The 72,089-nt window shown below is 42.1% G+C and overlaps 3 protein-coding genes and 1 pseudogene across 3 annotated transcripts; 3 read left to right on the top strand and 1 right to left on the bottom strand.

Moving 5' to 3' along the window:
* Positions 1 to 48,395: 48,395 nt before the first annotated feature.
* Positions 48,396 to 50,900, bottom strand: LOC128445632 (alcohol dehydrogenase class-3-like; annotated as a pseudogene).
* Positions 50,901 to 51,391: 491 nt separating this feature from the next.
* gar1 (GAR1 homolog, ribonucleoprotein) lies at positions 51,392 to 54,148 on the top strand. Its single transcript, XM_053429097.1, has 6 exons — positions 51,392 to 51,586; positions 52,547 to 52,701; positions 52,817 to 52,876; positions 52,972 to 53,083; positions 53,391 to 53,552; positions 53,675 to 54,148. The coding sequence occupies exons 1-6, from the start codon at positions 51,397 to 51,399 to the stop codon at positions 53,683 to 53,685; spliced, it is 690 nt and encodes a 229-aa protein (XP_053285072.1). The 5' UTR covers positions 51,392 to 51,396; the 3' UTR covers positions 53,686 to 54,148.
* Positions 54,149 to 54,906: 758 nt separating this feature from the next.
* On the top strand, positions 54,907 to 59,350 carry LOC128446143 (alcohol dehydrogenase class-3). Its single transcript, XM_053429096.1, has 9 exons — positions 54,907 to 55,032; positions 55,531 to 55,632; positions 56,013 to 56,154; positions 56,256 to 56,343; positions 56,479 to 56,698; positions 57,657 to 57,917; positions 58,280 to 58,415; positions 58,838 to 58,976; positions 59,140 to 59,350. The coding sequence occupies exons 1-9, from the start codon at positions 55,015 to 55,017 to the stop codon at positions 59,162 to 59,164; spliced, it is 1,131 nt and encodes a 376-aa protein (XP_053285071.1). The 5' UTR covers positions 54,907 to 55,014; the 3' UTR covers positions 59,165 to 59,350.
* Positions 59,351 to 60,786: 1,436 nt separating this feature from the next.
* eif4ea (eukaryotic translation initiation factor 4ea) lies at positions 60,787 to 66,585 on the top strand. Its single transcript, XM_053429098.1, has 7 exons — positions 60,787 to 60,846; positions 62,836 to 62,939; positions 63,343 to 63,438; positions 63,652 to 63,715; positions 63,973 to 64,086; positions 64,445 to 64,584; positions 65,362 to 66,585. The coding sequence occupies exons 1-7, from the start codon at positions 60,823 to 60,825 to the stop codon at positions 65,474 to 65,476; spliced, it is 657 nt and encodes a 218-aa protein (XP_053285073.1). The 5' UTR covers positions 60,787 to 60,822; the 3' UTR covers positions 65,477 to 66,585.
* The last annotated feature ends 5,504 nt before the right edge of the window (positions 66,586 to 72,089 follow it).

Below are 72,089 nucleotides of genomic sequence, written 5' to 3'. Positions count from 1 at the left end.
GGCCCACGTCTCCACGGTGTGTGACTGTGGATGAATCAAACCACACAGACTCCATCAGTGAGGAGACGTCATGGGGGACAGAGAAGTGAGAGGTGATGAATTCATGAATGTGGCTGCCATGTTGGATTTGACCACAGGAGGAAACACAGGAATGTTCCGAGCAGGTGAAACCGGTCTGTTTCTGAAACTGAGGATTTGCGGTGCTGTTGATTTTTAAAGGCCCGTCGGAATATGATGCTGCTGTGAGAAACATGAGAGAACCTGAAGACTTTCATCATTATGACTCTGATAATCAGCATTGGTTAATTATTATGCAATTACCAGGTTTTTATGGATGAATAAACTGAACTTTTGAACCCTTTAAAATCAGTTAATTGCTATTTTGCATTTTTTACCTCCGCTGAGGAAGTGGGTTTGTCTGTGTTGGCACAATTACTCGGAAACTACTTGATGGATTACCAACAAACGTGGTGGAAGGATGTGGTTTGGGTCGAGAAAGAACCCTTCAAGTTTTGGTTCGGATCCAGAACTAGGTTTTTTTTTTTTTTTTTATTTCTCTAACATTGCAAGATTTTCTATGATTTCTGAGAGAATAATTCAAAAAAGTTTGTTTAGGGGACTGATATTCATGCATGTGTGAAGTTTTGTGCAGATGCAAAATATATATCTTTGGATTTAGTGAATTTAAATATGGCTTCATAAGGGGACTGGTGGATGAAGACGGAGTTTTGTGCCCTGCTTGGTCAAAAGTATTTCTCCATTTCTATTCTGAGCGACTCTCTCTTCTTAAATCAAAAAATTTTAAATCCTGCAAGACTAAAATTCTTTAGAAGGTATATATGGCACCTAGAGGAAAAAAGGAAGAATTCAGCGACACTTTTATTTTTCTATTTAACAACTTTATTTTCCCGAGGTGAGATGTGAGATCTATTGGCAGTGAAGGTTTCCTGAGTCAAGGATCAGTTTATTGCAGGAGGTCAGAGAAAGTGCAGCCACGTCCACGCTGCACCACATTTCACACTTTTCTTTTACTCTTAACTGAACTAATATCCTTTTTTGTTATTAGTTCACATCTGATATAAGCACAACAAGTTTTAATTTGTCCACGGCCATCCAGTAAGAATCCCTATTGTTTTTTCCTTGTTTGATATCGACACTTTTGCAGGGGAGGTATAAATTCTCCTGGAGATTGTATCGAGACTCTTAATTTCTTTGATCCCATGGCTTCCTGAAATGGCCGGCTTAAACATTGTTCTGCTGTTCTCCCTCGTCCCGCAGGAGACTTTCCATCCCGTCGCAGACACTGAACGAGCTAGTGTAAGCCCCTCTAAGTCCCTTTTAGCTCCAGCGCCTCGGCTTGTATGAGCCAATTCATGCTGAATAAGATCATGTTAATCTGGGGTTTACAACGGGGACTAAGTAACTCGATTCTATCCTCTGTTAACCTGAAGTCGCTGCGACGGCCAACTGGACTCATGGCTGCAGGGTTTCTGTTGCTACTGTTCCCCGAGACAATGTGTTCATGTCTTCATCTCGAGTTCTCCTGTTGCTTTGTGGGGGGGGGGGGGGGGGGACAAGAGACGAGGAGGCAAAATGAGCATGTACACGCAGAGTCCACAGAAGTGTTTCAGTTCCCACAGTTTTGATTCAGTTTCCCCTTTGGCCAACAAAAACTACAAACAGATGAATCTAGATTCGTTTTTTAAGACTTGAAAAAAGGAGATGAAAATCTATTCAAATGTAAAATGAAAAAGAAGCGTCCTTTATTTGCACTATTTGTAAATATGGGTATTTCTATCTTCTCCATATTAGCTGATACTGCATTGCTATTGTTGTTTTTCATACTATACTTCAATACATTTTGACAAGTGCAAATCTTGGAGAGAGAAGCCTCTTAGCGTTTATTTTACCGGAATATGATGACATAAAGAATTTTAAATTTGTGCAGGGAGCAGATTGCAGTGTTATCATCGCCCACCACTGACTTTAACAATTTTCAGTAATCTTCAATAAAGATATCAACACTGAACAATACCACAGTTAAATCTGTATTAGAGCTGTGGCAGAAAACATTTAAGGGAATTAGTTTTTCTTATATACTGAATTTTATGAGTTGTGGAGCTTGAATTAATAACTTAAATCTGCAGTAATAATCTGTATTTATATGATAAAGCTTCAGAACCACTGAGGATTAAAATCAGCGATTGACTAAAGACGTGGCATTAGAGACAGTCAAGACAACTGATGCTTCACGAAAGATATGAACTTCCGGTTTGAGCCACTGTTTTGGCTGAGGTACGAGTTCTATCAACCCTCCAACTGCACAATGGGACCTTTTCAGTTGCAAACAGTCCTGGAGTGTGTGTTACACTCTGGCAGCCGGGACAAGGAGCCTGATGTTGATGAAAAGCTGTCACCAGGAATCCTCAGATTCAGGCCGTGGGCTGTGTGTTGCTGTGGGAGTTTGGACTTATCAGCAACTGTCAACAGGGCGTGATGCATAGAAGCACTCGTCCAGGAGAGTTTAAAGCACAAACATCTAGTGATTCAGTGAGTGAATTAATAAATTTAGCATTGATTTAAAACAAATAGTATACAGTGTAGGAAAGCCTTCACAGTACACCAGTGTCTGGTTGAGTTTGGTTTCAATTATCTAAAGACAAATCGTGATTTTCTTTGAAATAAATAACTGCTGATGATCTCAATATAAAAGCCTCTATAATCTGCATATAAGTGCTCGTTTATCAGTGATATGATCCAGTGAAAGGTTTTTAAAGCAGATCTGTCGATATAACTGACACTAAACTCATTAAGTTTCCCACCCCCCATAAACAATTGAATTCAGGACCTCAAACAGTCAAAGATCCTCTCTCTGAGTCTGTGTTCTACAGTTCATGTGTCCGTGTCTGCAATCCCAACCTCTGCTGTCTTATCAAAGTTTCCAGACCAAACACAGATAATCATTTCGGATGTCATTTTGCAGCTCTTCACATATTCACACAAAAACTAATCCACACAAAGTGTCCGACATTACTCAAAGGTAGCTCCAAAAAAATGCAGTTATCTGAGGCCCAGTGTGGAGTACAGTCAGGAAACACTCGGCCTCCTGCTCCTTATCTCTGCGCTCTTCAGTGTGGGTGAGTGTTCTGGTGCAGGCAGATGGGAGGGAGATGAGTGGAGCTGCAGAGGAGGAGGAGGAGGAGGAGGAGTAGGAGGAGGGGTTCTTCATCGTTGTGTAGTGTCCGGGCGCTGGAGCCTATCGTGACTGGACATTGTCAGGTGGGGTCAGCGGCGAGGCCGGCCTGCGGGCTCGGCAGGAATGCAGCCACCTTATCAGTTGTCGAGGAGCTGGAGACCCTCTGAAAGAAAAGCAAACGTCTCTGCTCGAACACCCACACGGGTCCTGCAGCAGATTCCTCTTGCCCCCCGCTTGGCTCTGGTTGGCAGATTTAAAGCTGCGGTGCAGATACCCGGTGACTCCGGCTGTCACGGGGGCTGTGATTGAAGACACGTTCCCCCTTTTTCATCCCCTCTCCTCCCTTTCCACTGAGCTTTTGATAGATTCATACAACCCAGTGATAATGATTGTTCATCTGCAGAGACGGTAGCTGCAGGAGCTTTAAGCCTCGTTCCTCACCTCATAAAACTGTGAATTAACTTTTGTAATTTAATACTTTTTGTTGTTTATCTGATCATATTTGATAATAAATGCATGTTTTAATGTGTTTTCATGCACACAAACCCATAAGAGCATTAGATAGATAGATAGATGGATACTTTATTAATCCCGTGGGAAATTTAGAGCTTGGGTTTGATCATTTGTTATTGTTATGAATTATCTTCATTCTGTAGAAAGATGCTTGGTTCGGCATTTCAAAGTCACTGTGATGTCAGAGTGTATTGACTAATATCAAAATCTGAAACAATTACAAAAACAATAATCGATTTGTTGATCTACTGAAAAATAATCAATAACTACTCTGATTATTATTTATCTGTGTAAGGCATGAATTCAAAAGTCTTCATTTCTTTCCAGCTCGAGTATATTTTCAGTTTTTGGTCACAGTAAAATGTTTGATGGGCATAACATCTTGAGATTTAAGGATGAATCAGTTAATCAAGACAAATAAATCGGTAATTAATCAAATCAGTCAAGAGAGAACACAAGGAATCGTTTCATTGCTCTCGAAGTTTTGCATTTTGCGTGATTACAGATGAGCTAAAAAATAAGGTGCTCCAACCTGATTCCTCATGCATTTATTAAAAAATTATTATAAAGTAAAAAAAAATGCATTGTTTTTGTTTTGTCATTGTCTTCTCCATGGTTTTATAACACAGAGCAGGGAACCGATCCGAGTGAGACCTCCACACATCACAAGAACAAATTTGATAAAAAGTTGACACAGTTGACATTGAGCTTAAAGTTACAGAGAGAGAAAGAAATAGTTTTTCTGTTTTCATGAAAAATTCAGCAGGATTTTCGATCAGCTGTGAAGTTGCAGAAGTCTTGCCTTCCTCTCTTGGGCCATTCCCTCATCCCATAATCCCTTGCTCTGTCTCCTCCTCTGCTCCTTGGCAAGCCCGGCCAATCGAAGACCTTACAGGGGTGAGTGATAGGGGGGTGGGATGAACCAATTACCGTGGCGGGGACTGAAACCCTCCCTACAAACAGCCAAGTCACTAAGTCGCCGACTTGTTGCTCGGCTGGAAGCGAGCGCTGGTGGATTAGCGCTGCAGCAAACAGGCGCAGGGGCCAACGCGGCTGGGGGCTGTGACCCCGCAGAATTGGGGAGCAACACCTCCATGTGAACCTCATAAAAACAGGAGGTGGAGGAAGCCCGCTCACACCGCGCTGACCGGCAGATCTGCATTGTTCAGGCCTGGCGCTGGGTGGTCATGACCCCGTCTCCATGCCGCTGAGAGGGTGACAAACCAAAAGTAAATCCCTCAGCTCACACAGAGCAGACTTATATATATAGACTCAATCTGGTCCCTCATTCAAAGGCATCAGCGGAATAAAATGGGACATGTGTGGTTGTGTGCACAAGTCTACTACAAACAAAGTTGTTGTTTTTGTTCCGCGGCACCGGTACCTGCTGCTCCCGCGCTCACTGCACTGACCTGGGGTCTGAAGCCAGAGAGAAAAGAGCACACACAACAAAAAGAGGTCGTCCCATCCGGATGCACTTAACATGTTTGAATAGCCCCCCCCCCACTGAGCTAAACAGAAACTAACACTGAAAAATAAGTCTCACTCCACCAGAGCGGAAACAGTATTAATGCTGTTATTCATCCACACCGGGGGGGGGGGGGGCATACTGGTTTCATGCATCAGGTCCAATCAGGGTTTAGTCGAATCAAAAAAGAGAAGATACTAGATCGTGATACATTTACTCATGGGAAGCTATAGCAAAATCATCAAATAGAGATTCTTAGCTTAGCTCTTCACTGGTTACATACGTTTACTGCTTGTGGGAAATTATGTTTTGGTTTAATTTATATAGAATCCTGAAGAGGTCAGATTGTCCAGTGATTTACAAGAAAGATGCAAATATTAGGAGGAAAGTCTTAAAAACATTATGAAAATCTGCTTTCCTATAACTCATATCAGTCATAAATATTAAAAAAGAAGAACTACTTCTGGACTATAAAAAAAACATATACAGCAAAACCTGATGAAAATACATCAACCAGTGTCATTAAGAGGCAAACCTCAGTGGAAGAAGCCAGGGCTCGGTTTCCCATCAACATTAACCACAAAGCTGTTGAGTCAGATTAATACTTTCCATTAAGTATTGTTATTATTCAAATGCTGCCAGGAAACGACTACACCACTATAATTCTATCTGTGTGTATTGATGATTATTATTTGTATCTGTTTTTGTCATTGTCAGGTACAACCGCACACACACACAATAAATCAACATGTTTTTATCATCCAGTGAATTCAGACGAGTTGTTTGATTTAACTACAACAGATACTAATTCATAATCATATCCTTTAGATTATACTTTACTTACATACCATATCAAGTCTAGGTGATTTCCCTGCACTATGTCTCCACAGCTCATTACACTCTGACCATAACACACCTATCAGCTTCCCTTTAAACAAATTGACACCCAGCTGACCCCGAGAGACAGAACATCTAAACAGGCAGAGAGATGTTACAAACACAGACACACACACAGACACACACACACACACATTCTCCATCGGCCTAATGGCCATTACACAGATAAAGGATCCGTATAAAGGTTTATATGTTTTGCAATAAAATGCTCCACACGTCTGAATCTCTGCAAAGTGGTTTCATGCAGCAAAACAATCCTGTTGTTGGAGTGAGAGAATTTTTTGCGAATGCATTTTCACGTGTGTGCTTATCAACGGGGAGATATTATTTTAGTAAAGTGACCCCAGCGTCCTAGCACATCATATTATGTATATATCAGTGGTCTCCAGGGTAAGTGTCTGCATGCTCTCCTCTGTTGGATACAGATGTTTAAGTTGTGAAAGTCCTGAAAGGAGCCCGTTGGTTCCTTCAAGTGATCGCGTATTCACAAAGTCTAATAACTACAAGCTGTTTTTTAAAAATGACTAATGGCTCAAAAGTGGACGACCGTGGTTGGATCTTCTTAGAAAGTCTGAATCTGGTTTTCTAAAGAGCTGCTTCCCTTCTGTACCCCTCACGACGCTTTAATGGAAGTGTTGTGCGGGGGTGTGGGGGGGGGGCATTAATTACAGACAACTGATCGAAAGCATCCATCACGCAGCCCAAATATGACCCATAATTCCGGGGGGGTGTTTTTGGCACCGCGGGGGCCGCTCCGTCCCGCTGAGCCAGACGTCTGAGCAATGAGCTGCAGCCGCGGCCAGAGGCTCATCTCCGCCGAGGGCGAGCCGGGCCCCGTGTGACTGAGTGGGTGCTAGAACGCCAAGCAGAGAAGTGCCGGGTCACGGTAAAGGTTAACAAAATCAAGGCAGGGAATTTACGAGCGTCCGTGCCTCACAAGCGATGTCGCCAGCAGCGCGGGGGGGTGGTGGGTGGGGGGTGAGAGAGTGGTGTAAAAAGACAAGGGTGGATGAGAGGATTATAGAGTGTGTGGGAGCATGTGTGTGTTTGTGTGTGTGTGTTTGTGTGCGTTTGGTAGTGGGATCTTCACCTACTTTGCAAGCAATACATTGTGACAAAATGCCGAGGGTCCTTCACCGTAAGTGTGTGTTCACTTCACACGCTGCTGGGCCACTCTGTGAACTGTGCTGAGCAGCTGAGACATTGTGCACTTTATTAGGGACCACATCTTCTTTCAGTATATCATTTCTTCTCTTTCTTATAAAGAGTTTATCTACATGCACATGAACTAAATACACACTTCATTATTATTACTTCAAGACTGGAACGACCATGATCTCAATAAGGTCACTGTGTTCTTATTGAGAAGCTTCTTTATACTTAGATGTTCGCCCTGATGGATTCGATTCGGGCGACTCTGAATCAAACTTGATGAGCAACTTTCTCCTTCCAACCGTGAACTTTTCATTTGTAGAAAAGAAGCAAAACTGAAGTTGTGTCAGTTATGGCAAAACCTTGTTTTATTTATAGTTAGTAGTAAAACCTTTACTGAAATAGATATTTAAGACTGCATGGCAATTATTGATATGCATAATATCTAAAATATATGTGTTAAACAGGCAGTGAAGACTTTTGTGATTCCTCTTTTGAAGAAACAAAGTAAGTGGAGGTTGCATTATAAAGAACTGTATAAGCTGCATCGTTCTTAAACCAATGGCCCTCGGTAAAGCACATACCGTCACCAAGGCCCCACAGTTCACACATTCCTCACCAGGAAATTGGTGAAAATCTCTCAATGTCAAAGAAAGTGAGAAAAAAATTATCCTGGATCCGCCCTTTTCTCAGGATCCTTACCAAAATACCAGAGGGTTCTTTCATCCCCCAAGTTTCATGGACGTCTGTTTGGTTGTTTTCGTCCAATCCTACTGACAAACAGTAAAACTAACCAACCAACAAATAAACAAACTAGAATATCTCGTGTAAATATCAACACATGTCTGATTGTTTCCTTAAGATTCATGAAAACTCAATGTTTAAGAGAAAAATCCTGCACCTGTTTTACATGTTTCCTTACCTTTGAAACTTTACCTTAAAAATCTAACTTCTTCTCTTAAATCTTTCTCACATTAAAATTGCACTTGATAGATCTGTTCGTATCAAACCGTTCCAGATTGTCATTATTTAACTCCGAGCCCTATCTCCATGTGAAAACACTGACATGCAGTAATGTGAGAAACACTTCCACACATCACCGACACACACCGACACTCACACTGTACAGATAAGATGCCTCGTCCATGTTCCTGTAAGTGGAGTAGGAGCCTCAGATTTTGGGAGACAATCGAGCGATAGGACACTTCATCACGGTGGTTCGTGGAAGGTTCTCCGCTCTCACCCCCCCTCCACTGATAGCCCCAGTGTTGTCTGGAATAGGTTACGCTTTGTGATAGTCTGGCAGAATCACGGATCGGTCTCCGTGGACCAGTTGGAGCCCGTACACTGTATCGGGTTCGAGCAGCATGTGGTTTCAATTTGCTCTCGCACAAAACTGCTTTCATTTCTCTTGATCAGTGTCAAACGGTGCAAATGCTATTATTCTATACATTATCAAAGTAACAACAGATGATAGAAGTGGTCCACTTCCAGCCGAGGCTGTGGGTTCCAACGTGTACGTCTGACGCTGCCTCCCTGACCGGTTCTTTTTTCGGCCTCGCCACATGTGAGGACATTCGTCATTTCCACAGATATTAACGCAGAGCATTGGATTTCCCTTTCTTATTTTTACAATTCTACCCCCGGGGCTTAGTGCACAGTAGGCATCTGCCTGCCCATACATCTAATCGACCGCGGTGTTGAAGGCTGGTACGTTCAGGCGATACTTTTGAGTTTCCAAAAAAGCAGTGGGGGAGAGTCTGCGGCTGATGGCTCCACCCTGGGCTGAGCACCATCCATCTCTCCCCCTTCCCGTCGCCTGCCGCCCCTCTGCCGAGCGCCGCCCCACTTGAGATCCATTCAGAGAGCATATTTGCCAGATGACAGCGTGCTCTGTGTACCATCCATTATGGCTGAGGCAGATACATTGTCATCAGGAGCCTCTCATGCTGGCATAAATCCATGGTCAACAGTAAGTCTGGGTCAAGTGATTTATACACAGGGGCACGGACGGACGTCCACTCGCTCTTCCACAGACATATACATCGAGGCAGGTTCAAACACACATCTGCCAGGCAACTGCCCAGGCCAAACTGTGGAGACCTGTTACTGTACTCACAAGAACTGTAATGGGAGTCTTGTTTAAAGTACAGAGGAATCTGGTCAGAGTCTGGCGGAGGTCACTTCTTGAGGAAACGCAGAGACGGAGGGAGTGAGTGCTCGCGGCTCTCCTCCTCTCTGCTCCTTTTCACGGTGGAGGAGGAGGAGGTACAATGTGAAAATCCCACAGACACAACTATACTCTCGCGTTCGACACATGCATGCATCCAGTGTGGAAGCACAGAGCCGTGCACGGACGAGGGAGGGTGGTGGGGGGGAGAGAGATGAAGTGCTGAGCGGGTTGACTGTACTTGACCGTAATCTCTGGATGAGGATTGAGAAGATGCAGTGCGTGTCCCGGAGGCTCACTTGTAACAGGTTCCGTGGAGCCTCTGGTAATACTCGCGCATTACAATATCCCGGAGAGGGACGTCTCACTCGAAGTCAAATGGTTTGTGCTCAAGGCCGCGGCCGCGTCGAACGAGCACGCGACCGCTGAAACACCACATCTGAAGAATCGGTTCAAGCCTCAGTCAATAAAAGGAGCCGTTCCGTGTGCTATAATTCACGTATGACTAACATAAGAGCTCATAATGTAAGCACTGGAGCCCGAATGTGGATTTAAGGGGGTTTCTGAAATAGCTAAATAGCGTCATTTCCATCACGCCCGACAGACAAGTGGTATGTCGGGACTATTGGCAGTTTGTCAAAGTCACATCACAGCAGGGGGGGCTGGGGGGGGGAGGACTGATCCTCCTGAAATTGCCCACTGTCTGGTCTTTGAAAATAAAACACAACTGATAGTTGTTGGTCTTAGCCACAGCCCCCACCCACCCTCCCACCCCCATTGTACATCATCAGCCTTCAACAATATTGACTTCTGTTGAGGAGATTAGCTGTCAAGCTTTTATTTTGTTAAGGGATCAAGGTCCTTGGTGTTCTTACCTAAATATAACTTTACTCCATTGCAGGGTTTTGAAATGACTGGTGCAGGCGGTATTTCATTTGTGAGGGCGCTCAAGACCCAGAATGCCTTTGGCTTGACCACTGGGCTTTGAAAGGGATTACCCGATGAATTTGTGTTTTACAGCAGCTGCTAGTGAGTCACCGGGGGGGTCTAAAAGTGGACGCGAAAGCCCTCCACCGATTGTGGCGTGCGCTCACTTTCATTTTTTAACTTGTCTGAACGCTGGCTCTCACCCCTGTTTGCTGTAAAACGTTGCCTTTCCTTCTCGAAAGAGGCCGCAGCCGGGGAGACGTTGAAGGTCTCGATTGAGACGGGATGGAAAGAAACACATGTCCCAAGCACAGGGCCGTGTGATGTGGGACGTATCAAACTACATCCAAAATTAAACGTCCTCAACCGTGTCTCTGAGTGCATCGAGTTAATGTTTTGCATGTCTGCATCGATAAGGATCTCCTGCAGGACAACTATGTGCCACCTCTTGGGTCATTGGAGATTTGGCTTTACGAGGCAGGAAGGGCCTAGATTGATGACCTGCTAATGCTCATTGGGATCCTTGGATTGCCTGTCACCATTCGCAAGTGGCCGGCAGACCAGGACTAAACGAGACCGGGCTGAAAATGTCACCTGCATGCACAACCTTTTACACCCCGGAGCCCTTCTCAGAACTGTAAACTCTATCTCACACGGCCCCGGACCACTTCCATCGATGGCTTATGGCAGAATCCCACCAGTGACACCAGCCCTCTCCCTGTCCCCACTGTAAATCAAGCTGCTGTCCAGAGCAGCAGGACTCAGCCTTCCAGCTCTCCGGTAAAGCGACATATGGGAAATCCCCAACGCTGCGATATACCACTGGAGGTCCAACAAGACCATGAAGGTCACGAGGTACACCTGGCAAACTGTGCTGGGACTTTTGTTACATGGTGTGCGAGCGAAGAGGAAGCGGAGCACCAGGCCCCCCTTCAGCCAGAAGCCTTGTTGACAGAGTTTAAATAATTGAAAGCCAATCGGCTGTGCAAATGAATATCGGGTTTAACGCGGAATCAACCCACGTGCGTCTGAAATTCTGATTCTCATCATGCCTCTGAAATAGCTTGACCTGCGACTGGAGTGTGTTTAGAGCTTTTAATCCAACGTAAGAGGAATCAAATTGATAACTGGCCCATTTTGAAAAAGGAAATAGAAGCTTATTGGCTCATTGGTGTTAGTCGTACAGAGATTTTCACATTATATTCAGAAAGTCACATTGTTAAGTAAATCGGTGAATGACGAGAGACTCTGATGGGACACATCTTTGGGTTTGGGTGTTGTGACGTTTGTGCTGATGGACACTTCTGTGTGTCAACTCGTTGGCTCTGTCCTCTGCTTTGGCTCAATAAAATGCTGATATCTCTCCGGACTGCCGGGTCCTTTAAAACCATCTGTCACCCTCGTCACCGAGCAAATTGGCAAAGATGTAACTTTTGAGTTCTTGTTCTGCCAGCTCACCTTGTGCTGCGTGAAGCAAGCATACCCGACCGCGAGGCATCAAAGGTGAAAGGATCAGATGGCAAACCAATATTAATTTGGTGTTTTGGTCCTCAGATAAATGAAATAACCTCATCTTTAAACCTTCTTGTGTGTCCCTGATAATTATTCAGATTTGTAACGTGTATTATTTGTAGTGACGGTTAGGAGCTGTGCCAGAGGCCTCGATGTGGCAGTGACGTGTGCGGCAGCTGGACCAGCTCGCCAGATACAAACTGTTCTTCCAAAACATTCTCCACACTCACCCAAGCACACACACACACACACACACACACACACACACACACACACACACACACTCTCTCCCCCCCAGGGAAGCGTCGTCTGAGTAATGAGACATAACTGGGCCTATGTCCAACGTGCCATCACTTAATGTGACATGAATCTCCCTCGCTATGTGTGATCGATCTATTTATTACCCTGTTTATGTAAAGCCAAGCAAAGTCTCCTGATGCCGGATTTCTCCAGCCTGAAATATCAATGGCCATCACTCACTTTTTATTGCTTTTTTCGTGTCCTCTCTGGTCTCGTGGCATTTGTTTTGTGGTGTGTTGGGGGGCCAGGATATAATATAAGAGGTGGAGCGGCACTGCAGAACATCTACAGGAATATGTGCCTGCATATTTGACTTTAAATGGAGGAATTTCTGTCCATCTGTATTTTTTCTCCAATAATTTCTCGTCGCATTGATCTCAACCGTGCCGGTGTTTTGCTTTAGGACCTGAGGAAGTTCAGGGTCAGGGCATCGAACATCATATTTCTACATGTTGTCTGACGTGGGGAAAAAGGTGAAACCACACGATGAGGTCTGTGCAGGGTCCTGACAATTTAAAGCACGCACATGCCAGCAAGAAACTCAACTGTGCACTACATTGTGTTGTGCAGTCAAGGCTTTACCCCTTTCAGTGTGTAATATTTTAATGAGTCTGCTTTTCACTTGCAAAGGTTTTCAAAAATTGTTGAAGCAGAGTATGAATCCATCTTAAAAACTGTACATCTGTACATTTGATATGTTTCGGTAGTGCGCAATTTTGCAAGCAGACACTAAATGCACTTGTTAATTCAAAAGCCACTGATGAAAGTCTCATACTATATCCGTGACAGGTAGCAGAAGTAGATATTCTAAATATCAATCGCTGCTAACATTTGCTGGAATGTGTGTAAGTCTGTCACAGTTAATGTAACTCTAAGTGGTCAAATACACTCTCACTGACATGATGGTCAAACAGCATCTCCTGCCTCCTCTGCCAACACCTTCCCAGCTTGGGAGTCCAGCGCTTCTTTAAAAACTCTTTTCCAAATCATCCATCCGACATCCACCCACTGGCCAGCTGTGAAAAGCTAGGAAGTTAGTCAGGTATGAACTTCTCTCTCAAACTTGATTTCTTTACGCAGACGTAGAATCTGAGTTCCTACATATGCTTTCGTCTGAAAGTGTCTCTTTCACATATTCAAACCAATTTTCTGTTTTACATCAATGCAGGAGTGTTGGCTTATTCAGTTTATGTTTTTTAATTCACCCGCCAGCTTTAATTCTTTAAATTTACTCCTCTAATTACCTAGATGAGAACAAATGTGACTTCAGACTCCATATTGTGACATAAACCTAAACAAGTGATGGGCTTTCCAAGTAGTTTAAGCAGATCCTCGTAAAGGCCACATTTTCCCCATGTGAGCTTATAACGCATCAGGCGTTTGAAAAGCAAAACTGCTGTGTAGCTTCTTACCCAGTAAAGATAATTGTGTTGTTAAATTAAACCCATAAAGATCATGGAGGACGATGTAGTTCACTTCATTTCGATTTCACCTCGCGGCTCAAGCGTAATGAAAACAGACAGATGCTTAAAAGTCTCATTAGATTGTGAATCAAAGCTCATTCCTGAGCTGCTGCAGTATCTGCTCTTCTACTTCAGATCATCTTTGGAGCTGCAAGCTTTGGTCCAAACCCCCCCCCCCCCCCCCCCCCCCCCCCCCCCCAACCCTCCATGCATCCTGCTGCATGCAAACTGCCATGAGAGCGTCTGGGCCTCTGCTGTCATGCAGATGCCGGCCCATCCTAAGAGTGGCTCCTCGGGGGCAATCCCAGTTACAAGCTCTGGTGTTAACCTGCTGGAGGACTCTTATCAGCTTCATGTCATGTTCCCATTTTCCCCGCAGTTCTGCCAACCCTCCGGCCGTCATCTCAACACTCTCCTGAGCTCCGCCCCTCGAAGGCCACTTTTATCTGGAGCGCAAAAGGTGGCGAACATATTTGTCGGGAGCTTTCCCACAGTCTCTGGAGGTGGGGGGTGGAGGGGTGGAGGGGGGGGGGGGGGTTGAAAAGTGGAAGAAGCATAACAGGAGAGGAGCCAGTGTGTCTCAAGTCTCCCTCAGATAACTGCGATGCACTTTACGCTGGTATCAGCAAGCGTAACACACACAAAAAATGTTAAAACTGCTGCAAAATAAGAGAAGAGACCATTACACCGATCCACGCTTCTTCACTGGTGACCTGTGAGTTCTAGATTTTGGGATGAGCTTTTTTTTAAAAGCCTTGAACAGTCCGGCTCATGCCCACGTCTGTGATCTGCTGACTCCCTACGAGTCTGATCTCTGCCTGAGATCCTCATTTAAATGGTTGTGTTTTATTACTTGCACCAGTTTTACTCTAAAGTACTTTTATTGTTGTAAGGTGCTATATAAATAAAGTTATTATCTTACATATTATTGGAAGGGGTTATTGTGTTAGAGCTGAAAAACCGAAATGTTCCACAATGAATTTTAAATTGTGTTCCTATTATTTTAAAACACATTGAATTCTAATCTAAAACAGGATTACCTGATAAATTACTTTTAGTTTTTATGCAATTTTGCATCGAGATTATTATTAGCATCATCATCATCATCATCATCATCGATATTATAATAGGCCCCTCTGTGTTGGTACAAAATTTTGTTTTTTGGAACATTTTCAAAGTTTTGCCCAATGTAGCGAGGTAGCAAAGTTTGATATACTTTTTATTTCTGTTATATTTTCCACCATGCCTTTGTAGTCTACTAAGAAAGTCAACTTGCAGGGTTAACACGATCACATTCACTCACATGATATCTGGCATCTACACAATTTGAATTATTCAATTCTTTACTTTTATAGAGGAACATGTTTCTTCTTAGTTTCTTCAAGCATCAAACAGATGAATTTACATGTTTGTATCATCCAGTGCTGAGACGTCTTGATGGACATTGACAAAGTGGAGCTTCTGACTCTTTCCTTGCTGCTGACAGCTACAACCCCCCCCCCCCCACACACACCCTCCACCGACACCCCACTGAATCTGCTCACCGCTGGAAACAATGAGAGAGAGGCGAAGGGTAAGAAAGGGGGAAAAAAACAGCCAAGTGGGAAAACTTTCACTGCCTGTGTTCTGTCATGTCCACTTAGAGGTTCCTGAAACTTTTTTTTGTTTGTGTTGATGGGACGGGGGGTCGGCTTCGATTTCCTCCCTTTGCCTTCAGCTACTGTCAGGCCTTTTTAAGATCTTCCGATTTTTGGGTCACTGTCAGGCGGACTGGGAGATGAGCTGTGAGGGAAATTTAAATGTGTTTCTCCAAAGGCTAGGAACGAATACTGAGAGGCTGATTTTCTTTTAGCTCAAAATACTGATGTTTTTTATCCTCGTTATTGGAGTTCAACGGACACATCGGATGCTTCCGGAGAACATGTGAGTATCCTTTATTTTGCCATGCAGACTTGCAAACTTTAAATTGTAATATAATCCTGGGATTACAAGTGTCTTTTATTAATAGGATGAGATATTAGTATACTGAAACTTATGGAGAACTCTAGAGGACTTACTGTGAATTTGAAGGACCACTGATCTCTGCTGCCTGTTGGCACCTTTTATTGGCACCTTGGAGATTGGGAGCCGTCAATGGGACCCTCTGACCCCCCCCCACACACACACACACACACACACACACACCAACACACACACACACACACTCATGCCCTGCACACACTCTGCAGTAGCTGCTCAAATCTGTAGTTCTTAGGGTACTGTGTATGATAGTGACTAGGCAAGCTTGGGGCTTGATTAGTGCAGTTAGCCCTTCTAAGGCTCTGGCTGTTTACAGTGGATTACAGGGAGGGAGGCAGGGGTTAAGTCTACCCAGGCACCATGCCTCCCCCACCTCCCTTTTCCCTCTCCCACCCACGGGAGCCACTGCAGCGGGGCTGGCAGCTCGTCTGGTCTCCCCATCGCAGGGCCAGGCTGACAGGTAGCGGGATTTGGCAGAGCACTTTGCATGAGAGCCAACACGAAAAACTGAACGCGGCGGATTAGCTCGGGATTATGTTGTCAGAGTTAGCCCTGACGGACAAACTGCAGAGGAATAAATTGCAATCTGTTTGAGGAGCGCGCTGCCACACAAACAGAAGAGGCATCGGCTCGTCTCGCAGCCTGTCCAAAATGACAGGGAGGGGAGAAAATCATTAATAATTTATAAACAAAGTCCTCGGCCATTACTGATGTCTGCCCACTGTGGCTGGAGCAGACGTCTGGTTGTCTCACCCCTCACATCAGGAGCTGCTTCGTGTTAAATCTTGAAACTAAATGTGACAGCGGGTGCACGGAGATTAGAGAAGTTTGGTTTTGTAAAATGTGTATCGGCTACTCCCGTGAGTTAGAGTCAATCAGCCTATTTCTGATAAGGTAGCGAGAGGAGGTCTCGATCTACTACTGCTGGTTCTCCAACTGTCCAATAAAAACTTGTTAACTCACATTTGGACTTTATCAGCAGTCGTCTCAGAATGAGCTTTTAGCAAAGCCGTGGGAAATTACTTAAGTAGCTTTTATGAAGTCGGGGATTGTAAACAAAGCCCGGTGTTTGTGGTCCATTATTTGCAAAGAGCACTTTGAAAATGTAAATCCCTGAGTTCCCAGACAGCTCATAGCTTCTGTGCACGGCTGGCTTGTGTCATCATTTGCAATATTTGGACTTATATATACTATATATTGTAGTGTAGTGCAGTTAGTGTGCGTTCAAACACAGTAAAATGTTGATTGTTAAATTAAGTACTGTTCCACGAGCAGGGGGGCCTTTTACCAATATTTGCTTTATTTCTATACATTTTTAAGTATCTAGTGCCCTATGAAAATATATATATATCCAGTATAAGAAGGTATATCATAGGTGAGATTAACCACGAGTTATAATGTATTTCCCTGCAGCTACTACCCATGCAAATATTAAAACTAAATTATCATGCATAAAATGTTCCCTTCACATAACTGAATTAAATATAATTGAAATAAATTGAGTAATAGCAATTAACCGGAAAATAAATCGTCTCAGAAATGGGTGGAAAAAGTTTAGATTTTCAGTGACAAAAACTTTATAATAAAAGTCACGGAGATCAAAACTTTATAAATGAGAAACTAGCCCTGCGTGCAGAGGAAATAATAATAATTTCCCACTGATGGAGTAAACACAGGACGACGTCTACATTTCATTTCTCTCTGTTTTCATCTCACATCGGAGTCGCTCTTTATTGGCTGAATGAATTTGCTTGATTGGAGCCGTGCAGCAGCTTTTCTTGTGCCGGGGACTGACTGGCATGGTAAAACGTATTAATGAGCTTTATTGCATTCTGTCCTCTCCCGCATCATTAGGAATGCATGTCTGTATGTTAAACATATGAATATGCATCGGCATAGAGCATTTGCTCTCAGAGTTAGTAGCAGTGAGCCGGCGTTGTGCCTGGAATAATAATAATCCAGCGGAAGCAATGAGCTGCGTTTTCTTTGCCTTTGCTTTGTAATTGAAAAACAGGAGTATGCTTTATTTTTGATTTCATCACGGAACTGATTCTGAGTGTTGAATTATGCTCTGGTTGAGAGAATCACTTCATATGTGCTGATAATTCATTGTTGCATCTTTAAATTAATCTTCGCTCCGTCTCTTTAAACACCGAATTATGCCTTTTTCTTCACTGTTAATAAAAAATATAACATGTTGTTGAGCAAATAGCTTTAATTTCCTTCCTGTGCGTTTCCCCCTGAACACATCCAGTCCAGTGCTCCCCCCCGTCACACTGTCAGACCGAGGGTGAGCCTGAGGTCAGCAGAGGTCGCTGGATAAAGGTTAACAAATTACCACAGTGCCTCTCACCCGACTGATGGATGCAGCACTGGGGACGGGAATGTGTACAGGGGTTATGTCAAGATAAGGTAACCAGGGAGATGGAGTTTTTCTGTAGAAAAACATGAATATGGGGAACAAAGGTGTAAAGTAAGTCTTTATATACTTATGTATGTGTGTAGTTGTGTGTGCATATTGATGTGTATGAATGTGGAGCATCTTTAAATGTCCTCTTGACCATTGGCCACAAAAATACCACATTAATTTTCAACACAAAATGCATTTTATTCATTTTATTGCAAGTACACAGTAAATACATTCTAACCTGTAGAGGCCTCTGTCTATGTCAATGAATTATTATATATTTAACTGTCCATCAACGGGACCATAGACTGTTTATAAATATGGCAGCTCCCCAATACTGAAATCAAATTATCTCCATCTCCTGTTGGCTGTTAGCACTATAGGTCAAAAGCCCCACCTCCTCCATGTTAGCGGAAAGGACATGGACAAATTAAGTTGGTTCTTTTCACACTGATGCATGTTCAAGTGTTCTGATAAATTTGTTTTTTATTAGTTATTTGATGCCATAAAAACACGGTGAACATTATGATTGACAGCTGAGACCGACTTGTGATTGGTTGGGCACATGTATGGGCGGGACCTCGATACTGTGGCTCCATTTCCTGATCATTGCTGCACAGACTTTAATGACATCATCAGCACGAGGTGGCAGCGTTCGTATCCGGTGTATTCTGGATTCATTTCTGAGGAAGTTCAAATATGTCGTCCCTCTTTAGATACAGTTTAAGGACTAAGCCAAAAATCTGAAATCAGGACAGGGATCAGTACTGTTTTCTTCTCAGATGTCCACTCCTCTTCTTCCCCTCTGTTCTCTCACCTTCGTGTCTAACTTCTGGCCTCCAGACGACCTGCTTTTCAATCGCCAATGACACAGGTCACCAACAGAAACAGCCGGGGCCCCTCAAGAACCAAGACGTTATCTGGGTGACGCCGAGCGGCCGAGAGGAGGGAGGAACCAACGCTACTGATTTACTGACAGGACAATTAGCAAATCTACTATCTGGGCTGAATATTCCAGACAGGGTGGGCATGCGGGAGGGTGAGGGATCCTTGAGGGTGATCGCAGAAGAGGGAGGCGCCCATCGAACAGGGCGCCATGGGTGGGTTCAAGTTGACTGAGTTATCTGGGTGAAGGTGTGAAACACAGATGGGTCTGTCCAAGGTAATACTGCAGTTTCTATGGAGCGGCTGCTGCTCATTGGGATCCAGGAAGTAAGAACAAAGGTAAGAGAGAGATGACAAAAATCTAAACCTGTATGTCTTTGCACCAAAAATGTCAATAATCCGTCCGTGTTTTCAAACTCTGGAAAGATAGGCTTCAAAAAACCCAAAATAGTTTCCAGCAAAGACATCAAGCGTTTTGAAAGGAGACGAAACCCCCCAGAGAGCAAGTTGACTGTATTCCCAGCTGATCCTCTCCCAGTCCCCTCGGCAAATAAATAAATCTGCACGCAACTGCTGACCTGTGCTAACTTCCCTCGCTGTAAATTACAGTTTCCATTTTCTCTTTGATTTTCCAAACATTATTATCTTTCGCTCTCCGGCAGCAGGAGGGTAAACAGTAGCGGCAGAGAGTCCTATGTCTCTTTAAATAAACTGCATTGTCTGATGATGTTTTAATGGGCAAACCTCGATCCCCTGGGCAGTGACCCCGCTGAGCGTGTTGCAGCTATGTACTCTGCACAGGCCACTGGGATGTAATTGCTATGTACATACCAGACCATTCTCTGGTTACTCCACTCTAAAAAATGTCTATCCCACAGAGTCTGGCATTTAACTGTGAAGAGAATTTATAAGTTATTTGCATCACATGAAATAAATATGCAGATTTTAGCATTTGAAATATTTTCTAAGACATCTTGTATTTTTTTTCTTGATATTTATGAACTTGTGTTCTTATCTAGCCCAAACTGGCATTATAGAGCAGAAGTTCATGGTTTAATTCTGCTGTGATATTTATAAACAGATTCTATATGTGAATATTTTGTGCTGGAGGTCTCCCCGTTACCGTTCGACCAATCACATTTGAGTAGAATATGGCTAAAAAGTTTATGTTTTGTGTGGAAAAACATTTTGCGGCATCATAGTGAGCCATTGTACTGACGTGTGGAGTGATGGAGTAACATTGGGAGTGATGGGAGTGATGGGAGCCCGCCCTGTGTTACTCCATCACACTATTCTGTGACCAACCCAGTCTCCTGCAAAGAACGCTCTGATGCAACCAAACTGTTTTTCCCAGCTCAGGTTGAGGTGGCAACGTAATTGCTGGCTGGATTATGTTCAGAGGCAACGTTTATTTATTCATTTTTTAACGACTGAGGCGCTGCATTTATTAAAAGTTGCCTGGAGGTGGTTGGCTTGGACATCGATTGTGCTCAAGGAGTTCTGCATCGACATGTTTAGCCCACATAAACAATTTGGGTCAATTTATGGGAAAAAGTAAGTTTTGAGATGTTGCACACTTTTTCTGGATTAAATCTTTCCCTAACTTCAACAAAGAACTTTGACTCTAACGTACTGAAAGATCTGATAACTTGATGGAAAACAAATAATGCCTGTGAACATTTTGCTGATATGATCAGTATCAACATATTTGCGACTGGCCAAAAAATACTTCACAACATATTTGCTGTTGCAGATTAGTTGTACTTAAACATAATTTGTCCGAGAAGGGGCTCATCAGTACCGTGTGGCGTGCTGAGGTCACAGAAGGACTCTGACACTGTGGCTGTTTACTATCGCCTCAGCTAATGCTAGCAAGAACTTGAGAAAACAGCTTTTTCTAATGGGAATTTGTGTCAACACGAGAAAGCTAGGCTAGGCTTCTGCTGGCTGAGTGGACGATAGCACGATGGCTCCTCTCAGATGTTTCAAGGGACAGATATTTTCATAGACGATAAATAAAATGGAGGTAGACTCCCTCTATAGTCCTCTATAGAAGTCAGTATAGAGTGAAGTAGGTAGGAGTGAGTCTCGGAAACGGCCTTGTCCACTTCTTTAGGATATTTTTTACAGCGCTTGTCTTCCTATAATGTTCCTCCCACCTTCTTCCCACATGGGGATCCGCTTCAAAAGTGACAGGGTGTCCACGGATCAAACAACACGCTGTTTGTTTGGAGGATTTTTTTGTTGGAGCAGAGACGCCAACGTCCTGAGTCTCGGGATGTTTCCCTGGGAAGAGACAAACTGGAACGACCACAAAGAGAAAAGTACAGAGGAGCTCATCAGACTGAGGGAAAGAACCAGACAAACTAACTCAGCTCCCTATGTGCACGTCTCCCACGTTTTCCCCTTTTCGAGCTGAAAGTAATGAATTTTTTCGCGGGGGAAGGAAATGCTTTGGGAATAGGTAAAAATGTCATCAAACACCGGATGTGTGCGCTTGATTAGTAATTCAGACCAAAGCTAACGCTGGTGAGACAATATTACACGAGGGCTCAAGGAAACGGCTAATGAGCGGCTAAGCTAACGTTCCCTGGCTCCGGAGCATACAGTCATCTGGTTTCCTAGACACCGAATCCTAATTGGATTGTGGAGAAGTGAAGAGGACAAAGAACATTTATCTTTCACAATTATCAGAAAGTCCTATCCTGGGCAAATTTGCCGTCTCACATTTACCCGTGAGATGAATTAACTATTGATGAGCAGCAGAAACCAATATGGCTCCAGTCGCCCGCCTCTTAACAGTCATTAGATTGTTCCGATCTCGGATATTAGGAGGAAAAAAGCTTTAAAAAGTGATTTCCTAACCATCTTCTCCGCCCCAGCTTTGATTCTTTTCTCTTCTCCCCCCCCCCCGACAGCTTTCTTTCATTAGGGTCCGGTGACCAGCCGGTGACAGGAAGCGGCGACATGCGCAACAGTCTCGGGATCAGTTCACGGGCCGAGGGTGCGGTCTGATGAAGACGTAAAGTAATATCCCAGCAGCACATGAGGTCAGCCGGCCCCTTTCTCTCTTCACAGGCAACATGAAAAGAGGTTCGTGGGGCGGTCACGAGACAGGCCCGGGCCCCTCTGTCTCAATAAGGCCTCAGATAGTGTGACAGGGCGAGGTGGCTGCCGCGGGACGCTGCTAACACGACATGTGATGTAAATTAGGTAATATCGCATGCGTCCACTTTCACTTGCAGACACAAACACCTTTCACGAGCGAGGGATGTGTCAGCCGGGCCGTGGGAAATCTCACGTTTCCCCCAAAAGTCGGCTCTTCAGGAATTGAAACCTGGTTTTAAATGGACATTTATTGCGTTTTTTGGAAATTGTTAATAGGGTCAGGGAAGTGTTTCAAGAGGTTATAGGATCAAATAACTTTCTCAGCCTGTGTTAAACTGTGTAATCTGATAGTGGTGATGTTTTTTCCCCCTTTGTGATGCGGAGCAGACGTGTGACAGTGTGAGAAAGTGTCTGTTTCTCTCGCAGGTGAAGCACAGAGATGTTTTGTCTCAGTGGAATTAAGTTAATTCCTGTCTGTTTTCATGTTGTCTGCAGGTTAGCGTCCCCAGACGGGTGGGAATCGCTCACACGAGAGGTGACGTGAGGTGATTCGCCATCGCTCCGGTATTAGTCCCATAATGCGAGCCGACAGTGGGGGGTTTCAGAAGCAGGGGAGGTGAAGTGGGGGGTCCGGCGGGTTCGTGTTCGGGCCTCTTCTGTGAATCATGCAGCCTAGCGTGCGATCGGCACACTGCCCTCCTCTTGACTCCCTCATAAGCTCTGTTACAATAACACACTTGCCTTTCACTCTGGCCCTCACCCCCCGAAACCTCCCCCGTCCCAAACTCCCTCCACCCACCACCGCCGCTGATACTCCACTTCTCCGAAAAACACGGGAGGGAAGAATAAAGAGAAAAGACACAACCACACCACGTATAGTTTTCTGTCAGATGAAAGCTGGAGGGTGGTTGTTTCGGCCACTGGCTCCCCTTCGAAAGCCCGTTTCTGTTGTTAGCATAACTGTGATGACAAAGATAATCTTTGTTATGATTATCATTATTATTATTCCCCCACTTTAATTAATTTCTCCCCGAGGCTCAGGGCAGTAATGAGGAGCAGACGCCGAGGGTTTCTGCCCCGCTCCACTTCCTCAGCGCTGACATCCCAACCAAGAGCAAGTTAACAGTGCCATCTACAGTAGAGAGGAAACCAGTCCATCATGTGGCTTCATGGTGGGAGAGGTGACAGATCCTAAATATCATGTTGGACTGGTGAGTTTTGACCTGGTGTTGCTTTTGAGGGATTCAGGAAAGGTTGATGTCTTTGGAAAATGCATAATGGTACAAATACAGTAAAATACTCAATCACACTAAAGATGTTTTCATGAAATTGTAAAAAAACATATTTAACATATGCATGTCAAGTTTTGAATGTCGCTGATTATTCTCAAAAAGTCCTAGACGTTAATTGTTGTTTGATAATTTTTATAGAATTTATGTCCTAATTTTTATTTTGAAATAAGATCAATTAAAAGTTAGCTTTTTAGAAAATTGTGATTTGCATAGAAATGTAATCAAATTTGATACTTTTTTTTTATGCAGTCTTTGCAACAACTGGTCAATTGATGGTTTATTTAACTTTTACTTTCTAGGAAAAGGTCATCATCCCTCTCTCTAAATCTCAACCACATACCAACACCTTTGATAAAGTGATGGCTCGCTGATAGGTTGTGTTGTGGCAGGAGACACAATCTCTATCCCACTTTTGGTGAACCCCCTGCAAAATCAAGGAGGTGGTTTCTCCAACCCAGGTGCTGGATAATATACAGTATTTTGTTATTAGAACAGGCATAAAATGGATATTGAGCATTTTAGTCCATTGGTCCTGCATCTTATTAAGAGATATGTTAGAATTCCAGACTGGCTCTTTTTCTTTTGGTTCAGATCCCACATTCTCATCCCTGAGACAATCGAACAACACTGGGACAAACTGAAGAAACGTGATTTCCTGAATGTTCTGGGAGCCAAACTCAAGTTGTGCTCCAAGTGTCTCGTGGGACAAAGTGTTGATTGACACAGAAATCCAGAGTCTCCTCATCTCATTTCATTGCCCTAATTGTGTCAGAATACTCCTAAGTGATTGTTGACCATTTTAATCATTTAAGCAGCAGCAAGGCCAGGTGAGTGACACAGACTAATTCACAGCCGACTCATTTTGCACATCAATGTCAGAGACGATACACAGGGATTCAGTGATTTAACCACTTGCCTTGATGAGGGTGGGTGGGGGGGGGGGGGGGGGACTAAACACCGACCATTACTGTTTATCCTCGGCCTTATCACTACTGGCTTGTAAATATTATCCTGTTCTCCTTAATCCACTGCACAACGCCGCGCTCACCCACTTACCGGAAGCTTCGGCATTTACCTCTGGATTTGCCGGGGCTCTGGCTGCAGTGGCTGTGAGTGGGAAAGTGCTAATCTACCAGGCAGATTCGGGATTAGTCTGGTGAGCCAGGTGACCTGAGGGCCCGGGATCTTATTGGCCGGAGGAGATGCAGGCCTGTGGTCCAGGGGAGCAGCAGGGGGAAGGGGGGGGGGGGGGGGGGACTCACTCGTAGGAAATTTTAGGAAGGCGAGGATGAAGGGGGGGGCGGGGGGGTTGGGGGTGTTCTCCCCCAGTTCGGCTTTTTCCCTCCATTCTCCTTCTTTCTCCTCTCTCGCTCTCCCTCACACTTTCTCTCTCAAGGAGCCCTGATGAGAATTCCACTAATCAGCTGAGGATTAACAGGGACTCAGACAACACTACATCTAATTCCCCCTTCACCGCCACTAGGGCAACAAGAGGCCCCACGCAGCACTGAGCTGATCCTGGAACTACTCTTATTCAGCTCAGATCAGAAAGACACACATTAACTTGTTGATTTGAACTGAGGTGATCAGTAGAGTTATCAATACACTTCTCCATCAGGCCTTGAATTGGTAAATGCTCTTTCATACTATTACATGCTACTACATAGATACTACTACTATAGGTGTAAATACTACTTGTTACCATTTCAATATAAATCTCATTATGATAAGATGTTCTGTACTATATACACTATAAACAGTAAAAGTAGATTATATATATATATATATATATATATATATGCTTCGTTTAACATGATGTACAACTTGCTTCGGTGAAAGATTGTGTTTCAGTAAAATGTTTAAATAATAATAATAAATTCAAACTTCAGTTCACCAACAGTCAGCAATACAGAAATATACTTACTTTCAAATTATGGTCTTTTAAGCGTTAAATAATGTATCAAGCATTTCAGCTTCTTCATATTGATGAATTTGCTGCTTTTCCCCTTTAAAGGTTCAAGAGATTCAGATTATTTGTCTTATTGTCATACGTGCAGTTAAAACGTATGTAGCCCTGCACCATGACATTCATGTTTTGCTCATCCTCCACTCACAAAATTATGGATTAAACATACAGTTTGAATATAAATATAGGTTAACTGAATATTGTTGTACATCAAACACCTTTGTGGGTTAAATAAAGACTTATAACATGTAACCTGGGGCACTGGGACATGATAGAATCTAATTGAAGTATAAGAATGAGGAGTTTGACAAGTAGCAGAAGTTGATGGTTGTATCTGAATCCCTTTGGCACTGCAGAATATACAATAACTTAAATTTAAAACAATATCAATAATGAAAATAACTATTAAATGCATTTCTAGGAGAGTTTGGTTGAGATGGATGCTGCTGAAAACCTTATCAAACTACAAATAACTACATGTGACTGAATAAATGACTAATTCAGGATAAAATACTGATATAGGACCAGGAAGTGGACTCCATGTGGTTCTGCGTCGTGGAACTCGAGGGTCACCTTCTGACCGAAGTGACTCTGGCTTCAGAGGCTGAATCCCTTCGAGCTCACACCGGGCCACCCAGAAAACAAAGCTGCCAGGAACAAACCAGCTTGTGTAGTTTGACACCGTGCGAGCCGTGACACACGATAACATCCTCATTTCTGCATCTAGCTTGAAAGTTACTTCTCAAACGGTGCATTACGTCCGATGTGCAATTCCTGATAAAGTATCGGAGGCCTGGAGGGTAAGTGGGCTGCGTTTTCACCCCGGTTAAGTACGTTCTGGCAGTGCTCCCGTGCTATCTCCGAGACAGGTTGGTTTCCCAGCCTCCCACAGTTTTGCGGTAATGAAGGAGATGTCTTACCCAAACAAACAGGCTCTCTGGAGATGTACCTCAACTACCTCCCTAATCCAGGAAGTCTCTCTTATCTCCCCACAAATGGCCCCAGCGCACAGCCCACACCCCAGTGTCATTCATCAGCTAAACCCACACAGCGATGAGCAGGTACGATTGTTGGGGAAAGTGGAAAAGTGTCACCGTGGCCCTGCGGCGGTGTAGATCAGGGATCTCTGAGATTCTTTTTGTCGATCAGACGTCAAACCGCGTGTCGCTCTGCAGAATCCGCACAGAATGATGTGCTTCTGTTTTGTTCATGGGCAGATATCAATACCTCCGTTGCTTAAGTCCCTGCGGCGTGATGCTGCTGTTATGTTGGTCAATGAGGATTTGAAGCTTATTCCACCGTAGCAGTCGCCGTAAATCTTCAAGGACAAGAGCCTGCTCAATACCACTGAGATACTTTGAAGCAGGGTTTTTTTTCTCACCAGGATTTTATACACTGAGCCGAAATCAACCACAAAAAAAAAAAATCTCATTTAAGATACTTGTGGATCTTAGGTTTTCTATCATCTTCACCTGAAATTAATATTTTTTCCCTGCACGTTTTTATTTGTTTAATATTCTTACTTATTTGAGTTGGGAGCTAGTTGGCTAAGAAATCAGTTAAAACGTTTGTTATTTGTTTCTTAATCGTCTTTTAAAGACTCAAATATAACAAACTGAGAGTAAAATAAGCTAGAAAAACAACCAGAGTAAGAGAACATAATTTCTGTTTTAGCAAAATAGACAAATATTGTTGGTTTTAAAGGAAAAAGGAAACATTATGAGATGAGATAATCGTTTATTAGTCCTACAACAAGGATATTTGCTAATAAGAACAACTGACAAACAGAAGAACTATTGAGTTGTGTGAACTAGTTTATACCACCTACCGTACTACAGTGTAGAAAATATAAAGTGTTGGACATCTTAAAGTGAAATGTTATATTAGTTGTCCGGAGACATGTCAGTGCCGCAGGGTGTTGAGATCAGGGAGACCGGGTCTGGAGAAAAAGATGGAGGTCGAAGACGGGCAGCAGAGAGAAGTCTTTTGTGGAGGAGTCGTGACACCTGGCGCCGCTCATTAGTTCATCGAGCGCTAAAAGCTTCGCCCTCGGAACACATCCCCCCCCCCACACACACACACACATCCCCCCCCCCCCACACACACACACACACACACTCCTGGCTGGAGCATGTCAGACGCAGCACTGCCGAGGGACATCTGCCAAAGTTTGGTCCAAACTTTACACACAATGTTTGTAATGTGCACATGAGGCAGTGATTTTTAATATGTTTTAATGTATGTTTTATTTTATTTAGGATTATTAATTAGGAGCAGGAAGCGGTTAACAAATCACAGTGCAGTAACACACACACACACACACATACACACACACACACACACTCCAAAATGAATATGTCTTTCAGTCTCACAAATTACTCTGTTTTATTTTGCCATGGTTCCAGTAGTTGGCAACGTCAATATGATCTGACAAGACAAATTATTATTTAAATATATATTTATTTAGATATTGTTGAAGAAGTATCATGTCTGAATACAACAACTACTACTATAAAAGAATAATGATAATAGGAAAATGTCATACTGTCATTCCCACTCAGCAAAATTGCATAGGAGACAAAAAATAAAACTACTATAGGTTTACCAGTTACATACATTAATGTGTGTTAAAATATGATGAATGAGATTACTTTAGTATTTGTGAAATAAAAATAGGATCAAATTCATCGTGAAAAGTTGCTGTTTTCAAATCTCAAACAATAAGTCTCCAAATATGATTATAGGTTCAGAATTAATAGTAGAACTAATTATATGATCATCATACTTATGAAATATAATATATTTAATTAAAGCCTAATTATATTGAATAATAATTGAATAATTGTTAGATTTACAATATGTAATTTTGAAAAATATACATTTTTCAACGTTTTCATTTCATTCATTCAATTTAGATTGGCTACTGCGCCGTCATTAATTTCCTTTTATATATACACGTATATATATATATATAATAATCCATATTAATGCAAATACAATTATCATTTTCATTGTCGATGAAAGATAGTTAGCTACTTTCAATATTATAAAATATTTTTTGGCCATTTGTATCTACACTTTATTTTGTTTATCTTTATGAAAATAATACTTGATCTCCTCAAACTCAGTTGTGTTGTCTGTCATCTTCAGCTAAGAAGTGTGTGTGTGTGTGTGTGTGTGTGTGTGTTAAATAGACAAGCAGTTTTCCATCACTATCAATTACTGTGAGGCAGGTTTTGATCCAGTTGCTAAGAGCTTTCATCCGACAGTGTTGGTCGTTAATGCTGATCTTTACATTTTTACCCAGCGACGCTCTTATGAAGAGATAAGAACATAAGACTGTGTTTGCGAGTTGAGTGGCGGACGCCAACAAGGCAACAAGGAGCTGCAGAGACCTGGAACCCGAGCGCCGGGTCAGAAAGCTGAAAGCAGCTGTGTTTTTACAACCACTGAAACACAACGCGAGAAAGGATTTCTCTCTCTCTCTCTTTTTTTTTTTCATCGGCTACCCATACTGCACCTGCCATTTCCATCACGGCCATGTGGTCACAAAGGGAGCTGTATATCTGTCAACAGGATCAAGTCCTCAATAGACCCGCAAGCCACTCAATCCTTCAAGACCCCCCCCCCCCCCCGCTTCGGCCTCAACAAAGCGTCAAAACTCCTCAACCTGGTCATCGCAGCACAACTCATTCAGGATCTCCTCCTGGTTTCCACCTCCTCCACCTGTCACAACTGTCCAGACTACCTGAGGAGCAGCAGCCGGCTCAGGAGCTGGTCTCCCCAAAACCTGGAAATCAGGTTTGATGTTGAACCTGACACTGAGCTGATCTTTCCTGTGCAGGTTGATGCACTTACACGTCTGTCCCGTTTGTTTTACAGTTTCAGAGTAAATGTAAAAGTCAACATCACCTGTCGTCACAATTGTTTTTTTTACAAATGCCTAAAATAAAAACCCGGTGGCCCCCTGGTGAAGGAACTTGACATCGTGGCTCTGAGCTCTGAACCTTGAGTTGGACGCAGGCGTCAGCTCGGAGAGCGCTGGGCAGCCTCTGAGGTGAAAACCCCCGAAAGAGGCAAGGAAACATAGAGACTGGGTGGACGCACTGGGGATTAAGGAGGGGTCACAGTGGATCAGCTGGGTCTTCCTCTCCCACAGAGGAGCGAAAACAAATATTAATCACCTCTAGCACTTCACACACAAAAGGGCCCCGAGATGTGAGGGCAGGAGGGCCGGCAGAGAGGAAGACCCAGGCCCCCGAGAACTAATGAAAAGCCCCCACAAGGGCCGTGTCGTGGTGGGACCAGTGCTCCCAGGACAGCTCGGTGTGTGAAAGTGGGTTTGGAGGGAAATTCAGCTGCACTTGGCCATGCAGGTGATGTGGAGTGGACATGGGGGGGGGGGGGGGGTTCTTCTCTTTAATGTAGTGTTGGTTATTCCACACTAAGTGCATGTGTACGTTTAAAAGGAAGAGACAAACGTGGTTGTGTGTGCATGGAACAGTGACGGTAACTGAAATGTGTGTTTACTCTCCTCCACACTTGGCAACATACTCGGTCCACACTCCTCTTCCTCAGCTCCCCCCCCCCCCCCCCCCCGATCCTTCGTCCATGAGGCGGCGCACGAGACGAACCCCACCTGGCAAACCGGCGCCGGCGCCATCTGGTCGCGGCCGAGGCTCGCCATCGGGCCCGCAGTCAGAACCCACAGTGCCAGTGTGCCGTTGTTTAATGAGCGCATATGAGCAAACATTTGACTGCCAGGTGGCGTTTGCCGCCACGCCACGCCGACCAGGCGGAGTTCTGCCATTGCCGTTCAAACCCGGGGGCATCAAAGGGGGGCCTTGGATTTCCAAAGTAACTAAGCCATAATCCACCCCCTTATTGGTCCCATTCATATTGAAATACATGATCAGAGGAGCTGCAGAGGCCCTAATCTTGCCAATGAGCGGTCCGGCACAGCTGCAGGGATAAAGTCAGAGTGTGAGACCACCAGTATATTAGAGAAACTCAGGCCTCGCTGATTGGATTAGGGGAGACGAAAGGGTGGAGGTGGGGTGGGGGTCGGGGGTGTGGGGGGGGGCGGACAGGGGTGAGGAAATGTCATCTTCCAACGTTGTGTGTGGTGTGGCGGTCCCGGCGCTGGCAACCGGGGGGGGGGGGGGGGGGGACCAGGAGGTGGGGGCGGACACACTTTGTCCCAGGGTTCGGTGACCCGCAAAAAAAAGAGAAATTGGAGGGGGCGAGACAAAGAATAGGGGACGACAAAATGGAAAAGCAAAGGGCGAGGGCTGAGTGCGTGGAGCCGGGGCCTCGGTAGCACCGCCCAGCCGCCCAGCGTGGGCTCGTCTGGTATTAAGTTGTAGCATGGCAGTTTTCGAGGAGGGAAAAGAAAGCGCAGAGAGAGAGAGAGAGAGAGAGAGGACTAAACCGGGCATTAGCTGTCGACTTAAAGGTTTGTGCTGGTTCCTCTGGTAGGAAGAGCCGCCCCGTTTAAGTGTGATTGAGCGTGGCTTAGATGGGGATCAATGGTTATCCTCTCGACTGTTTTGTTTATAGGTTTCTTTTCTGTATTTACTGCGAGGAAGAACGGAGAAGCCATTTTGTTTCACACAGCAGGAGCCAAATATTTCCATAGTTGTACGTCTGGCACCGGCAACGTGATTCGTTCACTCAGACCGACTCGTCGTAAACACACAGACCTCGTTCGTCTTTACGCTTCCTGTGTGGATGTCATGTAAAAATCAAACTGTGGGATCTTAAGAGAACATCCCTGGTGTGTAACAGAAAGGATTGTCAAAGAAATAAATCATATCCAATACATATTTCCTGTCGTTTTTTTTAATTAACACAAGGTTTTGACAACTCAATTTTGACTCCTTCTTTTTTTTCAAGCACTTTTCTCACCAGAGGTCACGTTTTTGGGGGGCGGAGTTAACCTTTGACCCCGAGGACGTACAGTTGTTTACTTTTCTCACATCAGATGTTTCAAGTCTTGACAGAATCTAGACAAAATCTAGCCCAAGGTCACGGAAGCTGAAACGATCGGTTATAAATCATCATACTTATTTTGGGGGGGTTTTCTTTTTACTGGACATTTATTGCACTTGGAGATTAGAATGATTCCTCTTCCTTCTCCTCAGACGTCAGCCGATGGGTTTCTGTTCTCTTGATTCACTGACCTGAGGTATTTACACTGGGTTGACACTTGGCCTGTGCTTGGACAGAGTTATAGAGTCTGCTTCACATTCCTTCATCTTAACAACCTGCTCACATCTTTTGCCGAAAGACAATCTGAAGGATAATTTGACCCGGGAGTAAAAAGAACAAATCATTATCAGTGCTAGAGTATACAATTTGGAAATAAAGTAAAGCAAAGTGCACCAGAAATATAAATTCCAGTCATTTCTTTTGAACAGGCCAAGTTGTTTACAGTGCACCTGTGTGGAAATGTGCGCGTCTGCACAGGATGATATGCACCAATGTCGCAACACACAAACACACACACACAGACACACACACACAGACACACACATGCACACACACACACAGGTGGGATCTCTATTTGACTTTGTCGTCAACAGACTCTAATGGAATCCTTCTGCAAATTCATCCAGCCGCACGAGGAGAACTTCACTTTGAGGGAAGGCAGACCAACCACGTCACTCTGTAACATGTTAAAGACAAATTCATGGAGATTCATAATAGATAAATCTGATGGACCTTCCAGATATATGTATTTTCATTCCACTAGAATCAGGGTATTTTTAGGATTTACTTGTAGAGACATTTCATTTTTTAACCATCTCTGACCTAAAGGTTCAATGGGACTGATGTATCCCTGACCTCTGACCTTTGAACTGTCTATGGAAGTTGCCAGGCTTCAATATTGACATGTGCCATAACTACTTTTTAAATATGTTTATTTAGGTATAATTAAATAAGTGAGATAAAATAAAGCCTGCATATTAATGATCTTTGAGTGTGTTTGTGCTAATGATGCTTCCCCGAATTCAGAATTGTGCAGAATTGTGCATCACTTGAAGTCGGCAGCCTCCATAATGTGATTTAATCTGTGCGAGTGTGATGTGAGGGTCACTTCACTCAGAAAACAAATGTGGACTCCGGTCCCCCTGGACTGAGAGAGCCAGCTCAACGATGCCATTGTTCCTCAGAGGGATCTACAGTTGATTAAGAGGGCGGTTGAGAGAGCGGAGCTGTCGCAAAACAAATACTGAAATGTGCAGAGTGAGGGCTGATCAGGAGCCAGAGCTCATTATCTACTGTGAAGTGCAGCGCATTAGCAATTTGAAAAATATTCACCGGTGTTATTTCATATGTGTGTGCACTGGCCTGTGCTTTGTGATACAGACTAAAACCATGATATAATAAAGTCAGTCACAGTACGTTGTTCAATTCAAAAATCTGTTTTCTGAGGTTAAATCGATTCTTGCTCCTCATTTTCTTTATTATCATTGTTTGTCATTGGGCTATAAAATGTATTCTGGTTAAAGTTTACTCTTTATAAAAGTTCCAACATAATTAATTCATGTTTTTAAACATTTTCTTTTGCGATGACTGGAACCCGTCCAGAGCAGTTAGGCTGTTTCTGGCATCCCTTCGGCTGCTGACAGAGAAGAACCACGAGCACATGGATTTGCATTGCTTACAGTGTAAAGAACACGTCGATAGCCATTAACATTTTCCTGAGTTGACTTAATTCCTGTCATATTCCCTTCTCAGCACTGCGAGGGTTGTTTTTCCATGGCGTGCCGTCCTTCTGCTGTTACACGCCGTGCCAAAATGGCAGACTGCGAATCTGCAGCCCCAGTGCGCTCTGGGAGCCGGGTGACAAGTCGTGTCAGCTGTGCCTTCTACCTGTCTCCTTCCTCCTCCCTCTGGAAGCCGCGGTTCTCCCTCACCCGCTCCCTCCCGGCGGGGGCGACATGCCTCTGCAATGCCGAGGAGCCCCCCGGCTATTCATCTCCATCTCTGCACCTTTTGGAGTTGGCAACATCCCCATTTCGCCGGTGATCCCTCAATCAACAGCTGAGTCCCCGGCTATCTGGCTGTCGCCCTGACAGTTGTATATTCTTACACGCTGGAATAGCAGCGAGTGAGTGAGGAGGTGAGTGAGTGTTGGATTTGTCAGTGTACCTCCATGTTTAGTCAGCGGCGAGGCCTTCGGGGGAACGGTATTATCGCAAATGTCACAAATCACCAAACAGCCACGAATGCTATCATGGAGGTGTAGCGTGTGTGTGTGTGTGTGTGTCTGTGTGTGTGTGTGTGTGTGTGTCGGCAGATAAAGTAATCGGCAGTTTAACATGAGGTAGATGTGGTGTCACAATAACATGAATCACACTCAAAACATTACAAACTGCAACTTACAAACACTTGGGTTTGGGCTTTTTTACTGCTACTACTGCGAAAGGGATTGGTTTTTACAAAATACAGTAGCAAGTGCATATTTACAGGGAAACAGTGGTAGCATGTGTTTCTTAGATCTGAAATCTAACTAAGTACTTCAGTTAGCAGCCAGAAGCAGCAAATATAACCTTTGAGTGAATGCTGCATAGTCAGGTTCTGAAATACTGTGAAGTTTACAGATACTGTTGCTCAGGAAAAATGGCCGACAGAAACCAAAGAGGTGTTTTTTGCCACCGTGAGTTGTGTATTGGTTATTTGTTTCTTTGTTTGTTTCTCAGCAGGAACACACAAATACAACTTCACCTACTTCCAAGCAAATTGGTGGATGGATGGAACTGGGGTCAATAAAGTTTGGACTAATAAACGTCTCATGGAACCTTTATTTACACTTTCTTTAATATTGCGCTCTTTGTCATTTTCATCGATATCCGAGGGAATAATTCATGAATCTTATGTATTTATATGTATTGAGTGCTGATATTTATGAGTGTGTGCAACTTGTCGTGCCCTTTCTACTTTAACTCAACAGTGTTTATTAGATGATGTGATTGTAATGCTGAGATTTCACTCAGCCTCTGATCCGTTATAAGCTGCACTTAGCGCAATTAAAAGTTTACTCTCGATTTAAACTGTAATTCAATAAATTACTTGAAACAAACTGACTGCGAAGCCCGTGTCTGAAATCCCAAATCTTTAAATTGCTTTGTTTTACGACTGCAGCTTCGGATTACCTGGAAACGTAATTGATGGAGTTGTTGTGTGTTGACTCAGACGCCGCCTCCAGATGACAGCGAGAACAATGAAGAGACTCATTTTTTAACTGTAACCCCCTCAGATTATCCTAATTATACACAATACTCCGACTCAGACTTTTGATGGTTAATCCCGCCTCTCCGTGTAACCGCATGCACCGGGAAGAGATCGCTGGAAAACCCCCCCGGTGTAGTATGAACATGCAGAAAATCTTCTGTTTGTACAAACCCTGTGTACATGTACACTGAGCAAAGCCTCGTAAGGAGGGCAGGACTTTCCATTGAATAGATTGTGGGTTTTTCCAGGTATTACCCAGGTCCGCTGGATCCATGCGTTTACACCTGGATCGTGCAGACAGGTTTCAAACCCATTTTTTAGGAAGGTAAAGTTCTCCTGATATTCTCTCCATGCAGTGCACAACAACAGTACGCATCTTTAAAGCAAATTAAATAAAAAGATTTGTGAAGTTTTCTAAATCCCCCCGGAGTTCAACTGAAGGAAAAGTGGAAACACACTCTCTAAAAACCATCTGCTGCTTCACTGCTGCTGAGAAATACCTTTTTTTTTTTTACAGCGATCCTCTTTGTCCTGAAGAACATTATTCACACATATAGAGAACTCATTGAAACTATGGGATATCAGCAAGGGAATTCCAATTAAACCAACCACAGATAGAACCCCCCACACCTGCCGTGAGCTCATATGACTTTATTGAGACCTCCTCCACTTGACAGGAGAATCGTCTGGTGGGCAAAAGGATCCTGTAAATGAGATGGAGAATTTACTGCGCTTACCTTGCACCCGTACTTTGATGTCGTAAACTTTTACGACGTGTTTTCCGCCGAGTACTTTTTAAGCACATATTTACCAGACAGCACAGACGTAAATCACCTGCGTCCATAACTTAGGCCCCGACAGCTCTGCTGAGACTGATAGGAAGCTGCTTCCAGTTAGAACTGCTGGTGTCCAATGTTCTGAAGTATGTTGTGTTTCTCCAGTTGGTTTTAGACACAGTTGGAGAATGTCCTCCTCTACGGATTTATAGGGGTTTATTGATAAATAACAAATATATAGCTCATAGGGTTCTCCTTTTTGGATTATGTTTAAGTACGTAAGATATTCAGCTTTATTTTCGGCTTAAATTTCATTTACAGACCGTTAAATGGAAAATCAGTTTTTGGACACGCTTGGACACGACAAAACTTTTTCCGAATCTCTGAATTTGTATTTATGTGTATTTTCCAGAAACGAGCGTCTGGTTTGACTTTTTGACATTTTTACTGAAACTATGTTCGAATGTGAAATAATGTGCAGAGATGTAAACTGAAGAATAAAACTACAATTTTAGCCAAGCTTATGAAAACTAATATAATATATGGAGGTAAAAAAGTGCAAAACTATCATAATGAGGCAACGTAATAGTTATATTGTTGACTTGTGAATATAATTTATATATATGAAAGTAAAACTTAATAAAGGTTTAGTAAGACAGCAATGTAATAGTTATATATATACAAAATCATTCTTTGTAAATTATGTGCTTTATAAGAAGGAAGCATCCTGCAGTTGAGGTCATGACCTTTCCTCTAACAGATGAAAATCCTAAATCAATATTTCTTTCATGGAGCTTTTTTAATAGTTGTAACAAAAAATGTATTCCTGAAATTTAAAGATGACATTTTTTATAAATCTGGGCAAAAAAAAAGGAAATGCCAGTATTGATAAATTCCAATAATATGAACATGAGGTAAAAGCATACTGGTCGAAACAAAGAACTCAAACCTCCATGGAGACACACACACACACACACACACACACACACACGCACACACACACACACACACACACACACACACACACACACACACACACACACACACACACACACACACACACACACACACACACACACACACACACACACACACACACACACACACACACACAGGCACCATTGAAAAATGTTGCAGCATAAAGAAGTCTGGCAGTAAACATGTTTTAATTAAGCTTATATGTTCTGGATCTCAGTCTAAACTCATTTTCATTTCGAAAACTGCACGGCTTCAAACTCTGAGTGAGACTCTGTTAATTAAAGAAATATTGTGGATGAGAGAAAACATCTTGGCAGAAAAAAGATAAAAAGAAAAAACCACGGAGGGAGATGCTCATGGGAAATTATTGTTTTTAAGTTAATACGTTGTTTTTACTCTTCGCAGAATGAAAAGAGGATTCCGGGGCTTCCAGCGAAAAACAAACAAAATGTCCAAATGAACCGAGGAGCGAGGACGGGCTCTTTGAAAGGAAATCAACACCACACATGGTCAGAACCAAACAAAGTTCAGACGTAGTGTCAGTGGTGTTTGTGCACATGCAGTGACTTTAAACACAAAAGGGCTTGTCAGAGATAAAACGTTCTGGAGGAGTCCCCGATCCCCTCGTGCTAATCAAGATAAATAGCTTCTACTGTATCAAGTTCAACAGGCTCCGTTTAATGCGGCTCTAATATTCCTCTCTTATCTGAGCGAAGCCGCGCTATTAAAACAAATTGTGAACATGAAGGTTTGGATCAAATGTAAAAGCCCGAAGCAGCCTCCTGATTAATGGTGGGACAGTTGGCAGATAAGAGAAAAAGACTAATGGCTGCGAGAGGCTGCCAGTTCCACAGCGGCCCGGCAGCCGATGGTAACACAGGGATTTTATAACCTGAGCAGCTTTTATTTCTTTTAAAAAACATGAGAAATGTGATGGAAGTTATTGACGTGAAGAAAATTCACTTTTACACCCATTTAATTCAACAGAAAATGGAATATAACGTTTTATTTATTTTAACTTTTTGTGCAAGTCTCATTTGAAAACTTTCAAAAACAAATAAAAAACTATTAACCATTAATTACAATTTCCCACAACCGGTTAGAATTGAGTTTTTCATGTCGTAGCATATTCCCTCTCGACACTATGACCATCAGGGTGCTTGTATTAAAGCGACAATTGTGGTCTATTGTTTGAATAACATTTTGAATTTTACTTTTTGAAATGTATTTTTGAAAATGTCTGATCTGTTTAATATAAAATGGTAGAAACACATTGATTTAGTACTGAAATGTCTAAATGCCATTAGACACTGGAACTATGTAGGACCCTGTTTGGAACTAAAATGTGATAATCTACTTAAAACCCCTGATGCTTCAAAATACACAATATTATTAATTACTAATTTACAATTACTAATCTGTGATAATTGTATTTACAAGAAAAGCAATTAAAGCAAATTTATTGTTGTGGTAGTACAAGTGGTAAATACTCAAACACTAGTAAAACAAACAAAAAGAAGAAGTATTTATTGATATTATAATGTTATAATAAATGTATGATCCATCTTAGAATTATAAAATGCAGGATGATCCCTGCTTGAGAATGAAAATGTCTCATTGTCTGATCTGTCCCACTCAGTCAATTCCTCAGCTTTGTCTGATTCTGTGCAACACTGCGCCCCCAAGTGGAGACACAGCACCACTGCAAGAGACCGCCAAGTCTTCCCAAGATGAATTAATACACAACCAGAACTTTGTAGTTTCTGGGTTTGAAGAACACGTGTCTGTGGAACTGTAGATTTTAGCTTCCTGACAAAAAGATCCAGATCAGGTAGATCTCTCTCCCTCGATTCCTCCTGACGTCACCAGTGTTTCAATGAGCAATTACTGCAACTGATAAGGAGCAACTTTCAGTTCAGTCTCTCCTGAAAACAGCCCAATTAGCAGTGAGAGCGCTGATCCCGCTGCCACTGGGCTGGAGCCTGAGGATGCAGAGACGATAAAATCAATAAACCGACCACCTCACCCTCAAATTAGAGCTACATATGCCTTATTTGCTGCTACACAACATACTGGCTGCATATACTGAATATTTGCTCTATCCCCTTTGCACGTAAGACAGTTATTCTTTATCAAACACCTTCATGTTCAATGGTCCCGAGTCCTTCCAGCTTGTAAAATTTAGCTGAGAGTTGCTTGCTGGTATTTAGGATTATTCTCCTTTTAGGGAACTCGAGTGAAGCTTAATTCCCCGAAAAGCTGAGATGGATCGGGGGCTGTGGGTGTTCCTGGTGCCCCTGCAGTACAACAACTTGTCAGGGCAGGACAGAGTTCTGTGGGGTGGGTAAAGCTGCCTCCAGTGCCCCAGGGACCAGGGATTACCCTGCAGGGCCATTTGGCTGTTTCCAAACAGGTGAGGGAGCCAGGTTAGACATGACAGACTTTGTTGAGGTGTCCAGGGCTTAGTGGGATATTACTTTGAAAGCAACTTGGTGGGTGTTCCCCCCCGGTGCTCTCTGCCTGTCTTCTCCACGGTTGTTTGTTTGTCAGTCATTAGAGACGGAGCATTCTGCCCTGGTAGTGGTTCTTAATCCGAGTGGTAGTGATTACAGGGGCGGTCAATAGAAGCTAATTGTGTGCGCTGCGGAGTTAATAACACAAACGCAATCAGTCGGCATGAGGAAGTCATTGTGTGTCGTGCTGCTTATTTCTCATTAAATCAGACGCAACACACGACTGAAACAATGCTTCGGACTTGTATTGGCGTTTGTTACTGGGCCCACGTCTCACATATAAACCCGCTCTAGCTTGTGTGTGCACTGTGCGCCTTAATAAAGTCCTAATCACTGGGAGGCATTGTTTATTTTCTGTTACACTGGCCCCGGGGCCACACAAACCTAAACCCTCTGGCACTGTGGCTTTACCTCAAAGCCTCGTATATCCGCTAAATACCATCAGAGATCTGAGACTTTTCCTCGATTGTCCCCGTCTCTCAGTGGCGACCCGACTCGGCCTCTCTGGCTCCACTTTCATTCATTAATGCTGAATCGGCGACGCTTTCCCTATCAAACTTAATGGAGTTGATTCCACAGGGATTATTCACGATTGTTCCGGCTCTGACGATTTCAATCCTCACCGTGTTTTTTATATTCCCCTGCAAATAAAGGTTTGTTATTTAGGATTTGCAGCCGACTCTGTTGTTGCTTTAACTCGCCTGATTAAGAGCGAGAATTTGATGCTTAAAGATACAGAGTGGATGTCGTGAAGCTGTCGGTGCAAAGCCACGGTTCTGTCGAAATGGAGGACATAAGCATTCGAATAAAAGATTTGATTAAACCCGCTAAAGGCAAGCAAACACGGCAATCTGGTCTTTTTTTGTTGCACTAACTCTTTAAAAAGTTCTGCGTATTTGCAATGTTTGCAATGTTTTTAAAAAGATTTGATAGTATTAGTTTGCAGTATTTGTAATGTGGTGGTGAGGATCTTGGTTATTGTGGATATCATATCACCACCTAGTGGAGGTTGTTGTTTTTACAGCCACAGCAGCAGATGCTCCTCTGCTCTGAATGAAGTCCACAGGGTTAGTGCAGGAATTATTTAAAAATATAATATCTGGCCCCATATGTCACTTTGTGCGGTTTCCCGCAGCCTGGACGTCTCAATAAGGAGCAAATCATGCCGTCCCAATTATTATTGACTGTCACTGATATTCATATCAAGGCCAGATTTCCCCCGTTTGCTCAGGGAACATCCCATTCAAGCAAATGTGTTTGCTCATACTCTCCAGACATGTGGGCTGAGGAATGAAATATCAAACAGGACAACTGTTTAATGGGATGCACGCACACTGGCTCAGCCACATGCACACACATACACACACACACACACACACACAATGAGGCCTGCATTCAAATACACACACCTGCTGCAGTTCACAAGCGGGCAAATAAATTCACATCTCAATTTCCTAAATGCTTATTAATACCTCGATCATGTCTGCTGAATGATCAATTGCAGCACAGTGGGTTTTTACATTAATAATTTGCAAAGGAGTGAGAGAGTAGAGAGAGAGCGGGAGGAGCAGAAGATGTGTCCTGTTGTGTTCTGGGAGGGGGGGGGGCTAGATTACCCGAGTGCCAGGGGAATCTAATGCAATTATGAGTGTTTGCTTACACCATGTGTCCCCTTCCGTCTGCGCAGGGGCATCGGGACTGCACCCGCCACCATCCTCCCATTCACTTCTCTTGTTTGTTTTCAGTATTTACACCACCACAACCGCCCCCCCCCCCCCCCCCCCCCCTTCCCCAACCCCGCTTTCTCTATACCCACCAGCACCTCCACCCCTCCTCGTTTGCCCCAGCCTTCAATAGCACTAATTAAAGTAGACCAATAAGGTTGGGGGGAGGTGCGGAAAATAAGAATTGTTTGAAGACCAGATTGAACTCTACCGGCAACTCAGAAGTCAAATGACACTGGGGGTGTGTTGGTGTGTGTATTGTGTGTGTATGTGTGTGTGTGCAAAATATACATTATTTATAATGCAAGAAAGACGGTCACATAGGGAGAGAGCAGGTTTGCTTAAGAGATTAGCGATGGCCTGCTTATTAGCTTTAGCTCACATTCTCAGTCATTTGCCTTTTCTCCAACACTCCCAGGCCAGAAGTAACCAGATCATTGATTTAAACCTATTTTGACTTGTTCGCTTTTAATTTTCATCTTATTTATGGCTCCACGTGACCGAGAGATAGATGGAGAGATGATAGGGTGACAGATAGAGAGAGAGAGAGAGAGAGAGAGAGAGAGAGAGATAGAGATAGAGATAGATAGATAGATAGATAGATAGATAGATAGATATATAGATAGATAGATAGATGAAGAGATAGTTGTAGAGAGATGAAGTGATCGAGAGATTAGATATAATAGTATATATAGTAATAGAATAGAATATAGATAGATAGAATAGTATAGTATATAGATGAATAGAATAGATAAGATAAGATAATATGAAATTCAATTTGATTGTAAGGTGCTGCTGCCCTGTGCACCACCTACCAGGGCAGTCGTAGTGTGACTTTCTTATTTTGCCGACGCCCTGGGACACGGATGACATTTAATTTTGTGTGTGTTTAGTGCCGGGGACGATATTAAGCTAATCTGCCGTTGCTCCTGTTTGCTCTCGGGGATTTGGGAAGTAAAGGCAAACACGGAGCACACACCGCGACTCCAGCTCAGACGAGGGGGCAACACGGAGACTTTTGGTCAAACGCCGGTGAGGGCGGTGGAGCTGTTGGTCCTCTCAGTGTGAGGCTGGGAGGACACTGTCCACCGTGTCAGGATTACATATTTGATGTTAAATCCATCGCTGGAGCTCAACATTTTTCTTGGCTTCAAAGTTGACATTAAAAATCCTAAGAACTAACTTCCCAAGACATTTTCCTGCTAACACAATATAATGAGAGATGGGGGAAGCATAAACTAATAAGCACATGGATTACAAAATGACAAATAAAATGAATAATTGTCAGATAACCTCCAATACAATTCCTCTATATGTTGTTAAAACTATGGACTCGGTGACTGTTGGACCCTGAACAGTGTTTTATATTAAAATTGTACTGAACAAACAACACAAATGCACCGTGTAGTGGATCACACAACATAACTCAACAATAGCTGCAAGGTATTTTATATTATTTAGTGTATATCCCCTTGTACATTGATACACACACATACATAATAAATAGTATACAGTATAGTATTAGCTTTCAACTGGTGTAGGCTGTATCTCATACACATTCATGTACCATGGATACCCCGAAGGGACCAATAAAGTTGTCTCTCTTATCTATTTATTGATTATTAATTTCCTACTTATTAGTCAAGTGCTTTGTGCTGATTATATAAACCTCTTCAGGCGATGCCAGACCGGTGTAGAATAATTGAATCACTCTTTATCATTCTGTATATTTCCCTCTACAGCCAGGATATACTTAAAATACACTTAAAATATACTTAGATGTATATTCACCATTACTCACATGATCCCGGGGATGAGTAATGAGCCCGGCTGCTGCAATAGATCATTTCAGGTTTGTTTTTTTTGCTTTTCACCACAATTACCAGCCGAACAAAAGTGTTTTAACTGTGTTCAGTCTGAAGTGTATTTTTGGGGACAGGCCCAATCCTTCTGTGGCCTGGCAGCGGGCCGGTTGTTGGGGGGGGGGGGGGGGGGGGGGGGGCAGTGATTGAGGAGACTCATCTCAGGACAACAGTGAGTCGTCAGGAGGAGACGGAGGAAAACAGAATGATGTGCTTCACCGTGGCCGTTCCACCAGGTAACGATGACTCACTCAGTCGCCCAGTTCGGTTTTTATTGACCCACCAAACCTTGAAAACACATTTGAACCAACAATGGAAGATACTGTACATCAAGCACGACCGTAATGTGTGTAAATAATCTGACAATGTCTACAATCTTCTTCAGGGTCACACAACAACATTTTCTCTGTTTCTCTATAATTTTTGTCATATGAAACTTTCTGGTTCTCTGTTTGTATGTCAGCAGGATTAAAACTCAAAAACTGCTAAACCAATTTCCCTGAAATTCAGTGGAGGGGTGGAGCAATCGCTCAGGGGAGAGCCCATGGAATTTGGGGTCAGATCTGGATAAATGGCTGGATGCAGGAATTCATTTTCACAATCTTAAACATGGTCAGATAGGGCGTTAGCCTTGGTGGAGGTATGTGCTCTCTGAGTGTCCTTGTGGTTATAATAGTAATAGAAGTAATATCCTTTCTGTCTGATACTGAGAAAGTGAAATACTTTTGTGTCTTCATTAAAATCTGTATTATTGTGACTCTTTATATTAAGAATTGAATCCCCCAAAAAGCAAAACATTTTCAGCAACTGGTTCAAAATACTACACGAATTTTAACTGTAACTAGCATGATAATACATTTCTCATATTAAGAATCACTTTTATGACTTTCAACTGTTCCACGAATACCATTTAAAATTCAATTAAATAGACTTTTTGAGTCATACTTTACTCTATAAGGTGAGTTTTAGCAAACATTTTAAAAATATATTATATATTATATTCGATGGACTATATCATAACATTTTATTAAATTCTTGTTGTTTTATGTTTATATAATTGTTCTATAAAGGAAGACAAGCAGCAATTTCACACCAATTATATTCTCACAATCACACAAAACAATAGCTTCATAAACATTCCCAGGAAGTAGCCGAGCCCCGTGTGGCTGTGTGAAACGGAGGCGATGCAAACCGAGGAGGTTTGGGAGGTCGCTAAATCTCCCACTACTTTCCTCATGCTTGTGAACTTCTTCCCAGGGATTAGGGGGTAAACACACCGGGTCTGAGAGGAATATCTCCCCCTATCTCCAGCCCACAACCACATGAAGTGATGCTGTTGACTCAATGTTGGCACGTTGGGGGGGGGAAGGGTTGTTGTGCCAGACGGGGGCTAAGTCTGTGTTGGAGGAGTTCAAAAACCCAAATGATCAAAGATACAGTTATTGTCCTTTTTCTTACAGCTTCTATTACCAACATTTAAGTTTTATGAGTTATTTATACACACGGACGATCTATCTGTGATTCTGCTAATTGAAAATCACGATGTGTTGTTTACTTGCAATCAAAATATTAAATTGTGCTTTATCTTCTGCCATTACTGTGGATTCACGACAGATTCAAAAGGAGTAAATCACGACTCCTTCCCACACATTCCCCCAGTGCTCTGTGTGAGCAATGAGGGAGACGCCAAACAAAGGAGTGCCATGATAGCACCTTAGCGCTAATCTCTCAATTACTACTTTACTGCTGCTGTCAGACAAAACACAACAAAAGCTTAGAGCTGTCACGCATATCGCTCTGTATGTGTGTGCTTGTGTGTCTCTTTGGTAATAGCCACGTACAGTCGGTGTAATCCCGTTTTTGTTGTCTATTTCTGTTGCAACCAAACTGTAAAACACTGACACAATGTGACACAATGCACAACACAATCAGAGAAACATGATAAAGTCATTATGAGTTTGGTATTTCATTGAAGTGTCTGACGTGTGGGACAATGGACTTATACAAATAATATTTCTAAGTGTAACGCATCAATTGTAGCCAAACAAATCATAAAAAAAGTTTTATGGACTTTATAAAAGTTCACATTGACTACATACTACGACTACCAGAGGATTTCTAAAGTGCAATTTTATTGCTACTTTAGTCCATTAAACCCACTTTAAGGCCATTTGTAATGGATTATTGATTCAAATCAGGCCAAGAAAGTGGCAGATTTATTCAGAATTCCATAAAAAGTCCACATGTTGGAAATAAATCTCTGTTGATGGAGACTCACAACAGATGTATCACTGCACAACGCTCTAACGCAGCGGAAAAAACACTATCCCTCCAAGACACCAGGCACCGTCCCCCACTCCAAGCCCAGAACACTCCACTGACACAGAAGCTAAAGCTAACCGTGTCAAAGAAAGACCAGGGATGTCACAGGCATTGCCCGACATTAGCCGTATAATGGCCGGGATTTGCGGATAAAACAGGGGCCTCACATTGACAGTCTTTAGTGACTTAAGTGGGTCATTCTTCCATAGCCACCGGGGCTGTACACTATATCCATCCCTCCATCTCTCTCTCTCTCTCTCTCTCTCTCTGCCTATCTGACTACGTCTCTCTCAGACGTGCTTTTCCTCTGGTTCCTCTCTCACCTGTTTCCTCGGGACTGATTCATGTTTTATATTTATGATGTTCTACACAGGACTTTAACCAGCTAATGTGACAGCGTGGTCACGTTATCTTACACACAAACAGAATATAAATCCTGCCATGGGCTCCGGATTATAATAACCATAGACCTGGTTTTGGGACAGGCCTTTATTTTCATTCACAACAAAAGGGTCCATTAAATCATGAGGAAGAGACAGATTGCACAATACAAGGGCCCTGAAACAGAAATGGAATCCAGCCATAATGATTCTTTTCACTACTTTATTCATGACCAATCACAGCTACCCTTTTAAGTAAAAAGCTGATAATGTAGAATATAACTTTGTTTTAAGTCTTATCAACTTTACAGTTCAAATCACATCTACCCTTCACACACACACTCATACAGCAACTCTATACACAGTCACCATTCATACACTGTTGGCACAGCAGTCAGAGGTCATTTGGGTCAGCTTCCTGCCCAAGGACACTTCAGAAGATAGACAGAAGGATACAGGGGATTGAACTACCGACCATCTGGTTAGTGGACAACCCTCTTTTACGTCCTGAGCCACATCTGTCTGGAGTATCTTACAGACAAACTAATGATATGAAAAGGTGCGTAAGGTTTGAAGAAACACTGTGAACATTAGGAAACAAGTTCACAGATTACACTTCAGTAAATAAATGAGTTTCCCTTGATGTTTTGCTAGAATACATGGAAAATGTCTATCCATCTATTAAAGCCATTAAATAAAGCTAAAATAGATTAAAATAGACACCCAGCATTGGAATATATATATAAGAATTACTTGTTGTTAACCAATATAAAACCATTCAATAGGGACAGTATGATATAGTTTCTGATAAATAATCTGCATGCACCAGTTGAATCAGAGTGGCACCAACTCCCATTTACAAATTAAAAAAATAAGGTGTTTTATAACTTTTGGATTCTGACTATAAAACAGTCTTTGTTTGAACAGGGTGTTTCCCACCCACTGCTTCTATGCTCTCATCATCTCCAGCATGCAGTCATCTGTCTGTCACACGGGAATATAGCTTAATAAATAAAGCAAAATCTCTTGATCCCAATTTAAATATTGTGAAAGGCAAGGCGGCAGTTTTTCATGCCCTTACTTTTGTGATGGCATTTACCTCATCTGGCATTTCTGTTGTTTGTCAATTATCTTCATGAGGTCTGAAAGAGGTGTCGCAGTGGAGTGATGACAGCAAAAAGATGATGCAGGGGGAAAAAAGCCACTAAATGCAAATGAAGATTCATCTCTATCTTTGTCTTCCTATCCCCGAAGATATCTGCAGAAAAAGCTGCAGAGACAAATGTGAAGCATGACAACACGGACAGTTTCTGAAATGTGTGCAATGCTGCGGTTGTAATTCATGTAGCATGTCCTCCCTGTATCAGTTGCACAATGCTGTGACAATTCCAGAGGTTGTAGAGTTCAACCGCAAAGAGAAGAAAAGAAGAAGAGCCGGTGGGAGACTTATGGTCGTCGCTCTGGAAGGCTTTCTTACAGACGAGGCAGACATTCAAACACATGTCCCCAAGAAAGCCTTATAAATCTTCGAGCATGTCCAACAGTCAGAGATGCGGTGGCCAGTCACGTAACCACCTGTCAGAACCCGTCTCCACATTTCTCTTGATCTCCTCTCTGTTATCTCTCTCTGCTGCTTCACTCTCTGCTTTTATTTCCCAAAAACTTTCTTTCATTCGAGATTCCTTGGGAGGAAGAAGAAGAATACGAAGAAGAAGAGGAAGAGGGGGTGGAGGTGGAGGTCCGGGGTCTAAGATGTATAATCTGTGATTGATAGCACACAGCCAGAGGAGACCAACATCAGGAGGAAGAGCACCAATTTATTTTCCATTTTAAATAAAGATGGAAAAGCAGGGGGAGCTGCCAAGGGCATTTGAATGGAACTTCAATAAAACAAATTCCTCTGGCAGCTATTTCAGGTCTTCACCGAGAGGAGCTGAAAACAACCTTCACAAAACAACCTTTTGTCTTCTGCCCTGACAGCACACCGCTGTTATTTCAGCCCTGCTCCGCGACTCCCCATTAAATCAATATATAACGTTACCAAGGACGAAATCTGGTACGGCCGACCACATGAAGCAGATTCTTCACAATGGCCGATGACAGATTCGGCCGTTTGGTTCCTGGGTCTCTCGCTCCATCTTCTACAAAAGGGTATTTAATTCCAACTATCACACGTGTGACAGATGTACAGATTTGTCTTGTTGTTACTTTATATTTATACATACACTCCTGCTTTATACTATACATGTATATATATATATTACTGTACTACCATATATATACTGCTGTGTTTGTTATTAAATTCTCTTTCAGGTTGCAGAAATGCACTTAATCTTCTCTGTGTTCATCAAATTTGTGATAAATAAGTTTTGGAAAATTATAGAATTGGATGTGAACATAAATGTTGTTATTTAGCAGGTAAAACATGAGGTTTTTATTGTATGGTTATTAAGTTGAACTTACTATAAAGGCTTTTACATGACATAAGACTGCCATCTAGTGGCCAAAGTGCGCACTTGCCACAAAGTCAAGGATTGAGAAATATTATTAGTACCTTTGAAGAAAAAGATGAGGACAGAGAAGACAAATACTGGGATAACTTCAGTCTCATGTCCGATCTACACAATATCAACAGTGGACCAGCAACAATTAGACACTAATCAATTACACAAAATATTAATCATGAACTATTTTGATGGTTCTAACCTATAATCCTACAATTGTTAATCGAAAATCTTTAGATTAAAAAATGTTGATCATGTAAAACATCTGTTATTTATAGATATTATAGCTAATACACTTATTACACATTTACAACCACACATACACATGTTCCTAAAACATGACTTGTTTGTACTTGTTTGGCCCGGCCATGCTCCATCTTGTATAAATTCAATGAAGGTTTTTTAGCTTTGTGGTTATCAAACACGATACTGTATGTTACAGCCACTTCACGAAAGAGAGTCGGGCCGAGGAGCCCCTGGCATCAGGCCCCTGACATCAGGCCCCTGTGCCCCTCGGCCTCAGTAACAGAGATCCGTCCATGAAAATCATGTGCCATTGTGTGTTCATAGTATTTTGCAAAGACAGCAACTGGAGCATTTCGACAAATGAATACTAGAGTCAATAAACTGTATTTGGGAATCGTACTATATCTAAGTCCAACACTATCCTGATTCCTTAACCATGGAAAAGTCCTTTGGCTGAGTTTTTGTCCTCAAATAGGATAAAAGTCCCAATAACCTGACTATGTGAACATAAGGAGACAGACACACACAAACACACACACACACACAAAAGACATCATCCACAAATGAATCCTGTCCTACCTTTTCCCACTTTTCAGAAGGTCAAAGGCCACATTGATTTGATCCAGTGGGAGGTTGTGGGTGATGAACTCGCCCAGCTTCAGCTTGTTGTTCATGTAGTCATCCACCAGTCAGAGCACGTCCTCCACACCCTTCAAACCTTTACAAGAGGAAAACAGGACCCTCATGAGTCCTCAAGAGACGCGAATGAAACGAGCTCCAAATAAATCAATTCATTCTTACTGACTATATATATGTCAAGGCAAGAGTCCAAATATCTCAAGTGTTGGACAAGGCCTCAGACTACAGAGGGTGGATTTCTCCATCATGCCAATTACCTTGCATTGCTGCTGAAGCAATATGATAACTCACCTCCAAAGTAAGTCCCCTTCAAGGTGCGTCCCATCAGCAGCTTTTCAATCTCATTGCCTCTCTCTCCATTCACCCTGCGGTCACACAGGTGCCCCAGGCATCTATTGTAGACTCAAGTGCAGCAGTCTAAGAAAAATAATACTACCTGTAAAAGTTCATGTTCACAGATACTGGTGAGACTGGAGTGTGTAGTGGTCCCCCGCACCCACCATGACAGCTGGACTCCCCACACACTCCAGAGCGTAGTCGACCCCTCCGTCTGTCATCTCTGCCAAAACCTCCTGGATGGGCTTGCTGTGATCTCTGGGGTCGACACATTCGGTGGCTCTGAGCTCCACGGCTCTGGAGAACTTATCGAGGTTGACATAAACAAGTTCTCCAAGTAAACCAGTTTTAATGTTGTGACAGATTGGTGCACATGCTACAATACGACTTTGATTTCATTGTTCTCCATTGGCACATTTTATTCTTATATAAGCCTGCTTTTAATCAACCTCAGCTTTAAACCATGTTGGCTTTTATTCATAGTTTGTCATAGAATTTCCCTTTTAAAATTAGTGTTTAAATGAAACACACTTTTATCATTATCATATCAAACAATCAAATTGAATTTCACTCTCCTCTCGCCACATTTACATTTTCCATTAGCTGGAGTGTTTTGAAAGAAAAAAGGTTCTTATCAGGCTCCTGTGAACGCTCTCTCGCTGCTTTAGTTTTATTCACTGGACCGCTGTGTTTTCAGTTAAATGTTCATACTCAGTCTTTTTAATATTCAAAACATATTTGATCACTCCATGTTTCTACATTTTGGTTTTAAAAGTGAAATTCTAATCATCTGTATCTCCACAAAACTTTGGGATTACTTATTTCAACATATAAGAACTATAATAAAAACAAAAGGTGTGGAATATTGAACTTCTCAATTCCTTTTAACCACATTGAATGCACTTGTATGATGTTACATGCACCAATACTGTAATGCACCTCAGCTCGGGTTTAACTCTCTTTATATTATATATATTTGTATATTTATATATTTACCTTCCTTTACTGATGTGAACTGTCATCTTTTCTTCATCTTATCTTATGTTCATGTATTGATATCTAGTGGGGGGGAAATATAACTACTATCCTATTAACACGATTGGGAAGAACAGATATAAGATATTCAAAAATCAATCTGTTACTATAAACCCAGTTTAAATGATAATGTTTTACAAATAAAAGTAAACTACTTGTTTTTGCTTGACTCTCGTTCTCAGGACGCACACAGAACAATCACTGGTCCACATCAGAGCTGGTGAGAAGTGTAACTCAGATCTGTATCTTCTTACTTTGCCTGTTTTAACAGCTGCAGCATAACCAGTGGAGACGCCACAGCCAAGCAGCCAAACTTTTTCCAGTGGTGCATCGCCTCTTATCTTAGCAAGAGAGATATCGGGAACCACAGTGTACTGGGAGAAAGAACCGAATCCCAGGAACTGGTACACCTGCTGCCCTTTGCAAGATATCCTGCTCGTGCCATCAGCCAAAACACCCACTTGTGTATTTGCCCTAAAAGCCAAAAAAAGGAATGAAAATGAGCTGGAAAACACAAAGTGGTCTGGTGTTGTGAGCAACCATGTAAATGGAATTACCAGTTCTTCCTGCAATGATTTGTTTTAGGGCTCCGACATCGTTCACATTCCCCACACTGAGGCAGGAGAAGAGGAATAACTTTATCCCCTGAAACAGTGAAAACCAAGCGACTTCAGTCAGAGTTCTGTGTATGAAAAGGAGAAATTAACTGCATTTCTGTTCATTCATTATGAAGCACTGGTGCATTAAAATGTACATTGACTGGAACCTGGTCTGTTTGTATGAAGATCTCCTGAATCTCCTGAATGTGGGATCAACAACATGAGGCTTAATAAACCTTCACACTCAGTCAGATGTAATTTTACAAATCATGTTTATTTACAGTCTGTGGGTGAGACTCAAAGCAACAACACGACATAATCAACTTTGTATCATTTATTAGACAAGTGAAGATTGTGTACTTGATGTTTGTTTTCTTACCTGACCTGTCGTGGACACTGTTCAATTTCCTGCAAATCAACAAAATCAATTATTTATTAAAAAAAATAAATTCATCTGTACCCAAACAACATTGCGTCACGTTATAGCTTGAAAAGTCATTCTGGTTTTAAGTTCAAAATAAACAAAGCGTAAACTAAACTTCCGGTTCATGAAGCCCGACGAGGCAGCGGCAGGGGTTTACGACACTTCACGACACCAGATATGCACTTTACGATAGGCAGTTTGGCCACACGTGTTGTCATCGCGTGGAGTAAATAGCTGCGGCTCAACGAGAAAAGTTGTGAGTGTGTTTTTCTATTTATTTTGTGGTTTTTAAGTTATTTATTCGCGTAGTATTTGTTTGTTGATACTATTGTAGTATTATATGTAGAGCTGAGCGCACACCGCATTGGTTTGTGGTAGAAAACGTGGATGTGATTCTGTAGTTTGAATGACCGAGTCGCGTTAGCATGCTAGCAAGAGCAAGTTGTTTAGTGCTTACTACCCCCGCAGCCTGTTAGCTTCTCTAGCTAACAGCTAACTCGTGTGTGTCTCTCTGTGTCTCTCCCTTGCTCCATCGCAGAGGACATGTCTTTCAGAGGAGGCGGAGGACGAGGCGGCCGAGGAGGAGGTGGAGGTTTTAACCGAGGTGGAGGAGGTCGAGGAGGGTTCGGTGGAGGCCGAGGTGGAGGAGGCAGAGGGGGCTTCGGTGGTGGTAGAGGAGGCAGAGGAGGAGGAGGAGGCTGGCAGGACTACGGTCCTCCTGAATACGTCGTGGGTAAGATCCTCGAGAAGCTGTGGGGAAAACATGATGCAGTGGGGTAATGTGTGACATCTGAGACTGAAATATATCTGCTATATAAAAATAAACATTATCACAAACTATATATGATCTTCAGAAGGGTACAAGTGAATTTCAAGTGACGGCACGTGAGTGTTGTTTGGGCATGTGCTCACCTGGGGACTGAGCTATGAAACAGGACGTGTGGTGATCACTTAATGTCATTCCTTTGTTTATTTGACAGCCTGGACATTGTTTATTAATCAACAGTATATCGAGCCAGAGTTACCCAGTTTTTAAAATGGCATCCTAGAGTTTAAATAAAATGACTTTTTCGTCAACACACACAAGCAATATACACAGACTAGTATTGAGACGGGTACAATGTCTAACAATAAGTTACAACATATGAAAAAACAAAGTACCACAGGTATAAAAAAAACAACTGTGACCAAATGCAGGAAAGCAGCAAAAGTCAGTTCAATGTGTGCACATCTGATTATCAATAATCAAGCTACCTTCTGGATTCATCCAGAGTTCTCAGTCCTCACCATGGTAATTGATGCTGTACTGAGAACATCCATCTACAGAATCCTGACCGCTTTACAGTTCAGGACAACATGTTGGCTGATGTTAGGTTAGGTGGAGCTTGATAAGAAACAGATCCTGGATATGTTTAACTTGCTTCACACTATGATGTGACTACCTGCTCATGTCTCAGGAACTGTTACCAACTTTAAATATGATTTAAATGCAAGCTGTAGCAACGGCAGGGAACTTTTAACCTTTTGTTTAGTTTTAAAAGTTGTCGGTTATTCCTTGAAATTTGCAGACCAAAATAAACTGCTTGATAAGACTCAATCACCCCCTATCTACAGTAAACAAGGACAGAAAATGAACCTGGTGGCTAATCATTTCATACAACTGAATGTGTTTCGATGTTTTTTCTCTCTGCAGCCGTGGGAGAGTTCATGCATCCATGTGAAGATGATATTGTGTGCAAGTGCACAACAGAGGAGAGCAAGGTTCCCTACTTCAATGCCCCCGTGTACCTGGAGAACAAGGAGCAGATCGGGAAGGTGGACGAGATCTTCGGCCAGCTCCGGGAATTTGTATCCTTTCTGTCACAATTTAAAAATAAAATATATATATGTGCACTAAATAGAAAATGTGATTTTGTGTGGATAAATATCATTCTCGGCTTTTATTCCTTAACTCACCCTGCAGTATTTTTCAGTCAAACTCTCAGACAATATGAAGGCGTCTTCGTTTAAGAAACTTCAGAAGGTAAAAAAACCTGACATTTAAAAGTCATTCATTTGAATACTTGACAGCATTTCAGTTTCTGTCAAACGATGCGTAATCTGCAACTTCTCTCTCAGTTTTATATAGATCCAATGAAGCTTCTCCCACTGCAGAGATTTCTTCCCAGGCCGCCAGGAGAGAAGGGGCCGCCGAGAGGAGGCCGAGGAGGAAGAGGTGGTGGGCGTGGAGGTAAAGCCTTCAAACTTATTGTCTCATTAATCCTGTCTCCTATTGTTGATGAACATGCAGACAACTGGGCAGCGGTGGCCTAAAGGTTAAAGAAGCGAGCTTGTGACCTGGCAAGATTTATGTGCTTTTATTAGGATGTTCTTTTGAAAACTACACGGAATTAATAAAAGTTTCCAATAAGGCTAGTTTTCCCCACTTGGGCTTTTAGTGTAAGTTTCAGTGGGTTTAGGTTGAACATGAAAAACTATTTAGAACGTGGATCAGAGGAATGTTTTGAACAACTGCTCTGGTTTTGTGTTTCTATCAGGTGGATTTCGAGGGGCCCGAGGTGGAGGAGGATTTAGAGGCGGTGACCGTGGGGGCCGCGGTGGATTTGGCCGTGGTGGAGGAGGATTTAGAGGCGGTGACCGTGGTGGAGGAGGTTTCAGAGGAAGCAGAGGAGGAAGTAGTGGTGGACGTGGATTCAGAGGTTTGCCCCTTTTCATCATGCTTTGTTATTTAAGTTGTGTTTCCTGCTGGGAGTTTATGAATGTTGCCATGTTTTTGTCTATAATTTTTACTATTTATCTTTTTCGTTTTGTCAACCTGTAGGTGCGAGGTGATCTGGTGGATCTTTTCATCCCTGTCTACACCTGCATCAGCAAAAAGACTGCATTCAGTACCAGTGTCTGGCCAGTTGGAGGCAATGTCCATATACTGATTCAATTTGTAGAACCTGTGGCTTTTCACATTTTTTTATTTTTGTACCAGTTTTGAAGATGTGATGAATCATCGCGTTATTTAAAAGGTGAAACATGACTGGGACCTTTTCGGCCTGTTGTGAAGGGTTCTAGGCTCCTTCTGCAAACAGGCTCATCATTATCCTGTTTCCGATTGTGTTAAAGTGTTGTTCATGATTTCAGGAGAGACATTCACAATTTCCCCGAATTACTTTTGTCAGATGTGGGGAAATGTGTTATGGGAAATGTACTTTGAGTGGAAGTTGAAATCATTTTAATGCTTATAATTTGTAAAATCTTAAACCTACTGTTTTGTTAAAGACCTTGATTAAAAGGTGCTTTGTAACTGTGTCTGTTTTATTTTCTCTGGTCTTAGAGGAATCATTGATATTATGAAGCAGAATATAGTTCATGTTATACACTTTAAGAGCCCTGATCTAGTTCAGAGTTTAAATAACTAATAAAGTTCATGGATCTTTAATTTAGACATTAAGGTGGATACTCTAACATTTTTTTGCTGGAGTGCAGAAATATTATTGTCCTCAGATAAGTATGGGTTTAGATGACCATGATTATGTCCAGTCAGTCAATGCAAAGGTTTAACATGGAATCTTAAAACATCCTGTTCGCATGCAAAACAAGAAAAATATCAGAATATCCATCATGAAAATAAGTATAGAATTGCATACAACTTTGTGTAAATAATTCAAATCACAACACAAATGCTGATAATTCATAAAAGATAAAATATATATAGTATTTCAATCAGAGTACATTTAAAGTACTATTTAAACCTATTTTGTCCAATAGGTACTTTCTATATGACTATTGCTCTGGTTATTTACATGACACCAATTTATTCTATTTTATAACTTGCGTGGAATAGCTAGGTGAAGTATATCCTGTGTGTACTACCACACAAATAAAAGTAAATAATGTAACACGTATTTAAGTAAATGGATATACATTTTTTAAATTGCAAATGTTTTTGTAGAGCTTATAGTTTAACTAATTTTTTTAACGATTTTTAAGAAATTCAGATGTATGAATAAAATAAAATATATATCGATATATCAACTTCCTGTTTCCGCTGTGTCTACGTCACACGAGAAGAGAAGAGGGTAGCTGCTTGTTCTTCTCTCTGATTGGTCCGCACCGTGGGTCCTTTACGGCCGCGCGCCTGCTCCGCCCCCTCTCGCTGAAGGAAGGAACATGGACACTACGGGAAAAGTGAGTTTCCTCCAAAATCCTCAATAGAATCCTTTAGATGCATCAGTTCTGAATGTGTTTAGCGATAATACAACATTGAATTCACACGTAGCGTTCACAACAACCTGGATTCCTCTCACCAGCCTGCAGCTGTTAGCGTGTTGTTGAATGAATACGAACCAGCAGTCAGTGTTCAGTTACTCAACAGGGATCAGGGTTCAGCCGCTCACAACTGGTGTCTGCAAGTTGTTGCACATGTATAACATTGAACACGTGAAGTTACTGAAGCGCTTAAACCAATAGGAAGTAGTTTGAGTGAAGCAGATTGTGAAGCCACGTCTCGTCCACCTGCAAGAAAGCATTGGACTGCAGCTGTGAATCATTCCAGCTCTTGCATAAACCTGGAGGAGGTTCAAACTAGGTCACTGTGCAGCTCGCCCGGCCTGGTACAGACCCTGCAGAGCTTTAATCCTTATGTGAGAGAGAAATACCAGAGTCCTGTGTTTGTTCCTTCTTAAGGTGATCAAGTGCAAGGCAGCTGTTGCCTGGGAACCTGGCAAACCTCTCTCCATTGAGGAGGTGGAGGTGGCACCACCCAAGGCCCATGAAGTCCGCATCAAGGTAAACCAAGTCCCTGACTCTAACTTTTTTAAAGCTGAAAAATAACTGTACAAATAGTCTGTATTTGTATATGACTGTTCTAGCGCCACTCAAAGTGCTTCAATTTACAGTAATTAAAGCAGAAATTAAAGTGTAGCTAACACTAACACTCTAGGGCTGGATGATATCAAGATAAAAACAAATTAATATCATTCGTCTCTGATAAATATCACGATAAATGTCACGTAATTATTCATGAATGTTACGTTTAAAGACCAATTTTCGGCTCTTGTGGTTTTAAATTAGTTGTTTTGAGCTGATAATGACAACACTTGAATAACAGCAGGTGATTTGATGAAGCTGCTGTCGTTCATTCATGTATTTGAATTGTTTCCCCTCAGCTCTTTGCCACAGGGGTGTGTCACACAGATGCCTACACCCTGAGCGGCAGTGACCCCGAGGGACTGTTTCCTGTGATCCTGGGCCACGAGGGCGCCGGGACGGTCGAGAGTGTCGGCGAGGGCGTCACCAAATTCAAGACAGGTACAGAGCCACGGAGCACAAATACAAGAAAATGTAGCTTGTTTGTGCAGCAATAAGTACTAATGTGTGATTTTGATTGTTGGACATTCTCTTTAATAAAGGTGATACTGTCATTCCGCTGTATGTGCCTCAGTGCGGGGAATGCAAATTCTGCAAAAATCCCAAGACCAACCTTTGCCAGAAAATTAGGTAATGTTTTCAGTTCTGGATTCATTCATTGCCTCGGTGGCAAATCAAAGCTTCAGTTTGAGCTTCTGTCTGTCAAACATTCATCATACGCACATTATATTAAACCATCTTTTCCCCTATGCCTCCATCTTGCAGAGTTACCCAGGGCCAGGGCTTGCTCCCGGACGGCACCTCGCGCTTCACATGCAAGGGAAAGCAAGTGTTTCACTTCATGGGCACCAGCACCTTCACCGAGTACACAGTGGTGGCCGACATCTCCCTGGCCAAGGTGAACGAGAGCGCTCCGCTGGACAAGGTGTGCCTGCTTGGGTGTGGCATCTCCACAGGATACGGTGCCGCTCTCAACACCGCCAAGGTGGGTGTCACAGGGTGAGGGCAAAGCTGCAAGTCTGCCTCCCGACCAAAAATAAAAAAAACAGTGCGGTGATGATTTGTTTTCTCCAAAGGGAGATAAACACCACCGGGAAGGTTCGACACATTTTATTGTTTAAAGCTCTTTATGCAAAACATGTTTGTCGCAGAGTGCGGCCTCGAGGGATCGATGAGAAGGGATTCAGATGCTGTCACTGTTTCAAGGTTTCACTCTGAAACGGGTCACCCACATTATCATGCAGATCTGATGTGAACTTGGGTTGTTGCCAGAGGCTTTGTTTCCTAGTTGGAAACAGACACTGATGTAGTAAGAAATTTACTAACAACATATAGGACTATTTATTATTAGTCCTACGATAGGGAAAAGTACTGCGTTACAACAGCAGAGGGGACAGTAGAGATGAGGAGTATCTGTAAAAAAGTTAGTAAGTACAAATGCAATATAGATATTAGTAAATATTAGAATTCGCTTTATAACCAGGGTTCCTATGGTCATGAAACACCTGGAAAAGTCATGGAATTTTAAAATGTGTCATGAAAATTTGTTATATTCATATTTTCATGTTGTTCATTTATGCTGAGTTTGAAAGAATTAATATGCTTTTAAAGAAATGCGCTCAAAATATAGACAGGCATACTTGGGTTTGTGTCATTTAAGGTATACTGTATGCCTTGGAATTCTCATTGTTAGTTTAAATACTACATTTTGTCACTTTCGCGTTTACACAGAGATTTCACAAAATGTTAGGTCATGGAAATTTGGTTTAAAGCTATTGAAAAGTCATGGAAATCCATTGGTCAAAATGTGTATGAACCCTGTACAACTCAATATAATATAAGAAAAACCAATTCTGTTTTTAGTAAATGTGATGAGGTTACACTGACAGATTTAACTGTTTGTAATGTTTGGATTCTCACTTTGCTGCTTCATCCTCCCTCAGGTGGAGGCTGGTTCCACGTGCGCCGTGTTCGGCCTCGGAGCCGTCGGCTTGGCCGTCATCATGGGTTGCAAGGTGGCTGGTGCGACCAGGATCATCGGCGTGGACATCAACCCCGCGAAGTTCGACAAAGCCAAGGAGTTCGGAGCCACCGAGTCTGTGAACCCCAAGGACCACAGCCGGCCCATCCAGGAGGTCCTGGTGGAGATGACTGACGGGGGCGTGGACTACTCCTTCGAGTGCATCGGAAATGTGCAAATCATGGTGAGACTTATTCCGTGTTCACATTTTAAAACATGCAGCACAGTGCATGAGCGGCCTTCACTCTCTCAAGATGAATCTCTAGAGATAACCCTGCTTTATTCTCACATGGACTCACTCTGACAGTCTCCCAGAGTTTTTACTAGAGAATGTCCCCTCGGTACATGTCTGACAGCAGCTGTAGATACAAGAGACATGTAGATCACACTTCACAGTGTTCATGTATCATCAAAGGTCCATAGAAGAGCTGATGGAGATGTGCATTGGCTTCGTTGAATTTGACAAGTGGCACAAGCAGCGTATAAATCACCATTTACAAGTTGGCAGTGCTTAGAGACCAGAAAATGACTTGTTCATTGTTTTAGAGAGCCGCTCTGGAGGCGTGCCACAAGGGATGGGGTGAGAGTGTCATCATTGGCGTAGCCGGAGCCGGACAGGAGATCTCGACCAGACCGTTCCAGCTGGTGACAGGCCGAGTGTGGAGGGGAACAGCCTTCGGAGGTGAGTGGCCGCGTTGGAGGATTTCTTGTTATAGAAGGCGTAATGTGGTCTGGCAGCAGTTCCCAAAGTTCAAACACTTTTGCATAATCTAACATGAGACAGCAGACGGGTCCAGAATGAAGTAAAAAATCGATGTGCTCCCACTCCACTTTCATCAGGCTGAGTTTAAGCTGATGCTTGAACTTTCTTTTAATAATTTGACACAAAGATAGTATATTGTTAATTTAATTTAATGAAAATGTCTGCAAACTATACCGGTCATTTCAGTTGTTAATCAAGTAATGCTTGACCGGCTCTTTATTTAGTTTTCCGGGGAATAAGCGCTTCGCCCCGCGGCCTTTTCACTAGTTACATTACATTATTTATACTGTTTAGTGATGTTAAATTGTAGCTGGTAAACAGATTTTCATATCCCCCCTCAGGCTGGAAGAGTGTGGAGAGTGTTCCTAAGCTGGTGGAAGACTACATGAACAAAAAACTCAAGGTGGATGAGTTTGTTTCCCACACTCTGCCCTTTGAGCAGATCAATAAGGGATTCGACCTCATGCACGCTGGAGAGAGGTGAGAAGAACGGTTCATTTACACAGTCGGTACATGTTGGAACCATTGTTCTAAAATATGCTTCTTACGATTAGAACATACACTTACGCATGTTTTGTTTTGCTGTTCTGCTCACTCGTTCTTCATTTACCAGCCTAGCACTTCTACTTTATTCTCATTGCAGCATCCGCACAGTGCTGACCTTCTGAAGTGCCTACAGCATGGACCTCCTTCACATCCGCCCTTTAGACAAACTTCTTCTATAGTCGCAGCACTTAATGTTTTTCTCTGCACTTGTTTGAAAAATAACATTGACTATGAGAAAACAAATTTGTATTAACAGTAGAATACCTGTTGGATCCCAAAGTGGTGCTATTAAAATCCTTTTGAAGGTGCATTTATTCTGCATGTTTTCTGTTGCTGCTCATTCACTGACTAAATTATATGAAAACATTACATTTCTATTCATTGGGGTCAGAAACTTAACTGAAAATTCAAATTTTCACCTGAAGCTCAATATAACCAGGACGTTAGGGGTTTCAAATCATTGTAAAAACACAGGAAGGTATGTTTAACATTTTTAGATTAGATTGCATTTTTAGATTCTAGGCAAATAATAAAATGCAGGACATTAACAAAACTTCAATCTAGAGTCTCCAATATATGAATAATGTGTAATTCAGGTATTAAAATATTTCAATTTTATTCATATTTGGACCTTTTCACTCTTTATCTCCTAATTCATGTGCCTGTTATTTTAATACCAATCAGGCATTAATTATGGACAGTAACACACTGACATGTTAACACAGTAATGATGCAAAACAATGTATTTCTGTGTTTGACTGTGATCTCCTTGACCTTGGATGGTCTTTGATGGTCTTCATAGGACTCATCATCATTAGATATTTCCTCTTCATGGTGTGCATGTGTCAGCTCGGGCTCACCAACAACATCGATGGGAGAGGTTAAGGTATCATCTGCTCCATCTGAAACAGAGTCTTGGCCTGGTACATGCTGCTTCATGTCTTCAACGACGTGAGGCCTGATCGGTGTCAGAGTTGTCAAGTGCATCTCCTACCAAATAGGAAAAACCTTTCAACCCTTTGAGGTTTACAGTCTCAAACGTGTGATCATTCATACAATATGGTATTCAAATCTTTCCGAATCAGATCATGTAAAGTGGAACAAATTAGACAAAACCTGTAGATGAAATATTATTTAAAAAGACAGAAAAGAGTTAACAGAGAGCCTATCACTTGTAACAGCCACAGATTCTGGAGCTTTTTCTCTCTTTGCTAAATGCTAGCTTCATGGACCGAGCTATTTTGCTGACTAAAAAGACTAATTAACTAGGCAATATTTATAGCCTAGCCTTTCTTATAGTAAACCTCATCACTGACCAGTAGGGGACGAGGCCTGAATCGTTGAAATAACTTAAGCGGCTTGATAGATTTTGGTTCTTCTTGATGCTGCTGCCATCTTGAAAAAGCTTATAAAATTGCCCAAGACACATTGTCTTTTGATCTTAGGTAAAAGTCACACTCTTGACCATTATTCTCCAGGGGTAGAAGCCCATGATATGTTAATGATGATTTGGTCAAAAAAATTGCATAGAAATGCAAATAACTGAAATTATAAAAATACACATCATATACCTACACACTAAAATAGAAATCTCAATCTACAATCACACGTTAAAATGACATAAGTATTGTTTTTACTGCAGTTTTATTTGAAGTTATTTCTGACACTTGATCACTGAGCGGTGCCTTTCATCCCGGACGCGTGTGCGCATGCGCCGCGGTCAGAACCAGATGGTCCAATCAGCTATTTTAACACACGACACGAATCTGAGCGTAATTCCATGAAGATGGCGACCGCTCTGGTGGTGAGTCCCAGCCGGGGGGTTTTATCTCTAACTCCCCGGCCACACAGACACTCCATGCAGGGTTTAATCCACCGGGGGGAGGGGACCGTTGAACCGTGAAAGCCAGACTTTAAACTTCCTCCGCCCTCCGTGAGCCAAACATCAGTTAAAGTAGCATCTCAGGTTAGCGGTGGTTTGGTCCGATGTGTCCCCCGCCCCCGAACACCTGGGGCTCTGTGGCTCACACCCCACCGCCGGGAAAGTGTCGTCAAAGCCGGGGAACTGGGCCGGGTCTCCCCTGCAGGGTTCACCGAGGAGGAAGGACGCTTGAAGTCTGTACCCCTTAAATGAGCTCTGCGGCTCGGATTGAATGAGAGGAGTCACTCCGCTGTAACGGTACCAACGGTTCCGGGTCATGTGATCTGAGTCCAGAAGAGAGAGAACAGTGTTTTCTGTTTTATATCAGAACTCAGAACTTCTGCTCACACTTCTCTTCATATCCCTGTTGATAGTTCATCTGTGAATGTAACCTCAAAATAATAATAATAACAAAATGTGTGGGTAAATAACTATTTGCAGTAGTTTAGAGAGTAATCAGGCAGATTTCTCCTCAATAAACTTTATTGATTAAGAAATTAGAAGGACAACGTAAAGCTCACAAAATAAGTTAAAGCTATGTATATATATATTGTACACATTTTTTATTTTAATTTGTTCCCTTTAATTCCCTTTTCTTTCTCATTCTGAGTATGTGCATGTCCCCAGCATGGGATCAATAAAGTTTCATCTTATTTAAAAAAAAATCTTAAGTAGAAATAAATAGCTACGTTTTTTACATCAACAAAAACAAACTGATAATGGATAAAGCAAACAGATATAATAGATATAATATTAAAACTATATTAAGATTATATCGATATGTTAAAGTTGGTGCAAAGACTGCTTTTCTATTAAAGGAGGTACCGAGGTAGACAGTGAACGGATGTAGAACTGAGGCATGATATTTACCTACTGTAATTCACATCATTTACAGATGATTCACTGGATTGGAACCTATCCAGTCCTTCTTACCAGTTTATTTATTTAAGGCGACAAAACAACTCATAAAAGTCAGTTTTTTCACTAACTAGCTTTCACTTTTAAGCACGACACCAGGTTTGATAAAATAAGTTGTATTTGATAAGGAATTAAGTTAACGGTTGGACAGAATATCAATGTTATGAATGCAGGTCTGAGCTGATTTGTTGGATTGTTTATTGTCCCTGTGACATTTGGTGAGTTTGGCCATCTCTGCTAAAATATATAAATGTCAAAAAGTCTATTTAATTTATTGTTGGACTAGAGCTGCCAAAACCCTCAACACTCATTTTTTTTTTTTAGCTCTAGTTCAGGTTCATGGGTTCATACGAGTATAAAACATTTGAAGTGAAGTCTCAGTTATGGCCATTACAATCAAAATGTTGCAGTCAGTTAATTGACACATACATTTATGCATAACATTTCCACAGTTAATGTATTTACACAAAATTCAAAACAGATCTATCTTGTTCCTCGATCTGTGTCTCTCCTCTTTGGAGATTTAAGAATGTGTAAAACAAAGTTTGAATGTGTACTAAAATATGTACGATTTATATATGTGTTGAAGAAGCTGCAAATACATCCACTCTACAATCTAAATGTATATCCCCTTTTACTATAGTGGGAACTTTAGTGTTGATCTTCGAGAGGTCTCCAGCTGTTTCTGTGAATGTGTGTCAGCTTTAAAGAACTGTTAACTCCTCTGCAACTACTGTTCCTCTCAAAAAAGAAATATCTCTCGTCAGTCTACAATCAATCTTTTGCAGATTTCATAAAGTTTCTGAGCTGTGATCATAAAAATGTTATATAGGTTTTAAATGTACACGACAATCAAACTAAATAACAGTTATTACGAGGTAGCTGTCGTCACAGTATGGAAGAAACGTGAGAACGTGAGAAAGTCTTTTTTTTAAACTTCTTTGACTCCTCTAGATGACAACTTCAGTTCCTCCAAATCCTGAAAAGGACAAATGTGAAGCGGCCATTCAGAAGGTTTTGAAAATTGAATCCTACATGAAGCACCCTCTGCAAAACAAGTAAGGCTGCAGCTCGATTCCAAAGTCTGTTCCTTTTGGTTTTCCACCGGTAAAGAAATTAAAATAGCATTTGCAGAAAATGTGTGTTATATTTAAGATCAGCTTTAGAGTTGATGGTAAGTTAATCTCTCACCAGATACCATCACACTTTGTGAGCCTGTCAACACATAATTTAAAAGGAAAAAGAGCTGGTTTTCATTTAAACAGCACAATGCTTCCAGTTGGTAAAGCTATAATCAGTCAAGACACTTGAAAGTGGCTTGGATTTGAGCAAGTATCTCTCATCTCTGGATGAAGTGGAGTAGATTAGTAGGAAACATGTTCTCGTCCCAGTGCAACAAGTGTAGTTAATGAGCAGCAGTCGTGCAGCTGCAGTGTGAAGTAACTCGTCTTTGATTGGCAGGTGGGCTCTTTGGTTCTTCAAGAACGACAAGAGCAAAACATGGCAAGCCAACCTCCGTCTGATCTCTAAGTTTGACACGGTGGAAGACTTCTGGGCGTAAGTATATCATTTCTCACATGAATGCATGAAGAGCAACCGGTCTTTTTATGATGGGATTTGTTTAATTAATTGGGAAGGGAACGTTTACAAAGCCAGTTTCTACAAGGTGTTTGTAATATCTAACCCTGAAACCCACATTGCTGTATGTCGGGCGGCTAACAGCTTTTCTGTGTTGTTAAACATGAAGTCTCTTTTTTTTTTCCTTCTCAGACTATACAATCACATTCAGCTCTCAAGTAACTTGATGTGTGGCTGTGACTACTCCCTGTTCAAGGTAAGATCGTTTTATCCCAGTCGTCATTTTACAAGTTAACCACAAATGTGTCTTGTCTTAACTTTCACTGATGAAACAGATAATCGTGTTAACACTGGTGAACTGGATAATCAGCGTATTGTACATTTGTAACTATTGATGCTACGTGCACTATTTGCTCCTATTCTGGTCTAAAGGATAACAATATTTATATTTGTCCTCCCAGATACATTATTGTACTTGTTGTGTTGTTAAGTTAAAGTTGTATTTGGACACAGGATGGAATTGAGCCCATGTGGGAGGACGACAGGAACCGACGAGGCGGCCGCTGGCTGATCACTCTGTCCAAACAGCAGCGCAGAGCCGACCTGGACCGGTTCTGGATGGAGACGGTGTGTTCAGTCTTATTCCTGTTGGAGAAATTAACCATAACTATTATTGGTGTAATCTGTGGGCTGTGCACAGGTGAAAATACTAAAATGAATGATGGCTCTCTTCCATTTGGCCGCTCTGCTTCCAGGGTCCTGGTATTGTGCTTGTTGGCTCAGTGTCTCACTGCTGTGATGGCTTTCCGGGATATTTCAAATGAATGGAGCCATTGTTAAATGTTTTCGGTAACACCTGTGCATCTCCTGCGGTGCCAAGTCAGAATGTCTGTTCTGAAAAGATCCAAGTTTTTTAACTGCCGCTGAAAAGTGAAAAACGTCTCTACAATAATGAGACATTTTGTCGTTTTTTTTCCTCCTGCAGCTTCTGTGTCTTGTTGGCGAATCTTTTAATGACTTCAGCGACGACGTGTGCGGAGCCGTCATCAACGTCCGGGCCAAAGCAGACAAAATAGCAGTCTGGACCACGGACTATGAAAACAAAGAAGCCATTACACACATAGGGTGAGCAGAGGAGGACACAGATACTGATTGTAAATCTAACAGGTCTCTAACTAGATCAACAACTAGAATGTCCAAACCTCTGCAACGGCCCAACAGCCTTAAAGTCTGCACCACATTTCCTGTGGCCATTGGACAAAGTTCTAAAGCTTAGTGAAGATGCTTCCTGAATCCACATGATCTCAGCTACATGTCGGTGATGGCTGCAGGTGTCTAATAATAACTTTATTTGTATAGCACTTCTCTAAACAAGGTTACAAGTGATTTACAAAAACAAATCCATGGCAAAAAGATGAATAATCTTAAATAATATAAAGAAGCTTTAAAAACCTACTCTCTTTATAAACCACATTTAAATCAGCTAGATATGGGTTTTAATTTGGATCTGCACTAAATTGTACAAACGCCTAGAAACCAGTCCCGCTGCCTGGTTTATTTTTTTAATCAGGATCAAAGAATTGTTTTCTATGAAATTGGTGAAAAAAAAGAAGAAAAAAGCTATCATTATTAACGAAAGAACTCAGCAGCACAGTAACAGCTGGATAACCGCTGAGTCTGAGCTTTTCACACCTGTGCAAAATGCCTCTGGGGCAAAATGCATTGAAATCAGATGAAATCCTGTGTAAACCAGTTTGCTGCCCCCTAATGGAGTTACATAGATAATACTGACAAGGGTTATGGTGAGTACAGATCAGTGTGTAACATACCTGTGTTGCATATTCCTGTGTAAATATTTCTGGAACCTGATATGTGTTTCATCTTCTGTTTTCTCTTTTCAAGGCGAGTCTATAAAGAGAGATTAGGTGTTCCGTCAAAAGTCATCATTGGATACCAGTCGCACGCCGACACGGCCACGAAGAGCAACTCCTCCACCAAGAACAAGTTTGTTGCCTGAAAACAATTAACAACAACCGTCGTTTCTTATTTTCCTGTCGCCAGTTGCTAGTTAGTCCATGAACAAGTTTATCCACCAACAGATATTTAAAATGGAGACGTCACTTCTTCTCGTCTGTTTGCCACTTTACCAAATCCTTTGTTTTACGGTGCGAGTACGTGCAGTAAAGATGTAGCACTACAGTTTGAGGCCTTTCTGATTTTTTGTGGTGGTGTTGGGCTGAAGATGAGATTGTTAAGATGCCCAGTTTTCCTTTTGAAATGGAAGTGCACATGTTTGGTGAATTTTGATTTAGTGAATAGAAATTATTTTTGTAAAAGTACTTAACATTAAAGGCAAAAAAAAAGATTTAAACTGCAGCTGTTTGTCAGTGCTGTTCATAACACTGGGTTCATTTAGATTTATTGTACAGTTTGTTTGCACATTTTTAACAATACGCCCTCTGAATTGAACTGAAAGTATTGATGGAAAACTATTTTTTAATTCTCTTTTTTTCTCAGAAGTGCAAGAAGAATGTTTTATCTTCTTCGGTTTGACATTTAAAAGTCACTGCAGTGTTGAAAACAAGAGGTTCGGAGTCTTAGTTTCGTGTCACGCAGCTTGTAGAAAATGTGGCTTGTTAAATTTGAGAGGTTCAGTGTTTTTGAAAAGTGGAAAATAAGCGTCTTAAGCATTTCGAATTTTGAGTTCCCTGCCACTCGAGTTAATTGGAAAAATTCAGAATAAAATGGACCAGGAAGACGAGGTAATCCTGTGGTTACATATCTCTGTTTGTCAGCCTGGAAGCACAGGAAGATGTAACAGTCTGTTATGAGAAGGGTATTTTCCAAACGTCCATATGTCCACCTGTGTTTCGTGGAGCACACAAACCATGAGAATGTACTTGTGTTTACTTCAGTTTGAAAGTTGACTTCTTTAAAAGAGTTTTTCATGATATTCTGCTTTCAAGTGTACATAACATAATTATTTCAGATTTAGTTTTGTATAGGACACGAGCAGAAATATGTTTTTTGGAGGGATTGAACTGTGCCTTGACACCCTGAGCAATAAATGTGCAAAAGTTGTGATGAAAAAAATAAAAAAGTGCAATGGATTGTGTTCTTTCAAAACGAGCTGTTTTAATTAATTATGGACTGAACACAATGAAAATAGGGCTGGAGCCTTCATGGCATTCACACAGACAACATATATTCACAGGGCACTTTATTAGGAACACCTGCATATTCATACTATTACCATTATAGATTGCGGTGAAGAGCTTCAGTTAATCTCATGAAACATCAGAATGGGGAGTCGTTTGAACTCTGTGACTCTTATAAGCAGATTTCTGGTTCATGCAGATCCATACATTTTACCCAGTACAGTGTTTGGACGTCTCAGAATAGTGTGAAAAGCCAATGTCCTGCGAGCAGCAGCTCTGTAGACAGACGCGACATGTTGATGAGAGGTCAGAGGAGAAAGGCTGCATCAGGGGGAGTTGACAGAAAGGCCACAACTACTCATTACGACTGGTGAGAGCAGGAAAGCATTTGAACCCTGAGGCGAACGGACACTGCAACAGAAGAAGATGATGGGTTTCACTCCTGTGGACCAGGATCAGAGGTGTGAGGCCGCAGGAGAACTGGACTGTTAGATTCTGAGGTTTGGAGATGTTTGCGTCAAAATTTGGTTTCAACCTCATGGATCCTTGTGTCAACAGTTCATATAGTGCAGCTCCCCAAAAGGGAAGCCAATCATCTTGATCACCCCCTGGTGCCTGGCTGAAGTATAGGCCATAAACGAAGCCTCCTCCATGTTAGTCGACCCAGATAAAAAGTCAAAGTACACAATACAGAAATTCTTCTCAAATGTCTCTCATTTGAAGTCAAAAGCAAAAGATGGCGGCACCCGTCTCCAGGATGTTTGAGCTTCATCTTTGTACAACAGGAGAAAGTGGAGATACCATGTCTCCATCTTTATATACAATCTATTTACTTTTCGTTTAAGTAAATAGATTGTAAGGTTCGTTTCGGTTTCACTACCTTCGGTTTGAGTTTAGTATATTTGTTTCAGCTTTGTGACCATGTTAGTGCAGATTGAGAGATTTATATCACAGCTGCAGCTGGAGTCATTTACATAGATTTGTTCTTCACCTTAATGAGACTCCTGCAGTCGGTCTTAAAAGGTCTTTAAGTGATATATGACATGTATTGACAGCTACTAGGCTGCAGGAGCAACAAATCCCCTGTTGTCCCGTTAAGCCTCCCTCTAATTGACTCAGTCAATCAAGACACATCTGAACACTATGGACAACTGAGAGGAAATGAGAAGAGAGATCCACTGAAATGTATCACATGGAGGAGTAATCGGGAATGTGGAGGATAAAGTCAAACTAGATTACAGGAGATGGTTTTTTAGAACAATGTGGAAAGCTCAAATTCAACGTTATTTTCAACATTTCAAATTAATTATTGAAATGCAGAAAAAGGATCGTCCTCTTGCTTCTGAACATTTACTCTTTATTCCCAACAAGCAAAATTATTTTTACGATTTTATTCTCAACATTTCCAATTCCATTTTTTGTTTTCATAAACCTGGCCCTAATATTCAAAGTTTTTCTGAGAATACAAAATAAAAACGAATCCTTGGCCCTTTTTTTAAAGCTGTGTTCTTCTTGTTGCGTCACTGTTTGACCTCCAAACCGCTCGGAGCCGTAGAACAGCTGAAAATAATAAAAACATTCACTGTCCGACTCAGAAATAATCTTCTTTCTGAATGGAAATGTAACAGATGGTTTTTCACAAACAGTTTCTGAAATCAAGACTCCAGAACATTCTGTATTCACGGCTACTCTCTAAATTCCTGTCACAGGGACACATAATGAAACATCAGAAATATGGTTGAACAATGTGTTCAGTAGACTGTGATGCACAAGAGTCTGATCCAGATCTCAGCTAAAGTTTGACTGAAGTTGAAAGAAATGTTGGCAGGAACTCGTTGTGTTATGTTTGTTTTCATGTTAACACGTTGGATTATCAATTCATGATTGTTTCAAGAGCTTTCTTGGTGTAGCTACTACAAATTGATTTATATGTTGATTTGACATAAGACTCAGTCGGAAACAACTTTGCAGAGAAATGACTGAAAGTTTCCTGATCACTGTAACAAACTCTGATGCTTAGAGTTTGTATTTCTTTAGATTTTCTTTAGATTTTTGAAATACACTTTTACATTGACATAATGCCACCTGGTAAATTTCGTAATATCTAAAGTCGGTAATATCCAAGGGGCGTGTCCAGAATTCTTATTTTATTGCTTTATTTACATCGTGAGATTCCGGTTTTTTGATATTTTCAACAATCTCTTGATAAAGTTTATGGCACAATTAAGGGATTTGATAGTTATGAGTCTCTGCAATTGAAAGCACACACTTGATTTTCAAGATAATAATCTGAATCTTCTGAATCTAAAGAATATTGAATAAGGCTGTTGTGAGGTATAACAACTGAGTGTTGTTCTATAGTTTCCTTTTGTTTCATTTCCTTGGTTTTCAGACGGATCAGTTGTTGAGCGGTTAAACTTGTGCGATGTTTTTGTTTTTATATTAACTTTTTTTTATTCTGCATTCAGCTCTGACACAAGTTCAAGCAAATTAACCTGCTGCAGGTTCGGTCCATCCTCCAGGCCTCAGATGTTGTCAGACGTCCCCCTGGTCAGTAAGATTATTTTCCCATTAATCGTATAGTGTGTGTGTATGTCTGTGTGTGTGTGTGTGTGTGTATGTGTGTGTGTCTGTGTCTGTGTGTGTGCGTTATGCAATATAATTACGTGTCAGATTTAAATATCCCTCTGGATGTATATAGAATGTGATAAAATATGTTAATGTAATTAACTGTCTGATATCCTAATCTGCTGATAGACAATTAAATCATTTTGCTTCGTGATCATGTTGCACATACAAGCGTTTACTTTACCAATTGAAACAAGACAACAACAGACAGTGGATCATACTAAGACTAATTATTACATCACATTGTGGTTCTTGTGTAATCATCTACAAGTCTTTGCCATTTCAAAAATCTCTCTAACACTTATTGGCTGTGACAATCATTATGGATTTATGTAAAACCCGCTTTCCTTCCTACGCTCTTTTTCTATGATTAGCGCCTTTTAGTGGAAACAGCTGACACCTGAGGTGTGTGGATTTGATAACCCTGATGTGTTGACGGATGGAAGCACTAATCCGAGCTAACGCCTGTGACTGACAGCCACGACGTGAATGTGCTCCGTCTCTTAAGGTTGCAGAAGAAAGGCGGATTCCAGGGAAACATACGGTTCTGGTTTCAACGATTTAAGACGCGTGCACTCTGGAGTTCACATTAACATTTTGGCTTTCAGTCAGAGGAAAAGGTTTTATTCAGATCCTTTCAAAAGGAGCATGTCGGTGTCAAAACATTTCACCAAAGCTGAAATTTTGAATTAACATTCTTTTAGAGTAAAAATCAAATATTTGGGGCGTAAAAAAATAAAACTCCCTGCACTCAAATTGTTAAATAGTGAATTCATCAGTGAACAAGCAGCTTGTTAATGTTGCGACTGGTTGTGGTGCCTAGAAGCAAAGAATCACACAGAGCTGTGATCAGGTCCGAGTTTGTCAAAATTGGGCTTAAGCACAGTACTGAGAAAATGAATTAGTCACTTTGCTCTTGTGTTTCCAGCTGCTGCTGCTGTTGAGAGGGACTCACACTGAGAACAGGCCTGTGTTCTCTGCTCATCTGTTCAAAGGACACTGCTAAGATGTCTGCTTATTGCAGATATCAGTGTCCAACAGTCACAAGCTTATTGGGAGAAAGTACGTATGATTATTTTTTCCCTCACACGTGCATGCTAATTGGATTATGTAAACTACAATGGCCAGCATGCAAACCCTTAATAAAGCTCCATTGTACTGTGCTTAAATCTTATTATAAAAGCCACAAGCTTTAGTAAAGTGCGACATTCGGAGCCTGGCTGCAGGGATTTGCTCTAATTCAGCTACAGGAACATTAATGTGAAGTTGGATACAAGAGCCTGATCTCAGATGACGTCCTGAATCCATCCTGCAGATGTTGAATGATTAAGATCAGTGGTGTCTGCAGGCCATTCAGTTTCCTCTCTGGAAATCTATCTATCTGTCTATCTATCTGTCTATCTATCTATCTATCTATCTATCTATCTATCTATGTATCTATCTGTCTGTCTGTCTGTCTATCTATCTATCTATCTATCTATCTATTGATCTATCTATCTATCTATATATCTATCTATGTATCTTTCTATCTATCTATGTATCTATCTATCTATCTATCTATTGATCTATCTATCTATCTATTGATCTATCTATCTATCTGTCTGTCTGTCTGTCTGTCTGTCTCTCTATCTCTCTATCTATCCATCTATCTAATATAAAAGACTCTACCTTCGAGAGTGGTGTAACAGTGGTGATCACCTTCCCTTCTCACAAACTGTCCACCAGGAGGCAGTCTAACTACACACTAAGAGTCACATCCTCCACTCTTTCAGTCCTCCACCATCTATTTGGTAGAGGAAATTGGGATTCCACTTGGTGCGTCTCTGTTGCACACACTAGGGAAAGAAGATATCTGTAAATAGCAGCTGGGTGCCTTCTTTATTTATAACCCCCCCCCCCCCCCCCCCCCTACACACACACACACACACCACAGTGAGACAGAGAGAGAAAATCCACATTACAATTCCCCCCCAATCGCCCTAGGCAACTGTCAACCTCCTGCTCACCAGCCCCTGTACGGCACACAAAGGGGACAGGGAGAGTCAAGCCCCCCCCCCCCCCCCCCCCCCTCCACTTGACTGATGTTTTTGTGCCGCCTCATATGCACGAGTGCAGGAGTCAGAAACCCGGTGACTTGACTCTGCACCGGACCAGGCTGCAGCATGCGGTGGAAGGTTGCAGATAGTTCCTGGTGTCCTCGGGAGGTGGCGAGTCCCTCTGTGTTTCATCACAGACGTGTCACTGAACCGCTCCTCACCGGCGGCTGCCTCTCAGGACTCTCTAAGACCAGCTCAGTCGGTAGGTTATTATCCATGGAGCCGCCGACAGGGTCCCAGAGTCAATAATAATCCTGTCATCTTTCTGTCTGAACCAGATGAAGAAATCCACTCATTTGCTGGTAGGGGTACAGTCAATAGAGGAGGTTTTATACCACAAACACACACACCCACACCCACACACACACCACACACTCACAAGCTGTGCAGCTCCCACTGTGTGTGACATGGCTTTCAAAACACTCACACATGCACAGATTGATTTTAAATCAATATTCTGATTATATTTATACAGTCATTCGAACACTCAAGTCTGCAGCTGGTTGGTCCTCGGCACTGGTTTTAGTGGCACAACATCTGGGTTCTGACATCTGGTGACTTTTGACAATCTGAAAATCTGAAACAAACATTCTTTAAATTATGATATTTAGGGTCCATTATAATTCTATATTTAGGACTGTTAACAGGATACATGATCACATTAGGTGTCACATAATTTACCTGCAACAGTTGTCATATTTTTACATTTATAACCAAGTTTAGCATTGAGGTGAAAGATGTCTTAACA

The sequence above is a fragment of the Pleuronectes platessa genome, chromosome 8, assembly GCF_947347685.1.
Source record: "Pleuronectes platessa chromosome 8, fPlePla1.1, whole genome shotgun sequence".
Lineage (NCBI taxonomy): Eukaryota > Metazoa > Chordata > Actinopteri > Pleuronectiformes > Pleuronectidae > Pleuronectes > Pleuronectes platessa.
The sequence above is the reverse complement of the archived record's forward strand: the minus strand, read 5'-3'. Positions and strand labels throughout refer to the sequence as shown.

What these genes read in the sequence shown, in the direction of transcription:
- gar1 (XM_053429097.1), top strand. Translation starts at nt 51,397, where the DNA reads ATGTCTTTCAGAGGAGGCGGAGGACGAGGCGGCCGAGGAGGAGGTGGA. An exon ending in TCCTCCTGAATACGTCGTGG is followed by an intron (nt 51,587 to 52,546) that starts GTAAGATCCTCG and finishes TTCTCTCTGCAG; the next exon opens with CCGTGGGAGAGTTCATGCAT. An exon ending in CGTTTAAGAAACTTCAGAAG is followed by an intron (nt 52,877 to 52,971) that starts GTAAAAAAACCT and finishes CTTCTCTCTCAG; the next exon opens with TTTTATATAGATCCAATGAA.
- LOC128446143 (XM_053429096.1), top strand. An exon ending in CCGCTCTCAACACCGCCAAG is followed by an intron (nt 56,699 to 57,656) that starts GTGGGTGTCACA and finishes ATCCTCCCTCAG; the next exon opens with GTGGAGGCTGGTTCCACGTG. An exon ending in TCGGAAATGTGCAAATCATG is followed by an intron (nt 57,918 to 58,279) that starts GTGAGACTTATT and finishes TCATTGTTTTAG; the next exon opens with AGAGCCGCTCTGGAGGCGTG.
- eif4ea (XM_053429098.1), top strand. Translation starts at nt 60,823, where the DNA reads ATGAAGATGGCGACCGCTCTGGTG. An exon ending in AAGCACCCTCTGCAAAACAA is followed by an intron (nt 62,940 to 63,342) that starts GTAAGGCTGCAG and finishes TTTGATTGGCAG; the next exon opens with GTGGGCTCTTTGGTTCTTCA. An exon ending in GAAGCCATTACACACATAGG is followed by an intron (nt 64,585 to 65,361) that starts GTGAGCAGAGGA and finishes TCTCTTTTCAAG; the next exon opens with GCGAGTCTATAAAGAGAGAT.